Consider the following 72,089-nt stretch of genomic DNA (forward strand, 5'->3'; position numbering starts at 1 on the left):
TCAAGAGATGAACTACTGCTTAAATTGTTAATAGCTTTATACACTTCTTATACTGAGAATTTTATAATGGTAAAACTAGGCTTAGACAAAAAATAATTTATCACACTTTTAAATCAAATCTATTTAAGTAAAACTTATGGTCATTAGTACTTACAGTAACATTATTGGTGATCTCCTGCACAGATTCAATAAAATAATTATTAGAAGTGTCAGGAGATAATATGCTTGGCAGAGAAAGAGGTCTACTATTTGATCCTTTATTTTCCTTTATAATTGACCAAGCAGCTTTGGTTTTATTATTTGAAATGTTTACAATTTCATTGTTGAATGCCAGCTTGACTCTTTGAATCTCGAACATGACTTATACAATTCTCTAATCATTCCATTTGGATCACTAGAATTGTTCAGAAGATAACAAAGCTTATCAAGATCACATTTCATCGAGACCAGACCATCATGATGCCATTTTGAATTAGGATTTCTTTTTTTTATACAGCTACGTTTCAGGGGGATTGAACAATCTACAGCCCATAACAAGTAATAAAAAAGCTTAAAGTTATCATTAATACCTAAATTAGAATCATAAATTTCAATCCAGTTTATTTTGTGCAGAGATTAATGCAATATTTTTGAGGTAGATTTATTTAAAGTTCTACTTAAATTACTTAATCTATTAGGCCTAGGTTCTTTAGTAGTTAAAAGCTCAACATTAACTTTAAAAAGAATAGTATTATGATCTGATACTCCAGTATGTTGTACAGATGTAGTCCATCTGTCTTGATGAAAAGAGGTGACTACATTGTCTACATATATTTTCCACTAACACCCGTGTTCAGGTTAGGCCTTGTAACGTCAAAAACTGTAGGCTGCAAGCCAAAACTAGAGAACAAGTTTATTAGTTCAGAAAGGTTGTTAGTGGTTGATAAAACTCAATGTTGAAGTCTCTAGCAATAATGATATTTAAGCTTACGCTCACTTCATGTAGACTAGAGCACACATCATGCAGTTTATCAAAGAAGGAGGATAGGTTACCTGAAAGTGCATGGTAGACAGAAACGATCACTGTCTTGTATAGATGAAATAATTATTTCAAGACTAATTATAATTAGTCTGGGCGCGCGGCTCTGGCACTACTAGCCGTTCAACTAAGGTTCGGCTCGCTCGAGGTTCTATTTCGCTGTCACGCGCAACGTTTCACAAAACTCATTCCATTCAACACACGAAATAAGCATTTTGCCATTACTTTATCGTAATAAAAGTTATATCAAATTAAAGAACACATTCTTGTCTTTCCAACCAATACGTATAAAAAATGTCAATTCTAAAATAATAATGTCTAAATTAGTAAAAACCAAGTACAGTTTTAGTTTGGTTAATTTTATGATATGAAATTTTCGCTCTGCGAGGAAGTTTTTTAGTATCCGGTCAGTATCAAACTTCCCGTGGAAAAGTTTTAGAAAATCGATTATTAAACTGCATTTTTTGTCTAAAAAAACTTTTTTCTACGACCCCTCATTCCGGGGGAAATTAAGCGTTATCTTAATATTTATAAACACTCGGTGCGCGAGCTTCTCCCAGTCTCAGTACGGTCTGCAGTTCTTTTAGCGTGAAAGCAATGACATTTTGGCTTACCTATAAACCTCACCTCATATATTTTCTAGGATAAAATACGGATAAAAGTTCAGTTTTAACATTTTAAATCTTAAACTGTCTTTAAATGGCTTAAATATAAAGCTAGATCCTTACATAATAGAATAGAACAGAACAGTGTTGTATTCAACGTTCTCCACAGTTTTTTAATGACAGAAGTAATTTAAAACATGTTAATAAATAATAATAAAATATGTACAAAGTTAATACATACGCTTCAATCCAAATCTTCAATGCCGCTCAAATCACCCGTCTTCAATGCCGCTCAAGTCATCTGGCGCGTTTTCACTGCTTTCACTGTCACTGCTGCCGAGTGAAATGATCATTGATTCCACGAGATTGTCGATTTGGGGCTCAGATGAAGCATAATCATTTTCAATTTTTTTCACGTGTTCGCACTTTCTGGCCCATTCCTCTGCACCTATAAGTGAAAACTTTTCTTCCGCTAAAGAGTTAATACTTGAAAAACTGCACTGAATATTTCTACTGGCTACGTAGTTTTTCACTTCAGCCCAAATAAGTTCAATAGGGTTTAAGTCCGGGTGGTATGGTGGGAGCCGAATCGCAACATGTCCTCCACTGCTGGTCACTAGTTCATCAAGCTCATACCTAACAAATTCGTTTTATTTAGGAGAATAACCCTGTACAGCTCCGGGACTAGCAAATCATCCGAAAAAGGTATTTGATGTTTAGAAAGCCAATTTTTCATCAATTGTTTCTCACTTTTTGAAGTAGGTGCTTTGTCTTTTTGTGCATTGTGATAGGGGGCGTTATCAACAACAATAACTGATCTTGGTGGTATGTTAGGCAGAAGTTTTCCTCTCATCCATTTCATCATTGATTCCGTATTCACGTTATCGTGGTAATCACCCGAATGACTCGATGCCTTCCACATTGTCAATGCATTGGGAACAAAACCAGCTTCACTTCCTGCGTGTATCATGATCAACCCTTCCCCTTTCGAAATGGGAACACGCATTCCTTTAGTTGATTCGTCAGACCACGATGAACTTGACACATGACTTGTCAGTATATAAGACTCGTCTAAGTATATAATTGGACGTCCTTCATCTCTGTAACGTTTGAGTGCTCTTAAATACGAAATTCTTTTTTCTCTTATTTCATTAGTCTCGATCAAAAGCTTGTGGTTATTTTGTGTCCTTCTCCATCGAAAACCAAGTTCTTTAAGAATGTTGTTGAGGCTTGATTTTGATCCTTTAAAGTCGATCCGCTGTTTCAATTCTTCATGTAACAATGATACAGTTGGTAGCTTGTTTTTTAGAAGATGGAACTCGTACACAATTCGCCTTATCAGAGCTTTGTCAAAGTCATCCAATCCTGTAATAGGCTTTTTACGATTCCTTTTCAATTTGTTTGGGGGTGAGAAAACTACTTTCACCATTGTCATTATTAACGGTTAAATTTTTAAGCTCTTTATTAATTCTTGAGATTTCACGTTCTGAGACGCCTGTAGCTACTGCTGTTCGGACACGGGCCTTTGCCAAGGGAATACTTAAAGTTGTTTCATCAGCCTCCTTTTGCATGAATGTATATACATTACTGACAATTTCACGACTTTGACTGTGCAAAACTCTACCCTTCAGTTTTGATTTCACGCGATCACACATGTTGCTTATGAAATAAGCTTCTTACTAAAACAAAATAACACAATACAAAATCACTGAACGTAATAATTATTCACAGTTAACTGCACACAGTAAATACACACAGCTTAGAACAACTCACTGTTAATACTGAAGTTTAACGATGCTCACTCTATGACAACAGATGTCACACTGGAATTATATTGTTTGGAGGGAAGGTTTGCTGGAGGGAAAGATGAGTCACAAGTCAGCCAAGCCCTTCCGGCTGGCCCGAACTTGAAGTCCGCCACTGTGGCGCGGGCGTGATGTTTTCAGGAATGAGCGATTCACACACCCCTCTTCCCCCCGCGCCATAGCCTACCACCGACCGGCCGCGCGCCCAGACATATTATTCTATCTGTAGTCATCAAGAAAAATCGTGGACAGTTGCAATACCTGGTCCTCACCTACCATTGGTAATTTTTCATAGGCAGGATACTTTAAGCCTGCTTTTACAAGACTTATGGTTCCACCACGCTATAATGTGGATTTGCAAAAGTGGGATGCGATCTCATAGCCCGGTATGGCCAAGTTAATCATATATTGATTATAATATTGATGCACATTTTTCATTCGTTTTCAGCAGTGAAGAATAGCACCATAATATCACACATTACCTAAGAAGTTTGGTATGTTACGTGATAGATGAATTGTAGGATTTTGGATATTTACCATCGTTATATGTTACAAAAAAAATAACATTTTTTAACGTCTCGAAGATTGAATCCACCTTCTTCTTCAGCTGGAAAGTCCCCAATACATTGAAAGAACGTATAAACTAAAAATTGCAGCGCTGGACTACCACTCATTACCCACTTTTAGTTCATAAGTCTTTTTTAAATGTATTAGGGTTTTACACCTGAAGAAGAGAGGGATTTCAATAAGTTAAACGTGGTGTTATACTGCTTTAGAACGCGTAACGATGTCAAATGTCTGAAATTCTACTGTTCATTCAAATCACCCATCGTCAATAACAAAATTAACTAAACTAAACAGAGATTTACCTGATGGGTTAGTTATTGCGGCATGTTTTTCGTACATCGTCAGAACTACATGATATTTTTGGTATGGTGAAACATACTCAATGATAATGAAATTGTGAATATGTAACTAAAAATGTAAAAATTTAAAGGATATTTCTTCCCGTATCTGGTTTCCATTCTTCAATTTCGTTGGGTGGTTTTTCCGTATGGATGTATCTGTTTTTTTCTGTAGAGTTCAACACTTTAAAGCAATTTACGCAATACATTTTGCATTTTGGTACGTATTTTATTTTACCATAACTTAAGGAATTGCTAGGAATAAAAATAAATTTCAGTCTTTAATTGGAGATTTTAAAATATCGTGTTTTAAATAGTAAACTGATTTCTCTTAGTAATAGTATTGCAGTCAAACCAGTACGAAAGAGGAAAGAAGACAAATTCTAGCTATTCTGAAATTGTTTTGTTAACACATGCTCATAATGATGATACGTTTTGTTTTGTTTTTAAAATGACGTGTAATAGCATTTTGTTATTTTTTAAATTCCGTTAAAACAAATATAGTTAATGTTAATTAAGTTGTTTAAATTTACTTTCTTAAGTACTTAAGTATAACCTGGAATGTTCATTGAGTTGAAATTCCCATTACAGAACATTTGGCATCTGTTGTGGAAACAACGACGGAAAAACGGAATCCAAATCGACTAAACAAAGGAAATACAATTCAGAAGTAGGTTCACTCGAAACGCTTACAATAAATTTGATAGGCGGTTATCATAGAAGTGTGTTAGATTTGTCTCAAGATGCATCGGAATTTTATAAAAATTTATCAGAAAAACTAGAGTTGTTATTTACGCTTAGGTGAGTGAGCTAGTTTTTTTTTTTTTTTTTTACAGAAAATGATGAACAAGCTCTTGACGCTGAGTACGGTGAGGTAGAGAGCTACAGACAACTGTGGATACCAATAAAATGTAAATATGACACCCTTAACCCGGAAGTAAGGATTGGCAAAATTTCAGAATGTGGATCAGTTTAAAACAATTTTTGTTGTAAACAACTGCACCATTTACCGAAGTTAAACCTGAGTAAGTTAAATATGACAACAGTTTAAAGCATTATATCGGCTTTTGGGCTCAATTCAAAAAGATAGTCGAGGACGAGTCAATTGAAATGAATCAACAAAAAGCCAGTACAGTTCAGTTCAGTTGCTTCAGTTTTTAATACAGTATGCAGTTGAAAACTCTTCGGCACGTGAACTAGCTTATAGCTTTCTTCCATCTGGTCCTAACAATCCAAAGGCAACTGAGCAATTTACACATAGGGTTTTTAGGAAAGAAATGTTGATTAAATTTTACTTTAGATAATTGCTAAACTTAGTTTTTTCTCAACATACTGCTAACGTGCACTCTCTAATATTTATATGATCAATTAGTAACTCAGTTAAGTTCTTTAGAAACGTTAGCGGAAGTGCTATGTATGCCTGTATGCTGTTTCCCATGGCAGAGTCAGTTTTACCAGAGGTCACCTTAAAAGAATGGCGGTAAAACACTCTTCTCGTCTAAGATTAGCGGCCGCAAAAAATCAAGTTAGAAGCGCTTTTAACGTTTTTGAGGGTCGAATAGAAGCAGAAGAAAGGTTAGAATTAGCCCAGAGTAATAGTAACATTTTCTCTGAATAATAATAAGACGAATCTTTAGGTAATAATAAAAAAGATAGAGTATAAAGAATGAACAGTGACTCATGAAAAGACCGTTCAGTACGGTTACGAACACCATTACATATATCGTGTACATGTTTTGTTCTGATGATAATTACATGAGGATGTATGTTTTTACTGCTGAACTACACAGGGGTGTATATATTACTAAAATTTTTAAGAAACATGCCAATATTAATGTATCTACAAATTCCAAAATTAAATTAAAGAATATATTAGGAAATCCCAAGAATAAAATTAATGAAGAAGAAAAATCTGGAATTTATCAAATTAATTGTGACAATTGCGATTTAAAATACATTGGCCAAACAAAAAGAAAGCTAAAACAGAGAGGTAAGGAACATAGGGCATGTTTAAAATACCAACAGGAAGAAAGATCAGCCATGGCAAAAACATGCACTTCAAACTGGACACTCTTTTTCACATGCAAAATTATTAAAAGAAGTACAAAATAAAAAATTCCTTGATGCATATGAAACAATTTTTATAAAAAAGAACCAAAATAATCTGGTAAACAACGAACCTGGGCCTTTTCAAAATTCACCGTTACTTTATTTGATTTAACTAAATATAAAATTTATTTTTATATATACATATAACATACTGTGCTGTCATAGAATATTACCTCTTTGTATTTTTAATGACATATGTTTTTATTTAGTACAAAATTGTTTATGTTACTATTGTTGTTATTACTTTTATTCAGTTGTGTGAGTCCGAAGATGTACTCATTGAGTACGAAAGGCCTCACAAAAATAAGGAACTTTATATTATTGGAGAGTTTGTTTAAATTAATATATCATTTCCAATAAGACAAGAGCTTCAAGAATGTATTTAACAGAGTTTTCAAAAACTTTTGTTGTTACACACATTTAACAGTACTTTTACTTAACTTAATGGACATAGGCAAATAATGCTGGAAATAATGTTTAGTGTTATATATGGTATAAATAAAAAGAACAGTTGCTTTCTTACAATTTGTATTTTTATAACCTCAAAACTACTATTTGTGCTTTGATGTGTTAGTGGTTGCCATAGCAATTTTGTTTCTAAATCAGTTACCAGTTTTCTCGACATAATTCAACAAGCACTGGTGGAAAGTATGCCTAACAAATTGGCATTGCTCATAAAAAAATAAAGGATTCCATACTAAGTATTAGATGTGAGTAAAACTTAATGAATAAATTATATTGAAAAACCATGTTGAGTCTAATAATTAGTCACTCCTCTGTAAACGTAAATCTTAAGGAAATTTCATTGAAATAGTTGACTAAGAGTGTTTTATTTTATTTACTCTCTAAGGTGAAATTTGGAATGATAACTTTTTATGTCGACATTAGGAACAAATTAAAATCTGTTTTTAGCAATAGACAGACATATTATTTAAAGGTATCATTGAAATAAAACAATACTACATAAAATAAGAAATTGAAACATATGGTGCATTTATCTCTCTCTCTCTATAGGATGTCGAGTAACTCTCTGGACAAAGGATACCACATTATTGCTCAGGTCATGACAAACATATTTCTCAGCTAGTAGCTAACAATACAAACACTGAATAAACGGCAGCACTCAATGTGGCTATAAGCTGAGAACCTCAATGTAGGCCATATCTTGTCACAGTAAATCTGCTTTAAATAATTTATTTATGATTTGATTTAAATAATTTTTGTGTCATTAGATTTGTGATAAAATCCTCAAAAAACTGTTATCCTGTAATGCTTGAAAAAAATGCTAGTTTTCAAGATAGTCAAAAGTTGAAAGTTTTAATGGCCGCCATTTTGAAAAGACTAAACATAATTTCATTATATTTTTTATTGAAAGTACTATAAGTTACTGAACTTGCCTTGTTATTATAAACATTTGAGGCAAATTTGGTGTAATGTAATTTATCAGTTTTTAACATATTACTTTTTTTTATAAAAACACATACGGACAGACAGATGGGAAACTAAGCATCGGAAACCCATGTATATATGCTGAAATATGTTTATATTGACCAGAGCAATAACGTGGTATACCTTTATCCAGAGAGTTACGGGACACTGTATAAAAGGCAAAGCCCTCCTCACTCACTCATCACTTATTCTCCAACTACCCGATAACTCAGAAAGATGAAATTTGGCACTTGTAAACCACATGACTTAAATAGAGAAACTATAGTATTTTCGTAAAACTCAAACGCCTATATGAATTGAGATGTGGTTACAAATCTTGGAACAAGTATATATTCAAAATGTCAAAACCCCAAATAATTTGTACAGAAATAACCGTGAGAAAGTTTATTTCTAGTTACACAAACGGTACTAAATTTTCCAAACTCACTCATACTTGCCACTCATAAACACACCGTACAAATGACCGATACGATCCTACTGCTTGATTGCAAAACCCTTCTTCTAGTTTTATTCCAGAATACGTAATTTCAGAGTCTTCTGATTGGTCCATCACTCAAACTTTAGACAAATGTGTTCTCACTAATGAGAAATGTTGACGAACGAAAAGTATACTACAGGATCAAAACGAACCGTTCAGCCTAATTCAATATTCTGGAGCCCGGTTTAAACAGTTCGTTCAGCATTTGTCTAAACATTGCTTCCAACCTGCATTCCAATCCTTGCTGTAAGAACTACTGAACATGTTTGAAACCTGTCAATACAGTTCTAAGTTACGACTATAATATTCGACTTCAAGATTATAATATTTTCTCTAGTAACATTTTTTTTCTCTTTTTACATTTTTTATTTCCGAATTTCTAAACTTATTTTATTTTAAATAAACAATGTAGTACAAGTATCAAGAATTATTTATACTGCAGTCATCCAACTTATAATGTAAAAATGCCTTTTAAAGCCCAGCAGTTTGAAATAACACACCAATAAAATTACAAACATTAAAAAAATATGCACAAAATTGAATCTTTATATTTAAGTCTCTTATGCTTTAAGTAATTTTATCTGTCAGACATAAGACATATTTTTTATAGACATACAAAAAATTAACAGATCCAACTTTATAACTTGATACTATACTGTTTCAGGACAGACGTAGACAGACAAAACAATTTAGACAAAGAAGAAACGATGATATATTTAAATATATATATATATATATATATATATATATATTATATATATATATATATATATTATTGCGTGCCTGAGTAATAATTTTCAAAAACTAAATTTTTCAAATGAGACTAGAAAATACATAATCATCTTTATATATGTATATTTCTTGTGTTCGTGTGTATGTGACTGAACTCCTCCTAAACGACTGGACCGATTTTGATGAAATATTTTGTGTGTGTTGAAGGGGATTCGAGAATGGTTCAGATTCACAATTTGGTCCAATTAAATAGTTTATATAATAAATTTTTAATTTATAAATAGTTGTTGATGTTGGAGTGTTTATATTGGATTCGACAGACTGCGCTACGACACGTAATACAAAGCGAACTGATACTTAACAGCTGTTAATACTTTCAGCTGAAGTTCATCAAAGAGGCAGAAAACAATTGTTTACATTTAAACATAATTTAGAAAATTGTTATTGTAAAGTGCTTGATGAGTAGTGTAATGCAGGTTGCATAGAAGACGTCATTGCCTAATTTTAAATTTAGATTGCGCCAATTAAGTAGATAGTTGATTAATAAACTATCTAATGCAATGAAAATACTATTAAACGCTATTATGAAAACAACCTCATTGTACAAATCCGTGAATGTTTGCACATAACGTAATCGAATTTGGTTAGATCGAAGGTAAATGAAAAAAGCCGAAAGAAGACGCTCCATGATCGAAATTGGTTTTTGTTGATACATTTTCTTGATCGGAGCACAAGGCAAACGCCATAATAATACTGGAAATATCTTAGAGAGAAAATTAATATTAACAGACCGAATTTGATAATTTATAACTTAATTAGTTTATCGAAATTCAGCTCTATAGATTAATTGTACTGAATAACTTATCAAAGCATAAACCACGAAAGATAGAGGAAGGACATATGGTACATACCTTCGTAATGCGCTCAAGAGGCTCACGAAGAAACGACTATAAATTATCCCAACAATGTTTAGAATGTGATAGAAAAAGAATACGTGAATATAGTGTACTGTTTTTTCAACGGGAAATTGCGTGCGAAGCCGTGGGCAACTGCTAGTCATATATTTCTTGTGTGTGTGTGTGTATGTCACTGAACTCTTCCAAAACGACTGGACCGATTTTGACGAAATGTTGTGTATGTATTGAAGGGGATTTGAAAATGGTTTATATTCACAATTTGGTCCACTGGAAAATGTTTTTTTTTATTTATTTGTAATTTCTAAATAGTTGTTGATTTCAGAATGTTTTACATTAGATCCGGCAGACTGCGCTACGACACGTAATACAAAGTGAACTGATACTTAACAGCTGTTAATAATTCCAGCTGAAGTTCAGGAAAGAGGCAAAAACATTTGTTTACATTTAAATTTAGAAAATTATTATTGTAAATTGATTAATCAGTAGTGTAATGCAGACTGTATAGACGACCCCCCCCCCCCCCACCCCCCCCCCCCCCCACCCCCCCCCCCCCCCACCCCCCCCCCCCCCCACCCCCCCCCCCCCCCACCCCCCCCCCCCCCCACCCCCAATTAAAGCACTATCTGAAGAATTAAATCTTCCATCTGTTGTTTTGCGGATGTGGTGCTTGCTCATGCAGTGTGGCGAATGTACCTTTCCATGGAAGATTATAAATGGCCACGTGGAGTTGTTTTTGTAACAAGTTTGAACATTTCGATTTCTATTTCATTTCAACATTTCTTTCGCCAGTCCTCGGCGATCGAGTAATGGGATTTACATGTATTAAATATCTCGATAACAGTTTGAGATACCTAACAAAATTTTATTTATTGGAACAAATTTTAAGAAATGCTATTCGCATATCGGAATTTTTTTTATAGGTAAATAAATAACGGAGATATGATTTTTTTTTATTAAAAAAACAAACAAACGCTGTATTGCGATTAAATAGTGTACCTTGCTGGCCAATGACCGCGGCAAAGATATGTATAAGATTTAATTTTCGTACCACGTTTCAACTGTTTTGGGGCAGTTATCGTTTCCATAAACCGCGTCGTTTATACGCGTGGGTGCATGTGCACACACACATATTTGTGCAAAACACAACACACACACACACAAACACACCAAATTTCGCTTAGGGGTTTGGTGGTTTTGGGTTCTGGAGGTCATGTTTCAGTGAAGTCATGTATAAATTGGTCGTGCTACTTTGAATATTACAATAGACAAGCTTCATGTTCACATAGTCCTACCATCTGTTGATGCATAGTAAAGAAAAAAAACTGACCAAAAACATAACCTAAAAACAATTTCTGAAACATTGTGGTTTGTTATGTACTTATACTTTTTAGAATTCTTTATATCTTCTTGACCTTTTTATCTTTCTTTTGTCTTAAGTTTTATTTATCAAATGGGAAGACGAATTCCTGGTAAAAAACACAAAGGAGTCAAGGATCCAATAGCCCAGAAAGAATTAAGGGAGGAAGCGTAAGTAGGCAATTTTTGTTGAGCCATATAGGCTATTTAAAAATTTGAAATTGTGTATTTATTTATATTATATTGAGTATTAGTTTAATATATGGTATCAGTGAGGTTAATGGCTGGTGCTGCCAATCGGTTTTTCAACTTTATTAATGTATTGTGCTTGTCCTCCAGTGCAAGATATAGTTTTACAGGGTACAATTGGGTGATATGGTTTTAGTACTCTAAATGGTTTTAATAAGCGGCCTCCAACACAATCGGATTATGGTTATCGAATGATTCGAATCATCAATGACCAGCCAAAAGACTGAAAGCAAATTGTCAGAACAAATAACTTAAATAGATATTTCAAAAGAACAACATGGTTTTGCTAATTTTCAATCATAGAAATGGTAATGTATCATATTAACGGCCGGGGCGGTAAAATACGAGTTTTGCGTTATTAACTTATTGGAATCGTCCTATAGAACAAAAAAGTATAAGGTTTGATGGGGTGGAAATGAGAAATAACAAAGTTCTAGAAAATACAAAATAAAATCTTTTCAGTAATATCTCCATGTTCTACATCCACGTCTAGCGTCACGTGACCTTTTGTGGCCAATGATTGAACCTCGTGATGACGTCCATTGGTTGCACCGCCATCTTTGCAAGTTACGTAAATGAAAAATAATACAGAAATGAGCAGAATTTTGATCAAAATTAATAATGTTTTTCTTAATTTCGAGAAAAAAATTAATTACGAGTGCCTCTGATGCTGCCCCGCGCTGATGTCAATAAAAGAAAAACATCCCTCGAGATAGTACCTATCAGTAAAATATAAAATTCTAGAGGGGCTGATCAAAAATATAAATTGAAATGTAATGCAAAGGCAATTATGTAAAGTTAAAAAACTAAATAAATCATGAAAAACTCAAATATATAGATGGATATTAACAGAGAACACTTACCATTAGTGTGTTGGCGGATATAGCTGAGCAGCAGCAACAAAAAAGTGGTCTTATCACAACGAAACGACAAAGTCTCCCGGTTTAAGAACACCACTCGACCGCACAATGAACACATAATAAAATGAACGCAAAATAAAACAGCATTTAAAAAAATTCCATGTTCAATTAAAAAAGAGATAATTTCGTTTCGGTTAAAACGTAAACTCTTTACGTGCCATACGAAACACTCCGACACACACAATTCACTAGGGTTGGTTGAACTAGTGGATGGTTGATTCATCATTGTAAACGCACTCACTCAATCCGACCTACTGAAACACGATATCTTGTGTAGAACTGACCCATGCCCCGGAGAACTCAGATAACAGATATGCTATCAGTCCCCGGCCACAGATAATATTCAAGTAAACAGATTATCCAGACACAGCACACAAACTGAACATTAAAACAGTAGGAACTTAACCACTTATCAATATACCCCCTAAAATCATGTTATTTGTCATTTGCACCCCCTAGTACTATATATATTTTTTGTTCAGGAGGGTGAGCAGAATACGTTGGTAACGTCAAATTCGTGATTTGCCGCCCCGGCCTTTAATCTTACTGGTACGATAGAAATTAATGTATAAATATTAATATATTAATTACGCCAAAACATAACATTTACTTACTTTATGTATTTTCAAAGATAAACATCTGCTTATGAAACAAAGAAGACATGTACGTAACTGTTCTTGCTGCCATTAGTCAATAATGAAACACATGATTTTAATATTGAATTTATTTCTAAACACGTTTTTACTTTGAACTAATTTTGAGTGATAATTTCGAACTGAATCAAGTTTTAGGCTTTTAAAATCGTATTATAGTGAAGCTATACTTTAATTTCTTTTTTTTTTGAAGAGGAGGTCGACTGATCTCTTTTTCAAGCCTTATTCTGTCCGTCCTCATGGGCCACTGGCCTGTGCGAGGATCTTATCAAACAGAATAAAGTGGAGAGTTTATACAGTAAGAGGTTGATTGTACTGATAAAAAGTGCAATGGTCACAGACAGGATTTGAACCTGCACTACCTCTAACTCAGACCCAAAGTCTAACGACTTGGACAGCTCGGCTATTGGCACTCCAAAAAATCGGCACCCATGGAAAATAAACGTATTTGTTTTAGATTACATAAAATAACTAAACTTTATTTAAACGGCCTTTGAGCAATGTTAGTACTTGCAATTACTTTAGCCAATCTGAAATAGTATTTTTGCAGGTACTGATGATGTGAAAAGTACATTAATAAATAAAACAGCGAGTTTGTTTGATTTCAACTAAAATAGTACACAATTTTTCATTATATTCATAATACCAAATTTAGAATGTTAAAAACAAGTCTTCTCAAGATCGTTTTTAGATGTTGTGTTTGTTTTTACTTTTCTAGCAGTGAAAACGCTATTTGATTTGATTTTCACCTTTAATCCTAGTTTTCATCTTGTCAATAAAGAGCTGGACAATTTGGATTTAAAGGAGCAAGGTCATTATCTTGTAATCATTTAGAACATTGCTCAGTGTTTATAAAAATATTTTGAACATATACATCGCCATTTTTCTTATCGTTGTCACTAGCCTTCTCTTACATAAACAAAATAACAACAGCTGGTAATGATATCATCAGCTTTATATAGTCTAAATAAAGAAAACTGGCAATGATTATTTATGAATATCTTGTGTTGGTGGCAGCTTATTATACTGTAGTCGTATAATTTTATTCTTATATTTTTTATTGTTTTTCTTGGTATCTATGGTTTTTAGCATTATCTGGCCTGCAGTGTTAAAAGTGACCACCACGACAATTGAATTAACTATTAGTTGAAAATATTGAATATAAATACATTTGACCTATAGATATTCATAATTAATAATTGCAAGCAGTTATTTAATACAACAAAAATATTGTTTTAAAAATAAGTTACTTAAAACAAAATAGAATCATTTTCATAGTGAGTAATGACATCAGCAAGAACAATGGTGATGAAGATGCACTTTTTGTGTAAAAATGTATTTTTAAACATTGAAGAATGTTTCAAATGGCTACAAAATGATGATTTTGCTCCTTTAAAACCCAAAGTGTCTAGTTTGTAGTAAGGAGTTGAAAACAAGAATTAAAACTGGAATAAAAATTTAGCGTTTCATTGCAAGAAAATTCAGATCAAATATGACATTTCAAAAAACACACTTTACTTTTTTATCCTCTAATTTAAGTTTGGTTTATTGAATGTGTTATCAATTATGTATTAGTTTAGTTGCAAACCAAACCAACTATCACTTCCTAAATTAATAAATTAATGTAGTTTTGATGTCGTCAGTACATGCAGAAATATTGCAGATTGGCTTTCATTTTGTAGAGGTTTGTTTTTTAACGTTATAAAGATATAACTAAAGTATTATTATCTTCTATAATATTAATTATCTATATTTCTTTTACATATAAAAAAATATAGCTTAAACTACAATACATATTAAAAGCCTATAACATAATTCGGTTATACATTATGGTCCAAAATAATTTAAACTAAAGTAAAATCATGTTTATGGTATTTGAGTAATGGCTGCAATTACAATGGTGACGTGTACAGATGTTATTTGTGTCACAAGGTATCAGATACATTTATCCTTAAAATTGTAAAAAGTAATTAAACATTACACTGTTTTGTTCGTTATATTTTCTAAATATGCATAGGCTAGCCTGAATCATTAATTTATTACATTTCAAGATATAAAAACAACCGAACTATACTTTAATATGAAATACCTTTAACATAATTTGGTTTCACATTTTGATTTCAGTAGTTTTAGATAATCATGAATATCGAGGATTTGATTGTCGTGATGGCCGCTTATTATACTGCAGCCATTATCTGTATCCAATAACTTATCTGAATGTTCTATAGTCAGAACAGGTAACAACCATCCTGTGTAGTAGCCTTTGCTGTCTTATGGATAACCGTGGTATTCATTACTCAACTACAATAGGCTGGAGTATAGTAAACGCTAACTCCACAATCGAATTAAGGAACTAAATTATCAATTCTTTGTTTGAAGTTTGTTTTTGACAATGGAAGGATTGTGAAGGCAACAGGTTTTGGTACTTTGGGAATATACTGACCACACTAGTATGAAGAACACAAAAATATAAATTTATAGAAACAAACATGATAGAACGAAAAAAAAATTTTTTTATTACAAAATTACAAACTTACAAGCATTTCCAGGTATTGTTGTCACTGTTATCTTATCTTTCTCGAGAATCCTGATTACGGCAGGCCGCACGGCATCACATGATTATTTAAGTTTTTTGCACGGTACATAATTGCCTTTCCATTACAATTCAATTTATATTTCTTATCAGCCCCTCTAGAATTTGATATTTTACTGATAGGTACTATCTCGAGGGATGTTTTTTCTTTTGTTGACATCAGCACGGGATTCGGCAGCACCTTTGGTGGTCCCGAAATGGTCGGAGGCACTCGCATTTTGGGTGGCGGGAGTGTGATCAAGAATAAAAACAAGTTTTGAGTATTTTTTTCAATAAAGAGTTTTAGTTTTTGTTTGGTAATGTTTGTTTTTGTTGAATTTTTGTGTTTGGAGAAATGTAGGGGTAAAACACGGAAGTACAACAAAGCGACGCACCAGCTGAATGGGCGACGAGACTCTGCAATCACGTTATCTACTAGACCGCTTGACTTTGACCTCTGTCTGAGGATGGGGGGGGTTTGCGATAAGACAATTCCTGTTTTTATATTGACGAAATATTGTTCTACGCTAATCTAGTAATCAGTAGAAGCAAAATGTCAAATAAAAATTCATGTCTGGGTGTGCTCGGTATAATCCCAAAGTACCCAGGTTTTTTCCGGACATTTCCCATTGTTCAACGATTCAATAAAACCAATAACACTATGTTTCGAGACCTGCAATATGATCTCTTCCTCAGGTGAATAACTAACCTAAAACATAACTACAATCTTTTATAATCAACACACAAAGTAAAATCATGTGTATGGTAGGCCTATTTTAGTAATGGCTGCAAGTACAATGGCAATGTATATGTTAGAACAGAATCTTTTGGTGAGTGTATAGTTTTTATTAAGTGTATGTTTTAGAGTTAGTGTGCATGGAATAGACACACAACATGGCTGTGGTGGTTCCTGACTTATGTGTGTCACAACACTCTGGTATGTTTTGTTTACTTTAACCTGGATTGTAGTTATATAGTCACCTGAGGAAGAGATCAGATTGCAGATCTCAAAACGTAGTGTTACAGTACTAGTTATATTGTATCATTGAAAAATGGAATATGTCACAAAAAATCCTGTTTCCTTCCCAAATTATCAATTAGAAATATCTAAACTATCAAATACAAAACATTTCAATTAAATAGTTATTTACAATTTCAATTATTGTCAGTTTTTTTTAATGTATTGACAATAACCAACTTCATCCTTGGTTACACCAGAAACTTCAGATCTCCTCTGTTACTGGTTTTTCTCATAAGGTCGTTGGTTTGACCTGTACTTAAGTATGCTTCACCCATATGGCGCCCTTACCAAATGGGCCATATCAACATGCTAGAAAAAAATCCATTTACGTTTTAGAAGAATGCTGGGATGTAGACTTCTGGGTATCTCGAGACCCCTGTCGCTGTTTTAGAGAGGCTGTAGGAGTTACAGTCCCCACTGTTGAGGCACAGGAGATCTGACCTCAGCTTACTCTAAACTGGTGAACGGTCTCATTGAATGCCCTATGTTGCTGTACGGTATTGCCTTCGCAATCATTCAATGAGATCCAAATCTATCTTTTGGCAGGGATGTCTGTGTACAAACTATAGCTATAATAGCGGTCTATTGAGGTTGGTGAGGGAGAGAGCCTAGTTTTATCTGATATTGACTGCTTCGGTGTCTCTCTTGCCTAATTCAAGAAACAAGTTCGTGAAGTGTTATTCAATCCTTATGGCCTCTCTTTTTTAATGTAGTCAGCACTTGACCTGTATTATATTCAAAATTCAAATATACTTCTGTCACCATCAAAATTAATTATATTTTTGTTTTGTTCTTTTTTTAACCAGATCATTAAGTTGTGATAGGGATTTGTTATCTAATTATTTGTTATTTGTTACAGTACCTATCGTTCTGCTGTTTATTTTTTATATTGTTTATAAGTTTATCTTGTTATTGTATTGTAATTAAAGGTGTTGAAAGGAAGTAAATGTAGTTAAAAATGAATTCAAACAAAGTAAAATCATTTGTATTGTACTTGAATAATGGCCACAAGTACAACGGCAATGAACATGTTATTTGTGCTATAAGCTGTCAGACACGTTTTCATTCAAAATAGTGTATACTACATTAATTTATGTTCAATAAAGTAAAAAAGAGGAATAGAAAGAAAGACTAATTTGATGCACACTTTAAAACTAGCTGTTAAGGAAAGGGTTCCAACTGGTAAGTAATTGTGCAGAGAGTTGTGTGAACTTTGATTACCACCATATTGCCTAAATATACATTTACAATACCTTTGTATTAATAAAAATACCTGTTGTAACAAAATGGCTACTATGTTATTTATAAACCTAGAGAGAAATTCATACATAGTTTTCCAAACTTTTTATGAACAATTGTTTGTATCTTGAAGGAGAGGATTAGACCAAACAGAGTACAGAGCAAAGTTGAACCAAAGAATCTGTAGTACACTCACATAATGTGCTGCACAAAGTGCGAGGGTAGTGCTGGCAGACTTGCTCGTGTCTTGCTGAGATGTAATGATTTCCTCAACCTTAGCTTACTAGCATGAATAAGCCATTCCACCAGTATAATTTTCTCCTCAGCTCACTCCAATTCGACTTGTTCTGATGTGTGGTGGTTTTTATTCCTGCTGTTGTTTGGTCACAATTCACATGATTCCACATACGTGGACTAAAGCTGTTTGTCAATCTGGTGTGTGTAGATTAACACTGGTGCTTATGTTGGTATATTTTGAGGTAGGCTATGTAAAAAATCCCTTGTTTTTTTTTACTTAATGTTGTTTTGTACTTATAGTTTCTTTATGTGCTGTAGTTTTGAAGATAGTAATGAAAAAAATAACCTAACCCTTTTCCACAACTATATTTTTCTACACAATGATGTACCGTCTAAACAAATATTCAGCCTTCTGATGTAGCTATTTTTTAGGCTAAAACATTGCATCAATGCTCCACCAAAGGATATTGATGTTCAAGAAATACCAAAGAGTCTTGAGAGACTTATAAAACTGAAGCAGATGACCAAGGAAGGCATGTTCAATAAAGTAAAAAAGAAGAATAAAAAGAAAAATACTAATTTAATGGACACTTCAAAACTAGCTGTTAAGGAAAAGGTTCTACCTGGTAAGTAATTGTGCAAAAGGTTGTGTGATTGTTATAGTGTAGCCTAAATGTATTGACCAACAATGAATATATAATGTGGGACTGTTATTATAGTCTAGAATTTGGCCTGGACTATTATTATTAGTGTTTACATTTTACTCCTTAATATTTTTTTTTCAACTTATTCTTCCAACAAAATTAGAAGTACAATTAAATAAGTAAATACATTTCAGTAGACATGGACAGAAGTATCCATAGAGATAAAATAAACACTCTGTATATAATTAACTAATTAAACCTTTTAACCCTGACGTCCTATATATAGGACCGTTGAGTTATTGCCAAAAGTACTGAGGTCCTATATGTAGGACGTCCTTCATCTCTGCTAAAAATACCGACGTCCTTTATATAGGACCTTCACTTTTTTTTATTTATTGGTATTTTAATTTTGCCTAAGTCTAACCAATTTTAAATCAGCTGTTAGGTAATGAAATTATAAACAAGGAAATAAATATAATTTGTAAGTCTTTGAAGACTTGTCTTGGTAGCAGACTGCTTTGAAAGTTGCTTTGTCATCTGTCAGCTGTCTACATGACTCACCTGACTGTCCAGCTGGTGAAGAAACTATATTGCAGTTTAGTTTTGTTTATGATGTGAGTTGGTTATGTAAACTGTAAACATAACCAGTAAATATGACTCATGACAATGTTAGTGATACAATTGAACATATAATCGCTAATTCAGACAACCTAGACCTACCTGCTATTCAAGAAAATGTAAATGATGATAATTTACACCCTGTAAATAATGATGCCAATGATGATTGGACTGTTTGTGATGTAAAAAATGACCCAGGCTATGATCATAATAATATTCTATTCTTTGAGACACCTGAGCCAAAGCATTGCCCTCCTCATAATTCAAAACCCATTGATTATTTCTCATTATTTTTTACAGTAAATCTTCTTACCACATTTGTAAATGAAACAAACAGATATGCTAGGGGGTACATTAGTAAACATTATGACACATTAGCTCCAAATTCAAGTGCAAGAATGTGGAAAATCGTCACTTTACCAGAAGGAAAGTGTTTATTACTGTTCTCTTGAACATGGGACTCAATCCTAAACCCACAATAAAGATGTAAATTGAACTGCGCCATCAGAAGAGCAAAACGAAATTACTTTTCACGACAAGCTGAATTGTAAGGACTCTAAATCATTCTGGGGTGTTTTAACGGTCCGGTGGAGTGCTGGAAAAATGACCGTAATAGTGACGATATAAGATTCTCAGCTGATGACCTCAACAGGTACTTTGCAGCATGGGTGGTGGAAGCGGGATTAGCCTCGAGAAACTGAATTTCTACAGAAACAATGTTTGTGAGGATCTAGCGCATGGTTTCAATTTTGTGCCAGTTACTGAGGGTGAGATCAAATGCATAATGAATAACATTAACGTCAGTGGCTGTGGGGACTGATGGAATATCTATCAGGCTAGTGAAAGCCATGAGCCCATATTGCTTGGAGCTATTACGCATTTGGTTAACCTGTCCCTTGCTTCTGGGTGTTTTCCATCATGCTGGAAGCAAAGTCTTGTCACGCCCATACCCAAAATAAAGAATCCAAGTGTGATTTCCCAATTTAGGCCGATATCGATCCTTCCGGCCATGTCAAAAATCCTTGAGAAGGTAGTGGTGAATCAGTTGACAGCTTTCATTGAGGCTGAAAATATTTCTTCCTGTACATCAGTCTGGTTTTAGGAAGTCTTTCAGCACTACCTCCGCCTTGATAAACATTATGGATGAGCTGCATGTAGCGAAAGATAAAGGTTTTGGAAGTATTTTGGCGACGCTTGATTTCTCTGAAGCGTTCGACTCAGTGAATTATGAACTGTTTCTTGCCAAATTAAATTTCTATAGGTTTAATGAAAATCGCTATAAAATGGTTTGGCTCATATTTGAGCGGTCGGAGTCAGGTGACGAAGGTAAAAGAAAACTGCTCTTCCTCGCTGTCGAAGGATACAGGGGTTCCTCAAGGTCATGTTTAGGGCCTGTTATGTTCATTTTATATACTGCTGATCTTGAACTTGCATTGTCCTCGTGTTCACTCTACTCCTATGCGGATGACTCTCAGGTGCTTCTAACATATCCCCCTCCAGGTGTCCCATGAAGCGGTGCAGTGTTTCAATGCTGATCTGCGTAGGGTTAAAGAGTTGGTCGGAGGGACACATGGCCTAAAGTTGAATGCAGATAAGTGTTCTGTGGTGCATTTTTTGCTCACCATCCATTAAAGAGACCATGAACAGGAGTATTCTCTCTGTTTCTGTTTGAGGGTATTTGTTTGGAGGATCGTGTTTTTGTTAAAGTCCTGGGAGTTATAATTGACAATCAGCTAAACTTTCTTAAACATGTTGAATTGATTTCTCAACGTGCAATGTGTAAAATTGAGAGTTTTGAATAGATACAGAGCGTTAATTCCAATGCTTTCAAAGCTGCATATTGTAAATTCTCTGGTATTTCCATCAATATATTACGCCCTTCCAGTGTTTGGTAGCTGCTTAACTCAAGAGGCAAATGTCATCCTTGCACGGATACAGAAACAGTGCGCTGAGGTTTGTTTATAATCTAAAAAAAATTTGACCACATCTCACCTTATCGCAAAAGAGCAAAATTTACACTCTGTTCAAGATATTTGTAGGCTCCAAACTGTGACATTGGTGCATAAGGTTTTGGTAACTGGTGAAACCCTCTTACCTGAGACGGAAACTAGTGGCGCGAGCGACTCTAAGAGAACGGCACACTTGACAGGACGACAAGCTGCAACTGCCGCGTGTGCGGTTGGAGGCTACAAAAAGGTCCTTCTCGTACTTTGGACCCCAGGAGTACAATGCCTTACCACCAGTTATAAAGACTTTTTGTCTGTTAAAAACTTTCAAAAAGGAAGTTAAAACTGTATAGGTAAACCTTAATGATGTAACTGTTGTTTAAGTATGAATTTTCTATGTAAATTACCAGCACGCAATATTTGGGTGTCACAGTTTAAAAATACGAATTGTACTGTTATGATTAGTTTGACGTGAGTCGATTTGTAAAACAGATTGTAAACTGAAATCCGCTCAAGAATAAAGGCCTTATTTATTTATTTATTTTATTTATGTACTGGTCTACTACAGATTCCCAACATATTTAAAGTAAATTATGTAAATATGTAAATAGATATGAACTCTAATTTTTCTAGTTATTTTATAATTTATAAACATACTTTTTTATTGCAATAGTCAATTTGTGTTATTTACTATAAAAGTGCATCAAAGACACAGAAACCACTATTGACTTGTAAAATGGACAAATTGTTGATTTTACCACAATTTTGAACAATTCATCGTTCTTTCCAAGTTTTTGAAGGTAGGTGTCTGAATTTTTGTATGTTGACTTAGAAATACATTGTGATGATTATGAATATAATTTTGTCTAATGAAATGTGTTCATGAAAACTAGTTTTTATGCTTCAAAATAAAAAAAATCAAAATTTTTTTGACATTATTTGTTTTTTTAAATATTTTTATTAATTTTAATTTTGCGTTTAAGTATTTTTTTTACGTAAAATACTTTTATTTTGTAAGAAAATAAAAAAAAGTTATGATTCTATGTCATAAAATAAAGGTGTTATGATTTTTGAAAAAAAAAAAATATCTACAAAAACGCGAATTTTGACCCAGTATTTTTCAGTATGCCCAAAAATTTTTTGCCAGGGTTAAAAGGGTTAATGATATACAATGATATACAGAGTGTGTCTGGATCCATTCAACAAAATTCTAGGGTGTATTTTAGAGATAAAAGATTATTTGTTTATCATATAAAAATATATTCTAAAATCAAGACCTTCAGAATTAGATCTTTTAAAATTTCAGAACAAATAAATCACATATTTTATAATTGTAGGTATTCTACTTAGACGTTTAGTGGAGATTTCTAGATATTTAAATGCTAAAAATTAATTGAGAAGTCTTAAAGAAATTTTAAAACATACACTGCTGTATTTGAATCACATGTACAGTGTCATGTTGCACTGATGGAATATGTGGCTGATACTGACAGGAGTCAGTTGCAGATTTTGGCTTTTTTTTGTGTGCTATCATTTCATACCTTTTCTGAACATGACTCCTGATAATCAGTCACAATTGGCAATACACCTCTATTAAGAGGTTATATTTCATGTTGATATATATTATTTGCTTGTCAATACTGTGTTTTCGAGAGGAAGTAAAAATTGAAGGATGTAGAAAGGAAATATTTTGAGATTGTAATAGTCTAACAATTTATGACATGAACTATACTGTAGATTATGATTGGCAACCAGAAGATTGTTGTACATAATTATTGGTGATCATTAGGGATGTAGCATTTTTAACAGTTATGCTAAACATATTTAAAGGAAAAATTCTAAACTGATTTGAAAATTTTTATTCACCTCCTTCGGAATTGTGATCTGTGTGTGTGATCTCTTGGTTAGAGAGCTGTAAACTTTCTCCTACAAATATGGTGAAGATCAAGGGGTATGCAACTTTACATTCTCACATTTTCGATAGACTATCTCTTAGGGTTTCAAGGGGTAAAAGGTAGAGTAAAGGAGATTATATCACAGTTATTTTACTGCAAAACAGAAAAGTGTTTTAGAATTGTCAGCTTATTTACATTTTTGTTCTTAAATGTTTTCAATATCTCGTAAGATTTAAAGATAGCAACCATAAAACATTTTCAGAGTATCATCAGTAACATAGATTCATTACAAGTGAATACGTTTAAACATAATTTCTAGTTGATTGCAACCAAACCAAATCCACACTTGTAGAAACCAATTATTTAAATTTTAATCTTGTAGGGCTTCAAAATTATGGGATTTTATACATTTTTTCAAGTGTTACCAGTTCATTAATAATACTACTTTTGGTGGTCATGCAGTCAATGTTTCACAAAATTAACCTTCAAACTAATAATGCATCTTCAGTTTGATATTTTGACACATTAGCCACACATAAAATAAAAATCTACCTTTCTTCCAACTATGCTCGAATGAATATTATGTATTTGTAAAATGGTTCCAAGAAAGTGAAGTTTGGAAGTGACTCTTCAAAGGAAGGAATTGCATGGAACTTTGCCTTGGAGTTATGCTGGTAATTGCTAAACATAAGCATGATGATACTTTTTACAGGGATGACTAGGCCTGACAGAGAACTGCCTGTACTAGTCCAGAAACGTGGAGAACCAGATAAGGTCTTTTTGAACCGGGTCAGACTTGCAACAAACAGTTTTATCAAGGAGGTAAGGCTGACTTGTAAAGGATATTAAAATTTGTGATATTTATTAAATTTTTTAATACCAGAGATTTTAAAGTTTGATGCAGATGTCATCTTTGTGCAGGCTGTAGAAATGCAACAATGATTAGGCAGTCACAAAAATGTGACTAAAAAGTGTAGCTAATATTAAATATATTTACGAGGTGTGTCCAAAAAGTATCCGAACTGACGTTACTCGGTGGCAACGGCAATCTGGTCCCCTTCAAAGTACTCCCCTCCACAAGCTACTACCTTATTCCAACGCTCCTCTCACTTCCAGAAACACTCCTTAAATTCATTTTGCGGAATGGCTAACAGGTCCTTCGTCGCATTTTGTTTTATTTGTTCAACATCGTAAAATCTTTTTCCTTTTAAAGGAATTTTTATTTTCGGAAATAGCCAGAAGTCACAAGGAGCTATGTTAGGACTGTAGGGAGGCTGTCGTAGTTGGTTGATGTCGTGTTTGACCAAAAAAACGCTTAATAAGATTTGAGGAATAGCTGGCGCATGGTCATGGTGCAGGATCCAGTCACGGCTTGTCCACAGTTCAGGTCGTTTCCTTCGCACTGCATCTTGTAGCCGCCTTAGGACCTCAAGATAATACTCCCTATTCACTGTCTGGCCTCTTGGAGCATATTCGTGATGAACAACGCTGTCCTGATAAAAAAAAAAAAACTGTCGGCATTGTCTTGACATTGCTTCGACTTTGTTTTGCTTTTTTCGGTCGTTGCTCTTCGCGAGTTTTCCACTGTGAAGAGCCTTTGTTTCAGGGTCGTAGCCATAAACCCATGACTCATCACCAGTAATAACTTTTTTAAATAGGCCTGGGTCACTTTTGATCAAGTCCAGATTGTCCTGTGCGATTTCAAGTCGACAGTTCTTTTGGTCTTCTGTCAGCAGCCGAGCAACAAATTTTGCCGAAACACGGTTCATTTTAAAATCTTCGTGTAAAATGTTCCAAACTGATGATTTTGGTATTCCTAAATCTTCTTCCAGCTCTCGGACAGTCAATCGACGGTTTTCATTAATTGCTGCACGGACACGTTCAAAATTTTCAGCGTTTCTGGCTGTTGAAGGCCTGCCAGATCGGTCATCACTCTCCACTGATATGCGGCCATTTTTAAACCGCCTAAACCACTCTTTTATTTGTGTATCGCCCATAGACACGTCACCATAAACTTTCTGTATCATAGTAATCGTCTATGATGCTGAATGACCAAGTTTTTGGCAAAATTTAATGCAAATGCGCAACTCAACACGTTTAGTCATATTGAAATGCGACGCACACACAAGGCAGTACTGTACGGAACAGAACGCTGTGACTCACTGAGTGACCGGATCGTATTCAATGTCTAATATGGGAAGGAGTAGGCTCGCCCCTCCCCTCCAATAACCGGTTCGAGCCAGTCAGTTACGCCGTGGCCGCCTACTGGTCGGCGGTCGGATACTGTTTGGACAGACCTCGGTATATTTGTTACTTGAGTTGCTTATAATGTTGTAAAAGTGTACTAAAATCAATTTGACCGGAGAAAGCACTAAATGTTCACTTTGTATTTCTCAACTTGATGAAAATGATTAATATGTAAACCATACACAGTTTTAGTTGATTTTCTTAGTTTTAGTCTTACATCAAATTATAAAGTAGCTGCAATGTGTTCTATACATGAGCACTCTTGTCAACACCATTTACAATTTTTGTAATATGCTTTTGTTTGCTATCTGAACATTTACATCAACATCACAAACAACAATAGCGATATATCTGTGTTCTCTGTCTGAACACTCACGTCAGTATTACATACAATGGCGATATATATTTGATAGAGAGCCACACACAATCTTTTAACCTTCAAGATGTCTCAAAGTCAGTCAAGTTGAGTAATGACTGTAACAACTATTGTTGAGATTGATTTCACTATAGAACAAAAGATACTATAAAATTAAACAATTACCTGCACTAAAATCTTTACACATGTTTCACTGAAATGTGTCGTTGTGCAAATGCTCCTCTGCAGTCTCACAGTGGTTTTCATCGTGGCTAAAAAATTATATCCAACCAATATAATTAACATCAGAATACACAAAATAAAAGCCCAGGTCACTGAAATTGTACTTATGTATACTTCTTACGTTCATTGAATGAGTGCTGTCTATTATTGAAGCCCGTTACTGTAAAGATATTGTGCATGTGGATGCATAATGTTTTCTGCACCTGAGTTCAATGAAGTATGTCCTATAAATGTGAATTTAATTTGGCAAAGTCTATTGTTTTGTTGAAAAGATTTAACACATTCACTCTAGCTTTATATTTAGCGATATTGGTTCTTTTAGTCTGATTCTGCTCTGTAATGCATCTGCCCCAGTCAACGTGTTAACTTCCAAGTTTAATTAATGTGAACAGGACAAAAAATTTTCAAATAAGGAAACACGGAAACAAAATGTTTTAGTAAAGTAGAATTTGGATGACGTCCTCAGTTTCAAAAAACAAATTCAGTTTTATTAGTTTGTTTTTCAGCTAATAATTTGTTTTGGAAGCAAGATTGTGTGAAATGTTAATTACAGTGCAACCTCGTTAAGTTGGACTAGCCGGGATCGTGGCTGATCCGACATTACAAAAATTCAGGTTTGAACGGAGGATGTTGAAAAAAAATAAAGAACTTCATGTACAAACAATACATTATTTGTTTAATCCAGAAAGACAATTAAACTACACATCACGATAAAGTACGATACAACATATACAATTAAAATTTTCTGAAAGAATTTTGTTAATTTGAGTTGGGTCAGCTTTGAATGCTGTGCGGTCATGCATCTTTTTCAACATGAGAAGCTCGGCAGGTGTTGTCTCTTCATGTTGCTTGAAATAAGCCATTAACTCGCCCAAATGAGATGCTGCTTCTGCATGGGTTATAACTGTGATATTTTCTGTGTTTTATTCATCAATATCCTCCCTATTATCAACATCCTAATTGAAACAAGTCACAATACATGTAATTATTGAGTTTCTAAGAACAGTCTACTGATAAACAAACATCTGTGCCAAGCTTGGAAGTCTGGGCAAATGACAAAAAACTAATTTCAAAATTTCTTGATCTGATCTGGGCACCCGGAGATCTGACAAAGGGGTCCGACTTAATGAGGTTGCACAGTACTCTTCCTCATCTAGTAGATATAGAGTAGACACATCTCTAGATTCATTAGTACCTAAACATAGTATGGAGTGTAAGGCCTAAGTGTAGTTTTTATAGAGGGTGATCCACGGATTTAGCCTGGAACAACTATTCACATCATGTTGGCTCAGATTACATTTTAGGTAGATGTTGTTTACAAAATCAGCCTATTACAAATGTCCTCATGGTAGCCTTACAATCCATCCTGTTCATAATAGTTTATTGAGAAATAACATATTTCTCAAATAGCCTAGAAATACAGTATAAGTAGATTTTTAAAATTTATTGTCTAATTGTATTTGTTTAAGGTGAATTTCGAAGTGAAGCACAACATGAAGATGAAGAGAGATAAGAAGACTGGGGAGGTTACGTTTGAAAAAGTTGAGTTGGATCCTATAGAGAAAATGTTCCAAAAAAAGATACTGGCTACAGAAAAACGGAAACACAAGAAAAACCGCAAAGGTGAGTGAAACCTTAACAGAGTAAAGAGAAATATCATTTGTACGATAGTGAATGAGTTGTGTTGTTGGTTTACGGTAGTGATCAATAAATTAGTTGAACAATTCTGAAAATAGTACACTGGAATGTAAAAGGTTAAAGAAGGTAGAAGTATGTCACACCACGTGCTGCTTAACCTAGTTGATTCTCTTGCTGCTAAACAGAAAATATTGGAATCATTGTGTTCCTACATTTGTGGTTTGGCGTTATGTAATATTTTTTGTTTCATATGTTCAAACTATAGTAATGGATCAAGCTATGATTATGATTTATTGCTGGTGTAGGTTTATTTGCATGAAACATCTGTTTGTTTTTATTTAGTATAGTAGTTGTTATGTTTTCAGAGTTAGGATACTTTTCAAATAAGTAAGGTTAATTGTCTTGTATGAGAAAGTTTGCCTTTACTTAAGTTTATTTGGTATGTTCAAATATTTGTTTAAATTGTTTATAGTTTGTTATATTAATATTAACTATTAACCTTTTGAGTAGTAATTTTCCAAACATCTAAACAAGCCCCAAAAAATTAGTTAAAAAAATGTTTTAGGCCTGAATAACTTTTTATTGTATTTTTATTTGATCTAAATTTAGATCAGAAACTATTTTCTGCTTAAAAAGTCTTATTTAACCACTTTTTCAAACAATTTTATTAACTCCCTATTTTGGTAATAAGTAAAAGGAAAAATAAAGTAGATAGATATTTACATTGTATAAGTCTACATCATATAAAAAAGATAAATCCAAAAAAACAGCTGAGCAGTCACAGTCAAGGCAGGACATATCCTAGCATTTCATTCGAGCTAACTGACCATGCCTAGTAGCAAAACACATTACACACTCCTGACACCTAGTGGATGTAATTTGAACAACAATAGTTTGCTACTAAACTCGTGGAGTCATGTCTGTGTTGGTCATATAAAAAGGAAGTTTAGATAAATGCTTTAAGATAAATATAAAAATGCAACAGAGATGTTAACAGGATTTCGGACATTTGCCATCGTTACAGGTTATAAAAAAGTGTAACGATGGCAAATGTCCGAAATCCTTGTAACCTTTTAAACCTTCCATTATCAATAACACAAAATTAAAAAAAAAAAAAAAAAAAAAACAGTGATGTCGTTACGTGGCTTTTAGTGTGGCAACATGACTTGCGTCTTTACTGTTCAAATGGTTAACAATCATCTTGTTCCATGTAGTGGAAACATGTTTGCATTTTAGTTTACCATTGTTTCTACTGTAAACAAATTTTCACTTTATTTCAATTGGAACTCAATAAAAACTCTAATACTACTATATTGTGTTCAATATGACCAGATGTAGCCGAGCAAGAAGGGTTGAGTAAAACTGCCAGACGCCGAATGAAACTTCAGGCGAGGAGGGCTGAGCAGGAGCTGCCCGAGAAGGAAGTAACGAGAGAAGATGATTTCTCCAAACTCCAGGACAAGGTGGAGTTCAATGAAGTCGTTCACCGGCCACCACAGCTCACGGCGTTACCGAGGAAGGCTGTGGCTGCTGACTCAGCGAGAAGGGTAGGTCTGATTGTCAGCCGTTTTTATAAGAATAAAGCAGGCAGGGGAAAAGGGTACAGTGGGGAAAATTAATGCAGTTCATAAAATGCAGTTATTACTGAGGCATTCTGTATTTGTTGGCAATTTCATAGTTCTTAAATGTTTAGTTTTTAACAAACAAATGTTTAGCACAGGTGACTATACTATACAGGTAATAAAAGTATGGATAAGGGAAATTATCCATACCTTTTTAATGTCCACACCTAGAAAAACCAAAAACAGTAAACCTCTATAGGTTAAAAAACTGCACTTATTACAAGATTGCCCCTAACCAAAAAATACCAAATTTTGGTCCCATATTAAAAGTTAAAAATGTAAACCCTGTCGAGTTACACTATTTGACTGTATAATAATAGTAAATATCCTTGCAACGTATGAAAGATAAAGTATTTGTAATCGTAAATAAGTTTTAAAATCTACTTAGAAAACCAATCTGCTGTTTTAGCCTGGAAGCAAACCTGGTCTCCTACTGACACAGATCTTGGCCTCAAGTGGCAGATCGAACCGAGAACTGAGTGGTCGGCGCAGGGACCTATCAGCGTCCGATCGGCGCAGGCTAGACTCAGCGCAGACTGATGCAATTCAAGCTTACCGGCAGATGAAAGCTGCTCGTGCCACTGCTGCTGTTAGATAGTGTTCTTTTGTGAAATAAAAGTTTTTATCTTGAGTGTTTATTAATTTTATTATTTCATTCCTAACTTGTTTCCATTAAATTCAATTAACTTTGAAGATATTGTTTACCAAAGTTAAACAATTTTGGAGGTTTTCACCGAATAGCCTATTTTATTATTACGAGGGCTGTTTGTTTTTCAAGTTCCGTTTGTTTCTCCAAATAACCAGCGTAGTGGCGGGAGGCGGGGCTGCGTGTTGTGCAATTGCGCCGCTCCCCCACTACAACCAACGCCGTTGCCGGCTCCAATCCATCAGTCGTAGCCGAGCTACGGGCGAGTAAAGATGGCCGCTACGATCAATTCTCCCGCCAGTTGTGAGTTGCGAAGTGTGATTCGTTTCCTTCAAGCTGAAGGATGTAGTGCTGCTGAAATCCATCGCAGAATGAGTGTTGTGTATGGTGAACACTGTATGAGTGATAGCGCGATAAGAAAATGGTGTAGGCTATTTGCTGAAGGTCGAACAGACGTCCATGACGAAGGCGGTCAAGGACGCAAGTCGGTCGCTACTGCAAGTTTGGTTGAACGAGTTGACCAAGCGATCCGGGAGAAACGGAGGTTTACAATTGATGAACTTTCTACCGAATTTCCAGCCATTTCAAGGTCTTCCTTGTACAAGATTGTGACCACCGAGCTAGGGTACCGAAAATTGTGTGCCCGTTGGGTACCCAAAATGTTGAGTGAGGATCACAAAACGAAGCGAATGGCGTCAGCCCTAACTTTTCTGACGCGATATGACAACGAGAAAGACAGTTTTTTAAAGTCTATTGTTACTGGGGATGAAACTTGGGTCCTGTATGAAAATCCAGAAACCAAGGAACAATCAAAGCAATGGATGCACACTCACTCCCCTAGCAAGCCCAAAAAATTCAAGCAGACTTTGACCAAAAGGAAAACAATGGCTACAGTGTTTTGGGACCAAAAAGGTGTGCTTCTGGTTGAGTTCATGCAACAGGGAACAACGATAACAAAGGAATCATACTGTGAGACTCTACATCGCCTCCGGAGAGCAATACAAAACAAACGGAGAGGAATGCTGTCATCCGGCGTGGTCCTGATCCACGATAATGCACGACCGCATAGTGCCAATGTCACAAAACAACTTCTGCAAAAGTTCAAATGGGAAGTTTTCGACCATCCGCCGTATAGTCCTGACTTGGCGCCCAGTGACTATCACCTCTTTCGAGAAATGAAGGCGTGGTTAGGTGGACGACGCTTCGCTGACAACGAAGAGCTTCAAGCAACTGTAAGGGTCTACCTGAGCTCACTGGCGGCAGACTTCTTCGAGGAGAGTATAGGAAAGCTTGTCTCTCGCTACGACAAGTGCCTCAATATTTTTGGTGACTACGTAGAAAAACAAGTAAGAAATTACGAATCTTTTGGTAATAAAATCATCTTTTTATCTCAATGTGTTTATTATTTATGGCCTATCGGAACTTGAAAAAAAAACAGCCCTCGTATATTGTTGGAAATAAACTACAACCCTAGAAGATTCACACCTATGAGTTCCACAGAACTCTGGAGATCCTGTCATGTTGGACACCAAGCCTAAGTTTGACAAGGCGTTAACCCTTGTCACCCAAAACTCTCATGACTAGGAACCCAACTGTGACAGTTGGTTATATAGTCTCAATAACCTGATAAAAATCCTAGACAAGTTTGGTGTTAAATACAAGAGTCCTATGCCTTTAAAGCTGCCTGGTTAATGGTGAAAATACTGTACTAGTTGTCTTGCTCCTTTACCGCATATGAAGGTTCTCATGAGCATATTTCATATTGGCAGTAACTTCTGCCTGATGAGGCAAATTGGGCGAGTTCAGAAAGTGAAGCACACTGGTTCTTAGATAAAGAATACAGCTGATACTGAGAGTAAACTTTGAGGTTTCCAAATTTCTGAAAGTTATAACTGAACAGCTATCTTCTGCATTAAAAACTCACTATCACATCATTAAACTGTTCCCTCAAGATGATTTCAACATTACTATGGCAATGGAATAATTGATGGTAGGGTTTTAACAAGAAACTGGTGTTAAGATTCTCCAGTTTCCTCAGCAGATAATTATTGCGTGTTGGTTTTTGCAAATTTGTTTAACATTACAGTCCACCATGACATCATTAAAGATTATAAAATGCTTCGCCGTCTCCAGTATAACTCCAATCAAATCCTGTGTAAGCCTAAGTTGTTAAGCTCAAACCACGCCAGAATGCATTCATTTGTGCTGCTTCTGATATGATGCTGGGTTCTGGCATGTTTGGGTTTTAAGTAAAACGGGGGTTTTTACCAATTTTCACTTTGTTGTGTTCATCATCATATGTTAACAACAACACTTTGAAAGGATAGTAAGATTTTGGACATTCACCATCATCATATATTACAAAAAAGTGTTTTGAGGATTGAAATCTACCCCCTTCTTCAGCCATTAAAATGTTAATACATTAATAAACTAATTGGTGGACCAAAGTCATGAAATCCATCCAGACTGGAGAAAATTAATCCAAGCGATGTCACTGTGCAGGAGCTAAAATCACAAGCTACCACTTCACAGTCGAACTAACAAAGCTAGAACACTATTCTAAACCCTTACACATTTTAACGTAATAGTGTACTACTGTTGTAATTTTACGCATAATTATATTATTCCTGTTTTATTCTATTGTCTGCCATAATATTGCACAAGAAGCATTTCTTTGACAAACGTGCATTGTGCATGTAGTTGTGGCATTTTCTACCAGATGTTAGCACTTCCTTGGTCCGCTTTTATGAGTGTATGCACCATGGTGAGTTGCACAATGTGGACAACTACAATGTGTTGTTGCATGTCACCCACCTTGGTGTATTTTATGGTTTTATTTCTAGTGTTTATTGTACCATGGAAATATCCCTTCAAATCCTACTCGACAACAAACCTTAGCATTCAAACCCTTAGTTCAACAAAGCACTTGGATGCGATCCTTGATGACAAACTGTCTCGGAGCTGTCATGTTGACTCACTTTGCATGAAACTGAGGTCTGCAATTTTCGTCTTGAGGGACATTTGAGCGTTCAGCACGGCCGAAGCGACAAGAACAAGCTACTATGTCCCCTTCGAGTCTCACCTCAGATATGGTATAATCTGGGGAGAGGCAAAGCTGGAGAACGAAACAAGCGATGGTGCTCCAGAAACGTGCTCTTCAATACAAGATGATGACGTGGACTTGAATGATTAAAATGACTTGGTGGACAATATATATAAAAAATAAAACCCTTGAAAAAAGATACTAAAAATTACTTTTTATGCACAAAAAGTGTATATCTAAACTCTACAAAACTCTCTTTGTAAAAAACTGCAAAAAACTATTTTAGATACAAAAATAAAGTTGTTAATATATTAGGGATTTTAACACCCAAAGAAGAGGGTACATTTCAGTCCTAAAAAATATTGTACTTTTTGTAACATAGTATAATGGTGGCAAATGTTTTTAATTCTCCAACAGTACTTTTATCATATTTATATTTTTACGTTTTGTACTTAAAACTATTACAAGAGAAAGCTCATGTTTGCTTGCATGTCAAACAAAAATGATTTTGGTTGGAGTTTTGACGCATGTCATTACATAGTTAAAAAAACAATATCAATTTTACAGTTTGAAATATAACAACACATGAGTAAGATTAAAAATAACACAATTATTTTACTTGTAGCAATTATAATTTAATGTCACTTAAAATACATCACATGTGATAAGTAGAACTTACGTAATATGTACGGTATTAAATACAGTCTTGATACAATGGAAACATTAAGGCAATATTTATGTACAGGCTGTAAGTTATTCAGCAGCAACAGCAATTTTCTTCTTCTGCGGTTTTTCTGCTTCCTTTTCTGGCTCTGTAAAACAAGAATCATTGATGATTTAACAATTCATATTTATTATAATATAAGTTATGTTAATTACACAAGTTATGATTGCATTATGTAACCAATATAATTATGGTTACATAATTCATTAAATTCAAAAATACTTCATTAAATTAAATTACTGACATATAACAGTAGATTGTCAAAGTAATATTCATTTATTTTTAATCCTTTGAGGACAATGTAGTAGTATATACAGGCCTCCTGCGAGTGCATAGCTTATTTATAATGCCAGTGTTTCGTATGAGAGTCCCAAAACAACCCAAAGCAACTATTTGCCACAGTTGTAATTGTATGCTAATATATTTACTAATTTGATGTTGGTATACATTTATAGTGGAGCCAAACCTCCAAGGGACAACTCAAACATTTATTTGAATGTCATCAGACTTACTAAAACAATGAATTTTAAACCCTTTGAACGCCAATGTAAATTTAGTAAATTTTTAGATTACGCTCATTTAAGGTGAAAAAATAAAAATGAAAATTCCTTAAAGCTAATTTTTATTCATTCCTAATGACTAATAGTAACACCAAAAAAAAAAGAAAAGAAATTTTACAATAATGTAATATTTGCATTAAAATAATCACATTTTTTCATAATAATGGAATATTTCAATCAAAATCAAATTTAGGTTACAGAGTAATCAAATGCATGTGATGAAAAATATGAAAAACTATGTACAAGGATAAGAAAACAAATAAAGTGTAATATGCTGATCTTGATTAATTTTATAAGTTCTGATAATAATCGATTTAGGCAGTTGTAGGGTAAACTTCAAAACAAAAATCGGGATGAAGCCATGGGGTCTCGGGACATGACTTGCAGCCATAATTACACAACAGAAAAGAAACAATAAAAACTTTATTATAACACCTAAAACATGGTAACAATAACTTTTTACAACTGTTTGTATAAGGAATGACAACGCAAGAAAACTTCTCAAAGGCACAATGCGTGCTCCACTGACAGTCGGTAATGGCGGATAGTATCGTCATCGGCGTACAGACGGGAGTGGGAGAACAGCTGCCAGCAACAATACAATTTACTGTTTACCTACTGCGGCCAGCTGACAGCTGCAACTGGGTTATTTGGTCAAGCCAGTACATTACTTTGTATTGTGGCTTATTTATTGAACTTATAAACTTCAAAAACACTAATAAAATATATTTTTATCGATCGGCGGATTATTTCGTCTTTGGCGTTATAAGACCAAACAACATCGTGGATTATTCCGTCTACGGCGTGCTAAGGGTTAAGATACGCCTTCCAAAGATACTGCTACACTACGGTCAAATTATGTTGAACATCTCATTCAATGTGGTCACAACTACTGCAATATAAATCAAAACCTGCAAATAATTCACAAATGCAAGAAAAGTAGTTTAATATCCACACTTGAAAATTATTAGATATACAAATCAGTAAAAAGTGCACATGTCTGACATGGAAATGATGGATCGGTGAACAAAGTCCATCTTGAAAATTTTCTTCATCCATTAGCCGCAAACCGTCCACCCAGCACTCGCAAAGATGTGACTATCGCATTTTAGAAATTTGTTTTTGCAAATGTTTTAAATATCTATTTAAGTGTAATTGTGTACTGTTTTTTAAATTAATTAATACATAATGAACAAAAATCTAACTTTGAGTCTACAAAGTATTTTTAGGTACCCTATATAAAATGAATTTTCCATTTCAATGTTGTTTTATTTAGATAACAACAGTAAATGTTACAAAATTTAGAAAATAATACTGCCTAGAAAGACTTGTTTGCCACTAGATAAATCAACAGCTTATAGATACAAATCTCTAAAAGGCAATGGAACATTGTGATCTACCAAAATCTAAAAATGGGAATGGAATACAACTTATAAATACTGTACGTGTTTTGACAATTAGGAAAAATTATAAGATACTTCTGTTTTGTTTAACAATTGAGAGGTAACTTCGTGCCATCATTCCATGTGTAAGCAACAATAGATATTTAGATTCGCTTTATGAACTCGGATTTTCATTAATCTCAACTATTCCATTCAAACTTCACAGCTGAAATGATCTTGGGGACTAATTAGATAATCTTGAAATTACTTTAAGACTATTCTAATTGATTTATACTTAGTGGTTGAAAGTTGTTTTTGCATTTTGTAAAGTAAAATTAAAAAAAAAAAAAAATATTACAATACAGTTTTTATGATTGAAAACAAAAAAGAACATTTTATTCTAAACATACTGGTATGCCTACGATAAATATTTAAAAATTATGTAGAACGATCAAAGTAAAAAGATTTGGTTTGAATTGATAACAGCTGAAACCCAAGGATTACTGCTAATTAAAATACATGTACTTTTAAGTGTCTATGCGTTCCTTTCAAATCTGTGGATCCTAGCCTGCTGATTTTCCTATCAATTAGCAATAAAAGTAAAAGGTTTGGTGGAGTTTTCTTAGTTTGATAGAAAAGTGGAACATAATTTTATGGCAACTAATTTTTAGGTTTGGTCATAAAAAGTTTAATTACTAATTGAAAAAAATAATGATTCTACACAACAGATGACAAAAAGCGCACTATGTAGCTGCTACTATAGTTGCAGCATAGTAGTATATCTCACGACTCTATACATTGTCAAAAGCCAACAATAACTACTATAGTTTGTGGACAAAGAAATAAAATGAATGAATGGATAAACTCTATCATGATGTCTACCTGGTAACTCGTCAGTTGGCACATCAGGCAAGTTGACGTTCTCCACTTCCATATTGTCTCCTGCACCTTCCTCCAGCGCCATCATCTCGTCAAACTCTTTCTCCACAGCTTCCTCATCTTCGCTTGTGAGCACACCACTGAGAAGTTCATCGATTTCCTGGTCAATACAAACCATTATTGTACTAACTTTATGCCACTGTTATGATAATGAGCCAGTTCAAAAGGGTGCATGATAGTTGTAAATGTTATTTCATCTGGAACTAGAAACCGAGCATACATGATGCTCGAAATAAAATATTTATTATTAAGTGTATGACAATTTGTGTTTTAATTAATTGGTTAACCAATAAATACCAAGCTCCCAAGCCAAAGGCTTTAAAATTAAATTTTATTTAATAAATATGCAAAATAAAAAATAACGTAACAAAAAGATTTACTTTTTCTTTCGACAATTGAAAAACTTTTGTATCAACTTTTTGCTGAAACATTGCTTAACCACAAATTTGGTATCTTAACAACAATGTAGAATATAATATAACAAAACACATGCCTTCCAGTGCATTAAATATGATGTCAAAATAATACAAACTAAAAGTCTACATGAGGCCTCAAAACAAATAGTACACTGTATTTGACATTCAATATTTGCTCAGTGTGAATGTTGAGTTTAGCTCCAGTTCACCTTCCTCTTAGTGAAATGTCTGAAATCTACAAAATAGTACACTGTATTTGACACTCAATATTTGCTCAGTGTGAATGTTGAGTTTAGCTCCAGTTCACCTTCCTCTTAGTGCAGTGTTTAAAATCTGACCCTGTCACAGAATTTACTCTTCTAACCTGGAGTCATATTCGTCTGAAGAGATCCAAAAAATATGTCAATGACTAAGAAGTTCAAAATGAACTCTACATCATTTCAACATCAGAGACCCCTAGACTACAAAATACAATATACAGTGTAATATATAGGTGAAGAGGTATTCACATTGCCTCATCAGGAGCACAATTATGTGGACTACAATGTTTTAGACACAGACTTCATAGTCATGTCTAAGAAATCACAATTATAAAAGGGGAATGTTTTATATGTTAGTTTGTAGTGTAAATTATTCTTTCATGAGAAATTTGTAAAATCAGGTCAGAGAAAACATCAAGTTTTTGTAATGCTTTAGTTTGTAACTTTTAAATTTGCCACTGAGAATACCTAGTGCAAATCATTTGGACTAATATTGGTATTATTTATGGTACCGAAAATAATAACTTATAACTATTAGACATATAATTTGTTTCAACTATTTTGTAATTATTTAATATAGCAACCTTAATATAGATTATATGCGTTCAGTTTTTAGGTTAAGTTTCAAATTGTTTATTTGCCATTTTGAAATATTTAAATCTAATTATATAACTGTCAAATCGAGTGGTAGTGGATTGTTGAGGAGAAACAAATTATAGAACTGCTAGGTGAAATCCATTGGCTGTTTCACAGCAGAAAAAGAAGTTATTTTTTATAGTTAATTCAGATTTTATGAAACTGGACCTTGACCAGAACAATGAAAATTAGAATATCTTAAATAAAATTGAAATACTGTAGAACATAAATAAAGCAATAAAATGTCACTCTAAAAAGAATGTAGTATAAGGCCTCATAAAAGACATAAAGAAATGAACATTTTTGTTATTGGGTACAAATTATTAGCTTTGACTTTATCGTACTACACTTAGTTTGATAAAAGGACAGGTAATCTTTTGACAAAAAAGCAGGTCCGAACTTGTCTTGACTTTTCTGGCTTTCAATACATTGTATAAATTTTCCTAACTTTTGATATTCCTCAAATCTTTATTGAATTGATTCAATTCAATGCAGGGTATATGATTACAAATTAATCAATAAAACACGATTGAATAATTTACCTTTTGTTTGTCCACAGCTTCTCTTGTCTCTTCCAGTATTTTTTCCACATCTTCAACATTCAACATGTCATTCACCTTCTTCAGAGCCTCATTTCCAACCTTTAGTCCATCTAGTACCTGTGAAACACCAAAAAGTCAAATTATGTAATAATGATCTACAGAATCTAAAGAGTTGTGAGAGTAGGAGAGAAAGCGATAATGCTTTAATAAAAACTGTAAGGCGTGGGGAAACACCAACAGAAATAACAGAGGAAAGTTGCTTCTGGAGTATATAATGTCCTGAACTCTAGTGATCGCAAACATGGGTAATGCTTTTCGCACGTAAACGTTTAGAGAGGTGACAGCTATAACCATGACGACGAAGGGTATAGTTAATCGGATACATGGTTGGCTTGTGTCTGACGAGCCTTCCCTCTCCGAGAAAAATAGACTGGGTGTCATACAAGGAAGACCTAAGGGCACAACTAGAATCCAACAGTAATACCAGGAAACGGATTCACACTACAGTACAGCTGACAAATCTGCTGACAGTTTGTGGGTTTCTGAAATTGTGGGTTCATTTAAAGAGTCAGGGCTTTATTCAGGTACTTGGGAGACCTACCATGAGGCTCTTGCACTGTAAAACCACAAGGTTTATACGGCTAAGAGATTACCCTGTAAAAAATATGCACTGACATTGACAACGTGCAGGGTTTTGCAAGGTTTCAGAAGCTATTAGCACAAAATCCCACCTCACTGCTTGGTGTTCTCAAAGACTATCAAGGTAGATATATTACTGAACCAAAGAGAGTTATAAAAATTATGAGTGAGCATCAATGCAAGGACTACGAGGGGCTGTCCTTATGGTGGCATCCTCTCTCCTCTTCTGTGGAACCGAGTTGTGACCTAATTGTGTCTTTGAACAGCAGTGGTGTCTTTGAAGGGGTATGCAGATTACATTGTGACTCTTGTGAGTGGCAAGTTCAACACAACAGTAACGGAACTGACCAATGTTGCTCTGACATGGTGAGAAGAAACTGGTGTGATGGGATGAGCCTTAGTGTCAACCCTACTAAGGTCGCCATGGTTGCCTTTACAAGAAGGCATCAGTTGTGGAGGGTATTGTTGCATTCTTAAGAAGCTCTTCCATTGAGTTAAAGTCCCACATCAAGTATCTGGACGTAATCCTTGATAGCGTCCTGAACTGGGTACCCCATCTGAAAAGGGTTATCGCCAGAGGGAAATGGTTTTTGATGCAATGGAGACGTGTGAAAGATGGGTCTTGAGGACTTAAGCCGAGGCTTTTGTATTGGCTTTATGTATCCGTGGCTAGACCTGCACTGGGGGCTGTTGTCTAACCAAAAGTGGAGGCCAAGATGGTGGTAGCTAGTCTGCCTAGCATCCAAAGGATGCCTTGCTATCATAGGGGCTTTTCCAAGTACGCCGGGCGCAGCTCTAAACAGTTGTCGGAATTTTGACCCCTGGACATTGTCATTCGGGCTATGTCCAGGAGGAGGGCCATCCTGTTTATAGCAGGTAGGACTTTGTTCGGCCTCGTGCTGCAACAGAGGTCACTGCAGAATTAGTGTACTGATTCAGGGGAATTCTCTGCATATGATTCTGATTACACAAAGATTTTCCTTTGACATACCCTTTAGGATTGTTGTATCTTCTGGGGATTGGTTGGAGGGAAGGTTGACCTTCTTTCCTTAAGTAGAACGGTGTCTTCTCAGGTTTTGGGTCTGATTACAGCAGAATATGGTCACCTGAGGTAGCATCTTCACAAAGTCGGCATTCTCTAGGAAGATTGGCTCTGTAGAATGTGTGACGAGCAGGAGGAGACTACTGAAAACCTGCTCTTTGACTGTCCTGCAAAAGCAAGGGAGAGCTACACCATCTTTGGTAGTCTGGACAAGGGTGGCGAATTCCCCCAGGAGACCTGACCGTAAACTAGTTAGCCTCTTGGTACACTTCCGGAGTGCGCAAAAGGTCCTTGAGACTCAAGTGCATGGCAATAGGCTTCCCCTTAGAAGAAGAAGAACCACCAAGTTATCTGACAATGTCTTGAGCTTGTGTAAATAATGAAGCTAATAACACGATCTTATCATTGTGCACGGTTACTTGGCATTGAATAACCAAAGAATACAGTTATGGCTCTCTTATGAGAACTTTGGGTCTCACATCTTGGCTACTGAAAGGAATCACAGATACAGTTTTTCGTATTAGATAGAATTTATGTCTACTGCAATCACTCTATAACAGAATTTCCAGAAGATTTTTCACATTTCGCCGATCTTGGCCCACAGAATCATATGATTAAATTTACATATATTTATAGTATACTATAGTTCATCAGCCAGTCTTAACAAATAAGTTCAATTTCTTATGAAGTTGGAATAATCTTACTAGTTTATTTCTAATATGGATTAGAGTTTACAATACGTTATAAATAGTTTTTGCTACAAACCAATACAATATTGTGAATGAATATTTATACGAATAAGTAGTTTAATTGTTTCCTTGCATACTATTTATAAATTATAAGCCATCTATTCTATGTGAACCTGCTGGTTGTTGTAATATTTGTTGTGTCAATAAAAACTGAATGAGACAATTGACAAATTGACATTACCTGTAATTCAACTTGTGAGAATTCCAGATCATGAATCATCCGTTCCAGGTTTTCCAACTGTCCATCTGTCTTCTCCAGCAGTTGCTCCTGGAATCGCTTTTTGCGAAGCAACAATTTTGCTCGTCTGTCAAAATACAATTTAATATGGAGTGAAAAACGTTAACTAATTGTACCATAATTACAATTAGATCTATCATATATCATTGGGTGGAGTAATAAATACGACTACCCAGGTACAGCAAAACCCATGTTTCACTCAAACCTACATGACCCTATAGATGTCCACTTCACTAACTACAATATGTCAAAATATTGTGGTGCAAGGATAGTCAATAAGTATAGTCTACTGCAGAGGATGACCATTGGAGTTAGTAGGCCTCCGTGAATGTTAAGGCAGTTGGAAGCCTCAAAATAAAAATATGCAACTTTGACTGGTGAGGCTGGAACAGAGCTAGCCTCTTCCATCTTCGATGTGACGTGACTGAGATTATAGTGCCTGTTATCCCTCGTCATGGTCTTGACAGGAAGTGGTCCCAATCCCCAACCTTACTCGTCACAAATATCCTGTCACTCCTGGTCCTTTTAGGACTAAGCGTAATGAGAGGTTTCTCAGTCATAAAGGAACAAAAACTGATTGATCAATAAATATATAGTACAGATGATCTGATACATATTGTATCAATATAATTACATAATATATGATGCAAATTTCAACACATTCTCAGATATATTTCTGGTCCAATATAACATGCTCGGTCTAATTTCAGGTTTGGTAGGAGACCTTTGTGTTTGAGTATGGTAAGGCAGATCCAGGACTTATTGATGATACTGTCTTCCTCTGCTCTTGTTAGTCTGTGTTGTCGACTCTTTGTAATCTTTAGTGAGCAGTGTTGTGTTTATTATTAAAAAATGAATTCAATTTTTGTTTTACAAAAGAAAGTGATTAGATACATGTTTAAATTAAACTATAGAGAATCATGTAAAGAAGTATTTAAAAAAATAACATTTTGACAATTCCTGCTCTTTATATTTTGGAAGTTCTAAAATTTGTAAAAAAGAATCCACTAATATTTACATCATCAATCATAAATCATAATTATAACACCAGATATAGAACTAATTATAAATACCCAATCCATAAACTTACTATGTTAGAAAAGAGTCCCTATTACATGGGAATTAAAATGTTTAATATTATACCTGATGGGATGAAAAAAGAAAATAACTTATTAAGTTTTGTTTCTTCTCTGACTGCAATATTAATAACAGCATGTCCATATAAGATTGAAGATTTTAATTCAGAACTGTTTAAAAAAGCATGAATAAGGCATGATGAAAAGATTTTTTTTTATTTCCTATTGCATGTAATTATATCATATATTTTATTAATAGTAGACTAAGTAGCTTTTAGAAAAATTGACATGTCATACATTACAGGAGCTATGCTCCAACATTATGTAATAATTATATGACAAATAAATGATTGATTGATTGAGTGAGGGCTCAGTAATAGTGAACATACATTGACAGCGATGAAGTGTAAGTGAAAAAAATCTAACCTTGATGACAATAGAAATACGCAATTACAAGAACTCTTGGTCTTCACAAGAACTTGCACTAGAAATATACAATTCTTTAAGCAAATTGATGCCTTAGAGGCCACTTCAGGTGAGAATAATATTATTTAGACCAAACAAAACAAACTCTTGTATTGCTACATGTTTGATCTTGTGCAGTACACAGAGCATCTTCTTCAGTGCTTAATGTGTACCAACACACCCTGAATGCATGATGTAATTTCTTCTCAAAAATGTTAATGAATGTTGTTCAACATAACATTTGAAATACTTAAACTGAACGCCAAACAATTATTTAGGTACACCACCAAACTAATAATGTAAAGGTGTTTGAAAATCATTTATTTTGCCATGAATAATTTAACAGAGTTGCAATCCTTAACATACTATAAAATTGTAAAAGACAAATATTTTATATAAATATTTGAAATTTGGAACCTAATAATTTTTTATGTACTTTTTGACAGTCACATTGAAGTAAAATATAAAGTATTGTAAAATGTAAAGTATATACAGACTGAAGTATTTATTGTTTCCGACTTGTTCCAGTAGAATTGAATGAAAATCAAATTAGTAAAATGAGAGATAATTCTTAGATGGTAATAATTTTCATTCACTTTATAGGGCTAAATTAATGAAAATTAGGTAAAATTTGATGAATTATGCTTACAACTGAGGCTATTGACAAATGACATAAATGCACTGTTGCGGTTTTTTATCCTACCTGTATGAGACAGTCACTTTCTAAATGATAAAAAACAATTTCAATGTAATCGAATCTACTGTTACTTACAATTAAAGAAGTTCGGCGACGGTATTTCATATTGTCAACAGAGAGTTTACCATTTACGTAAGTTCAACACGTAATCACCTAATTTACAATAATCACCTTGGCTATAACCAGAATAAACTTACTCTTTTTTGCCATCTGTGATTAGTTGCTTTGCAAGAACTCTTTCAGCTTGTAGCTTTTTCTCTATGCGTTGTTGGTATTGACGGAGTTTGTCACGTTGGTTTTTGACTTGCTGAAACATTTGAGACTATTATTGGCCTGTGGTATAAAAACTCAGATGGTGTATAAATTAAATTTACTTTTAAGATATAACCTTATTTTATTAGTTCATGTACATATAGGCTTTGTAAACAAAAAGTTCAGGCAGAATTGTTAACAATGCAAATTGTAACTTTTGTCTTACTTTTCTGATAAAAACTAACTTACATTACATTTCCCTCAATGAAAAATTAATGTAAATGGCTTAAATTAAAATCTTTAGACATTTTGGGTTCACTGCGGAGGGCCAGATTCAGGAAATGGATGCTATACAAAATTGTGATATGATGACTATATGTTATTTACCTCATATATACTTGGATTCAGATCGTGCAGTTTGGTTATGCACATTTTTGCACACTGTCAATAATTAATGAATTGAGCCTAGCTTGCAGTAATGCGATAAACAATTCTGGACTAGAGCTTTGAAAGTTACAAATGAAGCTCATTAAAAAATGGAAGATTAAAGTCTTAATTTCAACAGACCAGTTCAAAATGTGTCATAAGTGATTGTGGTCTGCTTTTCGTTAAAATCTTTTGCTTACGTAAACAATGTCGACGTTGTAAATAACTAATGATAACATAAAACAAAATGTAATAAACCTAAGATAAAATATTCATCATCTGATTTATTGAATTCTTTATTTGTTCGTTTTATACAAGTCTAGTACAACTCATGTAACTTAAAAAATCCTTTGTTTCAATATAGAAGTAACATTATAAAACTTTTTTTAGTACTATAACAAAAGCTGAGATTTTTCACATTGGCCAAATGGCAAATATCAAGCACATTGACTATCTTGGTGTATATGTCAACAACAGGTGTTTAAGTTTGTTTATAAAATAAAAATAGTAATAGTATTTGTGAAATATTTTTATACTAAAATACGTTATCCACAAAGGGAGGACTAATCATTACAATAACGTCTGTTAAAAGTGCAGGAATGTTCTTTACAGAACTGTTCAAGTGAAACTACAAGTAAACTGTAAGGTTAACGGCAATGGTTAGATAGGCCATATAGGCTATAATCTGTTCTGCCAGTCTACTCGTAGCTTAAATCAGTGGTTAGATAGGGCTGCCACAGCTCACACTCCTGTCGAGGCATTCGTAACCAGACCTTCTGGAATATTTTATCCATAACGCAAGATGACTATACCTCGATATTGTACTTAAAACTCAGGTAGGCTTAATGGATATAAATTTCATGTCTGATCATGAATGTACATATGTAGCCTACACTTAATTAAGAGCACTGATTGTATTCGTAATGGGGAAGTAAGACCTTAACTAGCTGACATTTTTGAAACAAATACTTGAAAAGGTTTTAATTCCTCTTTTTTTAAACAGATTTAAAAAAAAAATCCCATTTAGATAACTTTAGTTTCATTCTATAGTGATAAATGGCGTTCAAGTATGCAAGTTAGTGTGCCGAATTAGATATGTTATCCATGTTTTGAATGAAATAACAGTTTTTGTTGTTGTTCTTACATCTAAATAGTATCATGCTTTCATCACTGACTCTCACTTTCATGAACTCCTTACAAACATCAAATTGCTATTTTTGGAACCAAATATGGCTCTTAAAAACAATGATAATGTTTCAATGTTTTTGTGTGTTGTTTGTTAATATTTGTGATAATGTGAGTTGTGTTGTACTTCTTGAAAGATGTTTACAGATATAACAATATTTAACTTAATGAAGTTATTGTTATAAAAATTGTTTATAAGATACTAGGAAAATAGATATAAAGGGTAGGAAAGCCTAAATTTTATTAACAACAGAAATTACAATGGAAATGCTACAAGATGAGAATGACGTTTGGGTTTAGCTGAGAAATAATGTAAAGTGGCTAAAGTAAAATGCAACAAAGTTTTTACTTTCTTTTCTTTGATTATATTTGTTAATTTTAGTTTTATTTTAATTATGTTATTGTTAACATAATATAGGTACTGATGATCAGGGGCATTTCGGTTTAGCCTTGATCTGATTCTCACATGATCTGAGCTTGAATTTAGCTTGTTATCCCCTCCCACCCAGAAACCCCGATTCCCTAGATTATTGGACTATTCGACATATAACGTAAAAGTTCAAACATCGATGGCTAGGGGTGTTTCCGTTGTAATTTATGTTATTACAAATTAGGCTCTCCTACCTTTTATATCTATTTCACTAGTATCCCATACATTTACTTTCTTATTTAAAGTTGAAATTTTGACAAAAAGTGTGAAGTGGCTAAAGTAAATAATTACCGTTATTTCATATTATAGTATAGTTCAGCTACGATTTCATATCTAAAAAGATTCATAGTGTAACAATACAGATAAAAAGTGTTTCTTAAGCTATTGATGAATATAGTATGTATTAAAAAGTACAGTATATTAATCACACAAAGCGGTGTAAAAATTGCTTTTATTAATTTAACTTTTACTATTTTGAAGAATAAATGTGTCCGACAGTTTTTGATACAAATAATGTATGCTCATCACCATTATATGACAATACATTCTTGATGTATATTCTACGCTCATTACTAAAAACACACAAATAATGTTAGTGAGTTTAAATTGATTTTAAACAATATTCCTTGTTAAAATATATAGTAAATTAAATACTGATAGTAATGAACTACTGGTAAATAACTGTAATTAGAATGGTTTTGGGTAATTCTAAGCAATATATGGGTCAACCTCGATTTTTCTCATATTACAATATAATGTTCCAATAGTCAATTAGAAAAGGAAATGACTAGAATTTCTTGCTGGAAAGCAGTTATAGGGAGCAGGCAACTGCGAGAATTACCTATTAGTGATCAGGGGCATTGACGTGATCTGGGCTTCAAATTTGGAACTACTCGAGTTAATTTTTTTTTCTAAAAGAGCAAGCAGCGCGAAGCGCTGCGCAGCGGGCAAGCATCGTGCGTGATCTTCGTCTATACTGAATTGATTCAGGCCAAAGGAATGACACAGATTACTTTACCAGATTTTTATGGAGATTTTGTATTGGGCGGATTATATTGGTTTACTTTGCTTTCCAGCATGTAATTATGTGTTTAAAATTGTTTTACATACATTATATTGTAATATGTAATAACAATTTATCAAAAATTTTTAATAAAAAAAAAGGATCACGCACGATGCCTGCCCGCTGCGCAGCGCTTCGCGCTGCTTGCTCTTTTAGAAAAAAAATTAACTCGAGTAGTTCCAAATTTGAAGCCCAGATCACGTCAGTGCCCCTGATCACTAATAGGTAACTCTAAGCAATATATGACCGTCTGGCAGTTGCCTGCTCCCTATAACTGCTTTCCGGCAAGAAATTCTAGTCATTTCCTTCTCTAATTGACTATTGGAACAATATATTGTAATATGAGAAAAATCGAGGTTGACCCATATATTGCTTAGAATTACCTGGTTTTGTATTCAATAGTATAGGTAGCCTATTTTAAAAATCAATAATTTGATTCGCTGACTCGATTGTGGGGCAGATTTTATATATCAAATAACAGAACTATCAATCGATAGCAACATATCTAAAATACTAAATTAAAGTCTTGTGTTTTAAATTAACAGAAATAGGCTAGAGTTTAAACAATTACATAATGTCATAAATAATAAAGGAACCATAAGCATTAATCAAACGATAAAATTAAGACAGGTGAGGGGAAAAATATAATTTAAATAATAAAGGAAATGTAAAACATAACAAACATCTTGAAACAGAGAAAGACAGTGCCATAAATCATCTTTAGTGTTCTTTTGTTTAGTTTTCTAAAGTTAACTATCTTTTTTATTAAAAAGAAGTTAGGCCTACTTATAGTAAAACAAATTGTTTTTAGAATATGATAAATATTAATGTGCATACAGTTGGTACAGACAATTTAGTTATTATTCAAATTAATTACTACTATTGGTTGATTATGTCGATGTGTATAATAATTAAACATCGTGTGATAATTTCAACATAAAAACTGGGTCCGCTTATCGTACTCTACCTCGATTGTGTGGTTTCCGCTTATTATACTGCAGGCATTCAATATTTAATTCAATTGTTTTGGTGACCTAGGCCCTAATACATAACTGCAGCTGGGTATAAGATAAAGAATTATTAAGTAAAAAGTGCTTATTAAAAAGATAATGCAAATAAGTATAATCTAGGCCTACACCTAAAAACATTTAAAACATAACCTAGAAGCATAATTCTGACATTTCAACTAAACAACCTATATACTTAAATCAGAAATAAAAAAAAAAAATATTATGCTACATACATCTAGCAGAAAATTAACAAGAAACTACATTTACTAACACATTTATTTTAACAAGATGGAATAACTTTTTACCAGTACAGCCTTGTCATGATTCGTTACTTTTGACACTTTCTTCTTTCCGAAAATATTACCCATTATCACAATATATCATGCTATAATACAAACCAATATACGTAGAAAAAGTGCGTTTTAAGGTAATTAAACATGAAAAACTATATTTATGTGATATCAAACTAGCCCAATAAACACAATTTGAGGTTATTATTGTTATAATTTTTCTAGTTTGCAAAATTCAAAAATTTCTGTTTTATCTATGCAACCTTAAAGTTGTTGAACAGTGTCTTTGACTTTCCAGAGAACTGATACATGATCTAAAACAGTGGTTATTTTGTAATTATTATGTGATCAACTGATCCACACAAAATCAGCCGTATTTGGATATTTTCTGCCGCGCTCTCTCTGAATAATATTATTAACGTACTACTTTTTTTACAAATAAAGTAAATATGCCATTCAATGATTGAATAGTAGCATATTTCTTAACAAATAAATACAAATAAACTTTTAGAGATGTCATTAAAATGTATATATATATATATATATATATATATAACCAAACTTACTTTAGAGAAAACACACAAAGTAGAGTGTACACAGAACGATGTAATTTCTTGCGATAAAATATAAAAAAAGAGTATTGAATTGTTTACTTCCCCTCCGTGTAAATGTTGAAATTACCTACAACCACCAACTCAGATTTAAAAAATTATTTTTAATGGATTTTATGGACAATTAAGAGCCATATTTTGGTTTTCCGAGGATATCCACTTTTTACTGTTTTTCCTCAATTTAATTTAGAAATTATGTTTGTGGAAATACAGGAAGGGCATATCCACTTATTGTAACCACTTTTTACTGTTTTTCCTCAGTTTAGTTTAGAAAGAGGGAAGAGCGTCCTTTAAAAGTTACCAATTATCAGAATCTTATTAATAATTTGTTATCAGAAGCTCTAAAATTGTCGTACATTACTAAATATTTCAAGGAGATTTTCGTTCTTTACTAGCAAAGCGGATTGACCCAGTCTGCACTAATGCCGAGAATGTTATTTGTGATAAGACCCTTCAAAATTTCATCTGTTACGTGAAAAGCACAATTATTCAAGATCCAAGATTCAAGATTTTTATTGTTGAAGACTGTACAGCATAGCAATGGTCAAAGGTCACTAAGGCTAGACTATTTTCCAATTAAAGTTAGATTTAATTACGTCAAAATACTCACAGACCTCGTATAAACAGTTTTTGACTAGGAAGATCTTAACTGCTGACTTAAATTTATTGTACGGCAATTTCTTGATATTATTTGGTAAAACATTGTACATTTTTATACCCATATATTCAAAACTATTTTGTGTACTAGTATACATACATCTTTTCGCGTTTAAATTATTTTTATATCTTGGGTTAAAGCTGTGAATACTGGTTGACTCATTAAATTTATTAATATTTTCTATGGTATGCAACAAGGTTGAGAAGACGTACAGTGATGGCAATGAAATTACTCCTAGGTATATGAATAAAGGTTTACAATGGGTTTGATCCGGAGCGCCACATATTAACCTGACTGCCCTCTTCTGTAATGGAAAAACCTTTTTTAGGTTTAAAAAGGGGTGGTTCCGGATGGTTATCCGGAATTACCCCATAAGGAGATACCGTAAGGAGAAAGCTAAGATGGTTTTGAATGTAATCATAGTATATGCTCAGAAGGATGTCAGGAGTAACACTGCTCTTTAGAGATCTCAAGAAAAAGAGCCCCTTTGCTAGTTTGGTGGCTACATTGTCAATATGATTACCCCATTTTTAAGTCAATTTGTAAAAATATGCCCAGGAACTTCAAAGCACAGATTTCTTTCCTTTTTGGTGACAAGTTAAATGCTAAGTTCTGCACCTTCCCAGCATTAAGACATAACTTATTAGCACAGCTCCAATCTACAACTATTTATGTACTACTCTTCTAGGGTGTTATGGGCCTCCATAGTACTACTCTCCCTGACATTTAAACCTAAGTCATCTGCGAATAAAAAACTAAATAGCTTTGCATTGGGTGGGAGCTAATACATTAGAATTAGCTAAGTTGCTAGGTAAGTCATTAATATATAAAATAACCAGCGTAGGCCCCAAGATAGATCCCTGTGGTACACCATGAGAGACTGTGAGAGTCTTAGAAAAGATTCCAATACTGTATACAGCCTGCTGTCTACCCTCTAGGTAGGATTTAAAAAATGTAACAGCTAAGTTGTCAGACAAATAAAAAGCCAGTTTATTTACTAAAACACAGTGGTCTACCAGTGTCAAAGGCCTTGGACATATTAAAAGATCTAAAAACAACTTTATCATGACGTTCCAAGCCTTTGTAACAATCACTAATCAAAGACGAGACTGCATTAACTGTGTTGTGTTTTGACCGAAAACCAAATTGACTTTTAGACAAGAGTCCATTTAATTCAAGGTAATCAGGTAATATTGTATATGAATCAGGCGTTCAAAAACCTTTGACACTATAGGAATACTTGAAATATGCCTCTAATAAGCACAAAGATGTTTTGTACCTCTCTTATGAACAGGTACAACCTTACTAATTTTTAAAATATTAAGAAATACCTCTTAAGCAACACACATATTTAAAAGACAAATTAAAGCCTAACAGAAGTTTAAACCATAAAAATCAAGAGATGAACTACTGCTTAAATTGTTAATAGCTTTATACACTTCTTATAGACCTACTGAGAATTTTATAATGGTAAAACTAGGCTTAGACAAAAAATAATTTATCTCACTTTTAAATCAAATCTTTTTAAGTAAAACTTATGGTCATTAGTACTTACAGTAACATTATTGCTGATCTCCTGCACAGACTCAACAAAATAATTATTAGAAGTGTCAGGAGATAATATGCTTGGCAGAGAAAGAGGTCTACTATTTGACCCTTTATTTTCCTTTATAATTATTGACCAAGCAGCTTTGGTTTTATTATTTGAAATGTTTACAATTTCATTGTTGAATGCCAGCTTGACTCTTTGAATCTCGAACATCACTTATACAATTCTCTAATCATTCCATTTGGATCACTAGAATTGTTAAGAAGATAATAAAGCTTATCAAGATCACATTTCATTGAGACCAGACCATTATGATACCATTTTCATTTAGGATTTCTTTTTTTTATACAGCTACGTTTCAGGGCGATTGAACAATCTACAGCCCATAACAAGTAATAAAAAAAGCTTAAAGTTATCATTAATACCTAAATTAGAATCATAAATTTCAATCCAGTTTATTTTGTGCAGAGGTTAATGCAATATTTTTGAGGTAGATTTATTTAAAGTTCTACTTAAATTACTTAATCTATTAGGCTTAGGTTCTTTAGTAGTTAAAAGCTCAACATTAACTTTAAAAAGGATAGTATTATGATCTGATACTCCAGTATGTTGTACAGATGTAGTCCATCTGTCTTGATGAAAAGAGGTGACTACATTGTCTACATATATTTTCCACTAACACCCGTGTTCAGGTTAGGCCTTGTAACGTCAAAAACTGTAGGCTGCAAGCCAAAACTCCTCAAAAAACTGTTATCCTGCAATGCTTGAGAAAAAATGCTAGTTTTCAAGATAGTCAAAAGTTGAAAGTTTTAATGGCCGCCATTTTGAAGGCTAAAATAATTTCTAATCAATAACTAAAAATAATTTCATTATATTTTTTATTGAACGTACTATAAGTTACTGAACTTGCCTTGTTATTATAAACATTTGAGGCGAATTGGGTGTAATGTAATTTATCAGTTTTTAACATATTACTTTTTTTATAAAAACACATACAGACAGACAGATGGGAAACTAAGCATCGGAGACCCATGTCAATATGCTGAAATATGTTTATATTGACCAGAGCAATAACGTGGTATACCTTTATCCAGAGAGCTACGGGACACTGTATAAAAGGCAAAGCCCTCCTCACTCACTCATCACTTATTCTCCAACTACCCTATAACTCAGAAAGATGAAATTTGGCACTTGTAAACCACATGACTTAAATAGAGAAACTATAGTATTTTCGTAAAACTCAAACGCCTATATGAATTGAGATGAGGTTACAAATCTTGGAACAAGTCTATATTTAAAATGTCAAAACCCCAAATAATTTATACAGAAATAACTGTGGGAAAGTTTATTTCTAGTTACACAAACGGTACTCAATTTTCCAAACTCACTCATACTTGCCACTCATAAACACACCGTACAAATGACCGATACTGCTTGATTGAAAAACACTTCTTCTAGTTTTCTTCCAGAATACGCAATTTCAGAGTCTTCTGATTGGTCCATCACTCAAAGTTTAGACAAATGTGTTCTCACTAATAAGAAATGTTGACGAACGAAAAGTATACTACAGGATCAAAACGAAACCGTTCAGCCTAATTAAATATTCTGGAGCCCGGTTTAAACAGTTCGTTCAGCATTTGTCTAAACGTCGCTTCCAACCTGAATTCCAATCTTTGCTGTAAGAACTACTGAACATGTTTGAAACCTGTCAATACAGTTCTAAGTTACGAGTATAATATTCGACTTCAAGATTATAATATTTTCTCTAGTAACATTTTTTTTTCTTTTTTTACATTTTTTATTTCCGAATTTCTAAAATTATTTGATTTTAAATAAACAATGTAGTACAAGTATCAAGAATTATTTAAACTGCAATCATCCAACTTATAATGTACAAATGCCTTTTAAATCCCAGCAGTTTGAAATAACACATCAATAAAATTACAAACATTAAAAAATGTGCACAAAATTGAATCTTTATATTTAAAGCATTTAAGAGACTTAAGTAATTTTATCTGTCAGACATAAGACATATTTTTTTTATAGACATACAAAAAATTAACAGATACAACTTTATAACTTGATACTATATTGTTTCAGAACAGCCGTAGACAGACAAAACAATGTAGACAAAGAAGAAACGACGATTGCGTGCCTGAGTAATAATTTTCAAAAACTAAATTTTTCAAATGAGACTAGAAAATACATAATCATCTTTATATATGTATATTTCTTGTGTTCGTGTGTGTATGTGACTGAACTCCTCCTAAACGACTGGACCGATTTTGATGAAATATTTTGTGTGTGTTGAAGGGGATTCGAGAATGGTTCAGATTCACAGTTTGGTCCAATTAAATAGTTTATTTAATTAATTTTTTATTTATAAATTGTTGTTGATGTTGGAGTGTTTGTATTGGATCCGACAGACTGCGCTACGACACGTAATATAAAGCGAACTGATACTTAACAGCTGTTAATAATTTCAGCTGAAGTTCATCAAAGAGGCAGAAACATTTGTTTACATTTAAAAATAATTTAGAAAATTGTTTTTGTAAAGTGCTTGATGAGTAGTGTAATGCAGGTTGCACAGAAGACGTCATTGCTTAATTTTAAATTTAGATTGCGCCAATGATTAATAAACTATCTAATGCAATGAAAATACTACGCTATTATGAATACAACCCCATTGTACAAATCCGTGAATGTTTGCACATAACGTAATCGAATTTGGTTAGATCGAAGGTTAATGAAAAAAGCCGAAAGAAGACGCTCCATGATCGAAATTGGATTTTGTTGATACATTTTCTTGATCGGAGCACAAGGCAAACGCCATAATAATACTGGAAATATCTTAGAGAGAAAATTAATATTAACAGACCGAATTTGATTATTTATAACTTAATTAGTTTATCGAGATTCAGCTCTATAGATTAATTGTACTGAATAACTTATCAAAGCATAAACCACGAAAGATAGAGGTAGGACATATGGTACGTACCTTCATAATGCGCTCAAGAGGCTCACGAAGAAACGACTATCAATTATCTCAACAATGTTTAGAATGTGATAGAAAAATAATACGTGAATATAGTGTACTGTTTTTCAACGGGAAATTGCGTGCGAAGCCGCGGGCAACTGCTAGTCTTATATATTTCTTGTGTGCGTGTGTATGTCACTGAACTCCTCTAAAACGACTGGACCGATTTTGACGAAATGTTGTGTATGTATTGAAGGGGATTTGAAAATTGTTTATATTTACAATTTGGTCCACTGGAAAATTCTTTTTTTTAATTATTTGTAATTTTTAAATAGTTGTTGATTTCAGAATGTTTTACATTAGATACGGCAGACTGAGCTACGACACGTAATACAAAGTGAACTGATACTTAACAGCTGTTAATAATTCCAGCTGAAGTTCATGAAAGAGGCAAAAACATTTGTTTACATTTAAATTTAGAAACTTATTATTGTAAAGTGATTAATCAGTAGTGTAATGCAGACTGTATAGACGAACTTATTGCCTAATTTTAAATTTAGATTCGGCCAATGATCAATAAACTATCTAATGCAATGAAAATACGATTAAACGCTGTTATAAAAAACCTCACCATGTATGCAAATAAGGTAATCGAATTTGGTTAGATCGAAGGTAAATGAAAAGAGCCGAAAGAAGACGCTTTATGATCGAAATTGGTTTTCTTTTTTATACATTTTCTTCATCGGAGTGCAAGGCAAACCCCGCAATAATACTGGACATATCTTAGACAGAAAATTAATTTTAACATACCGGATTTTGTTCTTTAACACTTAATTAGTTTATAAAAAAATTATGGTTGCCTGTAAAGTCGGTTTTACGGGCGAAGATTTTACGTGACAACGTCTTTTTCTCGTAGAATATTTATTGATATGAACATTATTAAATTGCACAATAGGAACAAGGAATTGAATGAAAATAAGAATTGCACAAATTTTAACTATAGAAATATATTTTGTTTACTAAAACATTGTACATAATTTGAAATTAATTAAAATTTGTTATTGTAAATGGTAAAGTTGAATAAAACATTTACTAAAATTGGAATTTGAAATTCTTGCTAAACACAGTTAAATTCTAACTCCGCGCGTGGTGATTGGTCGGTTTAGTTCGTTTGTTTGGTCGCACTGTTATGACAGGTTAGAGGTTATAATTTGTTATTTTAAATGTTTGACTAGCAATACGCGCTGTTTCTTCTCAATCGACTGAATTACGATTGATTGCAGAGTGATTTAAAACTAATAATTTACTTAACACTATCAACATTTGTCAATAGTATGACATAACCTATAAACTCAGTTTCTCAACTTTTGTGTCAATCTAAAAATTAATCAATCAATCATAGTTTACGATAGTGAAATATCAGTGTACAATTATTTACCTTTATTGTTGTAGTTGTTGTAAATGACGAATCTAAGCACTCCACATTTTCACGAATAAACATAGTTATCTGCTTTATCCCGTGCGGCGGACCCACAGTTATGTGCTTTATCCCGTGCGGATCCCGTGCGGCGGACCCACTGGACGGGCATCGTAACGTTACCGGGGCGTTACACTTTTTCATGAGTGACTCCGAGCCGCAACCTAATTTAAGACGTTGTCACGTCAAAATTTATACATATAAATTAATTGTACTGAATAACTTATCCACACCTAGCAAAAACCAGGAAAGATAGGTGTAGGACATATGGTATATACCTTCATAATGCGCCCAAGAGGCTCACGAAGGAATAACTATCAACTATCTCAGGAGTGTTTAGAATGTGATAGAAAAAGAAAACGTGAATATAGTGTACTGTTTTTCAACAGTAAATTGCGTGCGAGGCCTCGGGAAAACTGCTAGTTAGTATATAAAGAAGACATTCTACAAGCAAAAGTATTACAATTTTCGAGAGAGTTTCCCTCGCGTAATAGAGATGGCGTTGGTGTCGACCAGAAAGTAGTATTGATCTACTAATACTCCTAGCCTATATCGATGTCAAGCTTCGTATTAAAAAAGCATGTCGGGGTGCATTCTAAATTATTGCCAAGTGCTTATTCTAGAATTTGCCTCAGTCATGTGGTATATGATGTCTTCTCCAAGTATCACCTCTATAAGTAACCCTTCTCTAGTTTTTACTGCTCGTGTTAAAACATATTGTATACGAAGATTTATTTATTTTCAACTACAATTCTTCTTGCTGCAAGTGAATCATAGAGCAGCTATATTTCTTTCTCAAGCGTTTTTTTCCAATACAATAATCAAACCTTATGGTAAACGAGTCTTTAAATCTCCGTTGTTTAGTACATGGCAATTTACATGATACAACAATTGCTTAGTCATTTATTTGCAATAGATTAATGTATATTAATTTGGATACTAAGCCTAATAAAACCTTCTGCCTGTGCAGTTTGCAGCAGCGGGGGTGACATATTTAGTGATCTTGGTACAGTTCTACATTCAAGAATGTAATACAGCCCCACTTAAACTATAATAGTTTGGAAATCGATTGCGATGAATTTTGGTACCTTCTTAAAAATGTAACCACTAGATGATGTAGAGCTTCGAACGCCAAAATACAACCAGTTAAAACTCTGCCGACTTAAACTCTCAAATATTCCGAAAGTGTCGACGGTAAGGGAGCCAAACAGTGACAATCTGATTGTTGTGAGGCGCCTGTCGCTGGCTAGTGTTAATTTTGTACAAATGTATGAATGTGCTATACATAAACCAGTAAAATTGTTACCTATGATTAATATCATTAATATGTTGACAGATCATACTACGTTTATGGTACGCTGCATAATTATTTGTCGAGGCAAACAAATGTTGTAATGAAATAGATAACAAATACATTTGTTGAATTTATCCATCTCGATATAATTGGCGGTTGTTCAGGTAAATGACGTCATCACTCCACAATCATGGTATGTAAGACTTGAAAAAATTGACATTGTAAAACGATTCCCTTTTTGATAGAAAATTAAAAAATGAAGAAGAGAGGACAGGAACAAAACTCATACTAACATCTATAATGTTTTTTCATTTACCATTCATATTGGTATATATAAAATTAATATATATATATATTATTATTTTTATTATATTTATTATATATATATATATATATATTAATATATATATTTTATTATTATTTTATATTATTATATATACCATTAATATATTACATATAATATACAGGGTTTGTTTCATTACCATTTCTAAAGACAAAAGAATAATTAGTAATATCTTGAAAAGCCACATATACTTCTGTAAATTAAAGTTTGCTTTCTTTGTTCAACTACCCATGAAAATAAAATAAAACAAAGAGAACAGTAACGATCCAATCTAATCGTGTCTTATACACTTACTGATAGTATAGCCAATATGGTAGAGAAAGTAGGATAGATTATACACTTTTGTACACACAGTACAAGTGTACAAATTTCTTGAATTATTGAAATTAATATGTAAAAGAGGGCGGCTTCAAAAATTTCTATTTTTGGAAAACCTTATCTGTAAAAGATATAGGCTACCAATCAGAATTAATATGAACTATTTTGAAACGCCGTTAAATTATTTATTCGCATGTTTTTAGCAATAATGCAATAAAGTACTGTTTATTTTTAAACTCAATGAGTTTTCCTCAGCTTTACAATTCAATAAATATGAATGCAAAACAATTACTGTACATTTAAAAAATCTTACGTAAAAGTTTGAAACAATCTAATAAAAGTATGATAGTAGTAAAAGTATGATAGGTAAGTTGCGCACATTACCACCATACCATTTAAAATTTATTTCCTAGTATTTTTTTATATCGAAACTCTTCAGAAAATATTATTGCAACACAAAGTTTAGCCACTTTCAAAATTTTAGGTTTTGCATTTTTAATAGATCCCATCAAACCATAAAAAGTATTGGAAAATAATTAATCTTATACAAATCAATGTGATCATTACTTAAGCATTTTAATGTGACATTTTTCATGTTAACAGTAATTCAAACATTTCATAAAGTTAAATAGATTATGTTTATTAAAATAATGTATGTAACACGTTCTACCAAAAAGTGTATATATTGCGTCCCTTAGTAGTCAAAGTCTTAACATCATAGAGTATAACTATAGTGGTATCGGCATTTAATATTGTATTATTCTAAGAAGCTTGAAAATTGAATTTTGAAAAGTAGATTTTGAATAATTCAAACTATTTATAACCCTACCATTTACAAGAAATTAGTATAAAGATGTGAAGACAGCAATCTGCAGAATTCAAAATACGTCTCTGCATCTGACCAGTAACTCTAAAATCAATTTTGGCCAGTGAAACTTTCCCAACTCGAGCGGGCAGGGACAATGCAAACTCCAGACAATAGTAGGCTGAATTGGTAACAATGGTAGGGTAGGAACAGTAACTAGGTTGATAGGGTTACGTAATCAATATAGCAATAGAATCTATCTCTTATTTGAATCCACCTAGAGAAGTCAGTAGCAGAAACGAAATAAAGGCAAATTAATAAAACTATTCCATACAGTTTCATATTTCATCGTTGAAATGAATACCTTGTAAGTCTTGCAACTTTGAAAGAACTCTAATAGGAAAACTTTTCTAATTCAGAAAACACAGTTTTGCAAATGTTGTATAAACAGTATGCTGTGTGCTTTGAGTGTAACAATTGTGATTTGAAACTAAATTGAAACCGTCCGTGCATTAAAAACAACGTTAGTCTAATGTATAGCCGAAGAGAATGGAAAATAGTTTTAAAAACGCGCATTTATTTTAACTATCCTAATCCTAATAATATTATAAATGCGAAAGTACCTTTATTTGTTTGTCTTGCTTTCACGCGTAAACTATTAAACCGATTGTACTGTAATTTTACATGGACACTCCTACGGTTCCTGGGTGCATGCAGGCCTACTCTTACTTCGATAATCTTATCTCTGGGCTACGCCCCACTGGTATTTAAAATAGCGAAAATCCCATCTTGGTCTCTAAAGTTGTGAATTACTAATTGAAAGAGCCTGCCAAATGTAATCAACTGGTATGTATAAACATTATTTTATGACAGCACAATTACTTTGACCACTATTTTAAATTTGTTTACATGTAGAGTGTGTAAATTCTCTTAGACGTAACCATTAGTTTTAAGTCAATTTTTATTTCAGCGATTAGGTAAGTGCTCATCTACCTTAGAGAATGTAAGGTCCTAAAACTTAAGATGATTAGAATTTGCCTCCGAAGAGTCAGTTGAAGAAGTTGAGAAGAACAATGCTAGATGAAGTTTGTTGAACTGTGCTTTGAACCAATTGCAGCTTAAAGTTTTCTAAAATATCAAACATATTTTTCAGTTTGTACAGAAACAAACACGTAAATAGTACAATTGCTACTTTTAACTGTACATTTTTAGCACATATTATAAGATATAATAGACAAGTTACTACCTAATTTTTTACTATAAATCTAAAGACTGTTATAAAACCTAACTTAGTTGTCTTTTGAAAGGAGGTGGCTTCTCTGATCTGTAACATATATTTTCTTGATCGAGAAACAAGGCAAACTAAACTATGGATCAAACTACTAAAAATGAAGCAAATTACAATGGGCATAAATATACAGGGTGACCAATCAAATACTCATTCCTTATTACAAAACAGCAAAAGTTTGCTGTGTAGTGTAATACGTGAGGAGTCAATTTCATAACGTTTTTACACATTTAGTCAACTTTGCTTATTATGGTTGTTTTCAGAAATACATTCTCTACAATTTGTATTAGGGAAAACAATTTGTTTATTGGTCATTTAACAATGTTATTGGACATCAAACATTCTAGACGGTATTTTTGTTATTAGATCTTTGGCAAATTTCATACTTTTTCCCAAAAACTGTTCACACTACAACCTGTAGAGTGGTTTTATTTGAGTTTTAAGGCGATTTTCCTTATCCACCTTATTTGAGTCAAAAAGTAAGAACAAAACATTTCAGAATCACTTAATTTCACCAGGTGAACTGAAAACAAAGCAGAATCTTTAACCAGCCATTACTCACTAATTAAGCGTTTCCGGACCTACCTTTATATAATTTTTTCTTATTTTTTTCCTTATTTTTAGCTCTACAATCACGCATTAAAATATTTTACCATATTTCTGACTCACCCTATAAACTGCTTCTTGATCGTGGCAACAAAGCAAATTGAACATTAGCGTAGGAAATATAATTCACTCTAATCAAAAGTGTTCATACAAGTGGAAAACCTACTAAATTGCGTGAAAAACAGCAGGTAACTGCTAGGAGAGCATATATAAAATACAAAGTTGTGTAACTCTTACTATACATTTAAAAACTATTATGAAACGTATCTTTTGACAGGGGCAAGCTTCTCAGAGTTGTGTATGTAGGCCTATATATATTTTCTTGATCGGGAAAAAGGAAAAGTCAGCTATGGAACAGTAATAAGGCCGGAGTAAATTAAAATATACACTTTTCTAACATATTTTATCAATCGTGTCAAGAAGGCAAAACCAATATTGGCACCAGTAATATAATTCACTAAAACCAAAATTGGTCATACGGTTGCAAAACTTGCGATATTGCTTTCGAAACCGCGGGTAACTGCTAGTATTTGATAAAGTTTAATTATCGATACAGAATATGTCAAGATAATTATTTAAAAACAAATTTGTGGAAAAGTAGTGTAGTGTTTATAAATTATATTTTAAATTTAAATATTTTTTGGTAAATTTTATACAAAAACTACCAATCGCGGAGATCATTTTAAAATAAAAAACCCAATTAAATATAGAAACAATATTTAAATGAAACATAAATTTTATATGGTACATACATATTAAATAGAGAGAACTGATATAATTGTGGAAAACGCAAAGGATAAAGTGAATTATACTAACAGTTGCAGCTTGCCCTTCTTATGCGAACAACCAAGCTAGAGGCATCTCCTTATGTAGGTCTGTGGTAAAACGTAGCTTCAAGTGATAGCCACTTAACTATTTACTAATACTGACTAGTAATACTAATACTGATAAGTACACCTTATCAGAAGTACCTGACCAATTAGTTGGAGAGCAGTTCGGTCAAAGATGGCAGTTACGGCATTGGCTGTTAAATGGGTTTGCTCTAATGAGTTTAGCGCTCCTGTAAAATACTCCTGTGCAATTTGAAAGGTTTAATGTGGTGAAATTATAATTTAGGAGTAAATGATAATTATTTAATAGCCAGTTATGAATTAATCTACCTCTTAGCGCAGCGCATGGAATGTGACGCTGTCAAAGACTTGACTCCATGAATCTGTTCTCCTTGACTCCTTGAATCCTAGTCTTGTTCGTTTGATGACATCCAAAAAGGTTTTCGACGAAGAAGCTCAGAATTAATTGTTTACGTAGTTATGACATCAGAGACACGAGTAATTTAGGAGAAGATTTATTCACATTGTATTTCCTGCCTCCTCTTCTAATTTTCTCCGATAATCCCGGCAAAGAAGAGACAGAAATATACGTGAGTGTGTTTCTTTGTTTTCGTTTTCTAACTCAGGGGTTTCCTTACTATTTATTTTACTCTTATTTATAACAGACTGATGAAATCCAATTTTTGTAAAATCGAATTCAACATTTTTGATTTCTTCTTTTAACCCATCTTTGTCTGAACACAAGCTCTTTGCTCTTTTAAAAATAGTAATATGCAAGTACTTTTTTGACAGATTGTGGTTCCATTGAAAATTTTGTTAGCTGTATGTACCTTTTCACGATCAATGTTTAAGGACATTTACTAAAACATTATCTAATATACTATACAGCCGCATGTGTAACTGACTCACTGACTGATATATAGATACAAATTCTAATATAGTTCTAGATGTGCTGGAAACTTGAAATTTGGCACGCGGGTACCTTTTGCCGTGTAACCGACAGGAAAAGTCTGAAAACCGGGAATTTTAACTTTTAAACCCCTCAAAAAAATTCCCGAAAAATCGCGCATTCTTTACCCTTGCAGGCCTTTCTTGTAAGCCCGATAGCGGGCGAACCGTTGGAGCTAGCTTCGATCTGACGAAAAATCGTTAGTCAGAAATGAAGTGAACTACAAAAAAGGTCCAGTGACTTTTGGTCCTAACTCGTGTGGTTAAGCCACAAAACGCGGAAATGTTTGACATTCCAGAGATTTTTTCGCTTAAAATAAAGTTTAGAGCTCGATAGCGGCCGAACGGTAGGTCGTAGCTCAAATCTGATTGACCCATCAAATTAGCAAATTACGTGATCTACAGAAAAGGTCCAGTGACTTTTTGCCCTATCTGCATTGGTTTGGCCGAAAAAACGTGGTTATGTGCAATTTATTTGTAATATTTACGTGAACATTTTGTTTTTGGTGTCGATAGCGGTAAAACCATTGGTCGGAAGTCAAAATAAAACAAAGGTTAGATTTAGGAAATAATATGATCTACAAAAAGGGTTGAGTGACTTTTTACTATATCTCCATTAGTTTGACCGCAAAACGCGATTAAGTGAAAATATTTTGAAATTTTCGCCTACAAATTTACATTCCGGGCTTGATAGCGGCTAAACGGTTGGTCGTAGCTCAATAAATGCGACCTAATAAGTTTTAGTAAACGACGTGTTCTACAAAAAAAGTCCAGTAACTTTTTGCTGTATGTACTTTAATAAGCCTGAAAAACGCGATAAATAGGAAAATATTTGTCGTGAATTGCAAATTTTTGGAGTTTTAAATATATATTAGGCCTATATGTGACTAATATTTGTGTAATTCAATCAGGATTCAGGCTTTGCTAGGTTGACGAGTGAATACAACCCCACATAATAAGTTGGCTGAGCGTTAGCTATGCGTCAATAGTAGATAGGGACAGAATAAATTTTTATTTTGTTCACAGACACAACACCGTCTAAAATAGGGACAGGTGTGTCATTAGCCCCCGGTAACATTAACCCCCCTCCGAGGATTTCCTGGTATGACCAGATAACCTCCTGAGTAAAATTAAACCCCTTGATGTGTTAACCCCCCGGTAACATTAACCCCCCCCCAGGGAATTTCCTGGCTTGACTAGATAATCTCCTGATGATATTAAACCAACTGTTCAACTTAAAATACTGCCTTTTAAGGTCTGTTTTTATTACGTTTATAATAAACAATTCACGATAGCTGACCTGTGCAAACTTTTCTTCCGAGCTCATTCCTGGCTAAACCAAAGTTCGCAGCTAAAATCTGACGACGGAATCGAAACACAAAATTAAATTTCGGACAAGAAAGGTCCAGTTACTTTTTCTCGTATCTCTAACGGTTAACCCGTTAAAACGCCATTAAAGTCAAAATTTTGATTAAAACTGAAAAATTAAATAACATAGGTCCAAGATAATTCCGAATTCCGCTTATCCCCGAATCTGGCCAACACCCGAAAGGGGGCCTGGTGTGTTTCATTAACCCCCGATAACATTACCCCCCCCCCGGGATTTCCTGGTATGACCAGATAACCTCCTGAGTAAATTAAACGCCCTGATGTGTTAACCCCCCCTGGTAACTTTAAACCCCCCAGGGAATTTCCTGGCACGACCTCATGTCCGAATTTTACCAATCACCAAAATAATTGCTCTTATCCCCGAATTTGCAAGCGTACATCATGGGGGCCTGGGGGCGTAGCCCCAGCGAGCCGAAGGCGAGTCTCTTACTATACAAACATATCCAGAATAGAGTTTAGATTCAAATCCTCGAAAAGTAGCGTTATACTGTTTTTTTTAACATATAGCCTAACTATGGCAAAGGCACATAAATATTTTTCAAATGACAATGAAGTGTTTTGGGATTATTCCGAGCTATAAGCAATAGGACTAACCCAAATGCCGTGTATTGAGTTAGTGTAGAGTACTTCGTCGGCTACACAGAGTCGTGAAACTTGGTACAGGTATTCATTAGAAGCTTACTTCTGTCACCCAAACCGAAATAGTTTAATAACTCATGTAATCAGCTCTAATATGCGTTACAATTCCACTGCTTATGTTAGTATTTTTACACGTTGCCCACAATGCAGACGCAACTTAGCAGAGACTTTATGCTTCTAAAACGTTTCTAAACATAACCAACTGTGCAATGGTTGTTAAGACAAGTGTTCTCATTACGAACCCTAGGAGAACCTAATCTTCACGACCTGGAGTAGAGATTTGGAATGGTATGGGAAGCTAGAGGTTTCTTCCAGTGTCTGTAATAATTAATCTTTGGAACTTGTCGCCATCTTGGTAAAGGAACCTATCTATTGAATCTCAAGTTTTGCGATGTAAGGAATTACTTGGTATTTCACAGTGAATACCACTAAATACCACTTATTTGGATACACCTTCGTGTCCAAGTCAGTTATTCATTGGGTATCAACAAGTCCAAAAACGGTTTGAAAATGGATAGGTTTCATTCAGATAATACAAAGAAATGGAATACATTCTCCTGGTTGGAAGTAAGGAATTGGAAAGGGACAGCAAAACAAAAACAAGTTCTAAGTGAGGCAATTCCTATTTCAGAATAATTCCATTTCAATGTTCTTAAGGCATGAGGTTTATACTTGATAATATAAGAAGTATTAAAAAAAGTAAAGCATCCTTCATTTTTATTGCGTGTTTATTATGTTTATGTAGTGCCTGAAGTGTATCGGTTATATAAGAAGAACTTTTAATATGAAAGGAAACAATCAAAAATAATGTATTCAAATATGCTACTCAAAACTTTATATTTGCATTATTCACAGCATGATCGTTTTCAAATCATATACGTTACGTGTTCATTAGTCTGTGATGCACGAACTCACTATTTCACATCATATACGTTACGTGATCATTAGTATGTGATGCATGAACTCACTATTTCACATCATATAAGTTACGTTATCATTTGTCTGTGATGCAGCACTAATGGTTTTACATCACATTTTTTTATTAAGTACCATTAATCTGTGGTTCATGAAAAAATACCATTTGTGTTTCGAAATAAAACAAACAAGGTCGGTTTGATGTAACTCAAAAAGTTAAAGATAAAACAGGAAGCACGTGGTTTTCCATTTAGATTGTAGGTAGTACTATTCTTTAAAAAGTAACTAATGTTAAAAAGAGGTTCTACCATATGGAACTTTGTTCTATACCCTAATTGCAATAATCGATAAAAAGATTTTACGTTCTAGAGAGTCAGGATTAGTAGAGGAGGGATTTAAACGAAGGATAAAATATTGCGCTTTAAAAGGTTTTTGCAGGTATCTCAAAAACCATAAGAATAAGCACAAATATTGTGGAACACAAAATTAACTTACGTTAAGTTTGGGAAAAAAGTAGTCCCACGCATGTTTCTGATACAGAAGGGTTAAGATAATATAGTAGCACTAAAATGCCACATTTTACAATTTGGTAACAAATATAAAGAAGTACTACACGTTTGTAGTTTTTGCTTGATGTTCTTATGTAGAGTTATTAGCTTTAGAGATAGTATTTTCCATAAATAGGATAACTTATAAAACAATTTTATTTTGTTTTGTTTCGTTTTTTTTGTTTTTTGTGTAAGTTTTGTTTTGTTTTGAGGCACGCACATGTGCCTCATCGACCGTGTGCATGTCACAAATAGCTATATTTTTGTTTGTGCCTATTTATTTGTTTTTGTGTTTCGTGTATTGTGATGTATATTATATTACTATATTATACTGCTAATTCCCTTGTTTTACTGTCATAATTAATATTTGGAGGTGACTATTATATAAGATTAGCAAACCTCTATGCTTGCCTGGCAGTTTATGTTTACGATGTTACTGACGGAGGTGGTGGTCAATCTTAGTGTTCTTTATTAGTATACACCTTAAATTTATTAACGTTATTTGACAATGATATAATCAAAGATACAAATAAAATTAAACTGTGCAGTGATATCCGACGAGTTTAAATAAGTTTTTATCAGGATGTATTTACAAAACCATCTTCTTGTCAATTGAGTTGAAATATTCAAGTGTCCTGTACGCAAAATGTATCTAATTAAAGGAGTACAAAATAAAAAAAATGATTTCATTCAAAACGAGAAGTCCATAGAAAATGTTGAAGCAGATAGAAATGTCAACAATGACGAAACATCTGAGGTAAGAGAAGTGGGTTTCAGAGGGCTTAAGGGGAAGAAATTCAGTGAAATCCAATGAAACAGGAAATATGACAAATTTGGCCATAAAGTATCTTACAACCACCAGCAATAAAATAAAACTAAGGAAATATACTATAAGTGTAAATTTAGTAATCTTTTTCGATTGAGGTGCAGTAAGAACCAATGACAGGTTGCCCAAAACCATTTAAAACCAAATAATGTCATTATTCGCCATATTGTTTTTATGAATTTAGTTTATTAAAAAAGAGGTAACACGAATAAAATAGTATAAATATTATCGTTTACTAAAAACAATACTTTTATCGAAAGAGCCCAAATGATTTTGATCTGTTATTGATTGCAGCTCGTTAATAGTGTTTTTGGGCAATGATTATTTCTAATTTTTTGCCGATACACGTATTAATTAATTTCTAATCTTTTGGAAAAAAGACCTTATTTCGTTTGTTAACAACCGTCAAATTTTAGTACTTTGAAAAGTGTATTATAGACGATGGATGATTTGGAAGAATAACAGATTTCAGACATTTGCCACGGTTGTGTGTTTCGAGAATAGAACACTTCATGAGGATTGGAGTTAAGGAAATCACAAGCAACTAAAAATTTGTGAAACACTCACCAAAGTTTTACTGATAATCGACAATTTCCCCTAGTCTCCCACATTCTCCGGTGCGAGCGGCATGCACGTGTACAGTGCTCTGCTTTGTGCAGTGATAAGGGTTTTGTTTACGCTGGTTGTGGTTTATACGTATAACTTGTTCTGTTCTCAGTTAGACTTTGACGAATTCATCCCTATATTTTGATTAGTTATTGATTTTTATGCTTGCTTAACTAACCTTAAGGGTTTTGACTCCTGAAGAAGAAAGTAGATTCCACACTCGGAAAGTAGTATTCTACTATTGTAACGCAACAATGGAAAATATCAAAAATCTTATTATTCTTTCAAGTTTAGGTAATTATCGTTACGGTAGCATATTTTTTGCTATCTTAGTTGCTGAAGCTCGCTACACTTTCAAATCAGCGAACGAAATAATTAATCTCATCATCATCATGATCATCATATGATCAAGATGATTTTTTATGATGATTTATCATGATCTTTAATTTATTTAATCTTGTTCCGTCAATGTTTTATTCAAGGAATTGCATATACGAGAACAGGATTTTCCAGACACGTGTCATCGTTCAGTGATCAGTACCACTATGTTGTACCATGGAATGTACTACCATGATATGTACCACTCGAAACTGATCTCTTCCTCGAGTAAAGAACTAACCTAAAACATAACTACGATCTAGGTGTAAATAAACAAATCGTAACAGAGCATTGTGACAAGAATTTCAAGAATTACAATCACCATGTTATGTGCCACCTCCAGTAACTTTAAAAACATAAACTTAATGAAAACACACTAATTTTTAAAACTGAACTACATAATACAGGTCCCAATAGCTCTGAAATCGCCTATCAGCTACTCAGGAAAAATCCTGTTTCCTCCCCAATCCTTCCACTGTTATAAACGAACTTAAATAAAAAAATATCCGAGTAAATGAACAGCGAATTACGTTTCTGTTCCGCTTTAAGAGATTCATTGCTCCCAATTTAGATGATAAATTACAACTGAACCTGTTTCACAATAAAACACAAGCCTACAGGACTTTCAGATTCGTAATATTAAAAGAAAACTACTGAAATGTCACATATAATATTTTAATTACATCTACTCAATTAAAATCACAAACAACAATTTCAGCGTTGAAAACTTGAAATGGCTTCAGAAAATATATATGTTTTTAATAGAAGTAGCTGTTCAAATCCCAACAGATTCGAACATAACATATTATCCAATGCAATCTACAGAAAGGGTAACCCACATATGTGGGTCGTGTGCAATTATTGTTATTACACAATTGCATTCTGCTTGTCGCATTCCTTGCAATGCATTACGGTAAGGGTGCCCAACCTTTTTTACCCAAGGGCCACATTGTAAAGCCTTTATGGCCAGGCGGGCCAACATCCCATGGGATTTGGAACCCCAAACAAATACATATTGTTGCTCACATTCATATATCGAACCGAACAACGAAACCATGGTTCGAGCAAACTTCTTTATGTTCTTGAAATCTTCTTCCGGCAAAGCACTATAGAAAGACAACAGATCGCCTCTTTTAAGGCATTCTTGATAATTTTCCTTGTGGGTTTCATTTTTTTTGTTAGGTCAATAATTTCAAGTTGAAGGGATGGAGGCCACAGTATCAATATCACACTTGAATGGATGTTGAAACATGTTGATTCTACCACACTCTTTGTAAAAATCTTAAAATTATTTTGTTAAACTGCTGACTCAATTGGCTGACGACCTTAGCAGCGAACTCAGAAGGGAACGGCACACTAGCTTCAGATACAAATTTTTGACATGTTTCAAAGTGGTCTAAATTCTTATTATTTAGCTGCTTCTCAAAGAGGGCCAGTTTTTTTTTCTAAAAGCATTTACGTGATGGTATGCATCGGTAACAAGAGAATTAGGTCCCTGTAGTTTTAAGTTAAACAGTTGATATGCACTTTGATGTCAACTAAAAATGCTAACTTCCACAACCACACCGGATTAGAAAGTACTGGCTCTTGACGACCTGGTTCTATCATAAAAATATCTATTGCTTCATGAAGTTAAAAAAAAAGTTGTAAAACTTTACCCCTACTAAGCCATCGGAACTCACAATGGTAGGGCACGTCTGGGTAGTTACTGTCTATTTCTGACAAAAATGCCTTGAACTGGCGGTGTGTTTTTGGGAGGACGACCGTATGTAGTTTACTGTTTTCACAACAATTTCCATAACTTCTGATATTTCCAAATTTTTTTCCGCACAAAGCCTGCTGATTTATGATATAATGTAGTATGATGGGTTTTCTCTCCACTAGTGCCTTCCACTGCTTTGTATACGTTTCCAACTACACCTGTTTTGGTACCACTCGTTTTTACCTCCATCTGTAGTCACTCCTTTTAATTTTGTAAAATCAAGTCCGAGACCTAAAATAGTTTCCTTAATTTTAGAAACTATTTCCACACCAGTTACAGTAGTTTTCATTGAATGAACTCCAGCCAGTTCTTCGGTGATTTGAAATTCACTATTTACACCTCTTACAAACAGTAGAATCTGAGCTGCAACAGAGTTATCCGTAGATTCATCCAAAGCAATTGAAAAACATTCAAACTTTTCACAGGCTAACATTAATTGATTGTAGACGTCTTTTGCCGATATCTTCGGTACGGCGAGTCATGGTGTTACGAGACAGACTATAGTCGAATAGATATAACTTCCGAATCGGCGGGGCGGGGAGTTCTGACGTTGGAGTGAGAGGGAGAACTGCCTGGTTGGCTACCTGACCAATAGGAGCGAGGAGCGTCTGACGCGGTTTCCATAGCAACAGGCACTGTTGCCACATCGGCAAAGGCATATTGGCAAAAGTGGTAGGCTTATTTTACTGCACGCTGGTACATCTGGAGGGTTTGTTGCTAATTATTGCTTGTTATTTGCTTCAAAGCAAACCACAGACTACCATGAAGAAATGAACCATGAAACTTTTTCAAATGGTTCAGAGAATCACTTGTACCTAACCTTTCTGCTCCATCGGTTATTGTTATGGACAACGCCCCATACCACTCCAAGATTTTAGATAAGGCCCCAACGCAAGGTAACAAAAAAGCGGAAATTCAGGCATGGCTTCGCGAGCATAACATACAATTTGCAGAAGATTTTACAAAAGCCGAGTTGTTAGAAAATATGTGAAATGAATAAACCACCGGTCCCCAAGTATATTATAGATGAGATGGCTAAAGCCCAAGGACATAAAATTGTCAGACTGCCACCTTACCATCGCCATTTCAATGCAATAGAAATGGTTTTGGGCACAAGTTAAGGGACACGTTGCTCGGAATAATAAAACATTTAACATGACTGAAGTTAGGAGGTTAACCGAAGAAGGACTTCAACAAGTTACAACCGTAGAATGGACGGATATCGTAAAGCACAAAAAAAAATCTATTTCAGAAGCTTGGGCACAAGAAGTTCATTGAAACAGCAGTAGAGGAAATGATAATTCACGTGAATGGAGATGACAGTGACAGTGAAACTAGTGACTTTGAAGATTTTGCTGACGAATATAGAGTGCAAAACTGACCAAGGAACACAGGAAATATACGTCAACAGAATGTATGCTGACGGTGTTTGAAGTATTTTGACAGCCCCCGCAATAAATATATTCGTGCTGTGAATGCAATATTAGGTTTTCAGAGTACCCAAATTATTTGTCCTTCATGATATCCGAATTATTTAGTAGTTGTAGATTATTATATAGTATAATGGTAACATATTAATATCGCACAGATTTGTGTTAAATTAGAGAAATTTCGTTTCTGATTACTAGTATAAACAATCAAAAGACAACACACACTGACGCGTTGTTTGTTGGTAAGTACGCTGGCGCGCACCGTCTCAGTGTTCGGTGAGAAAGTGACCGTTCACGGCAGTGCCCGCACCAACGTGGCAACACCGCGGCATCAGTCTCCCCACTGCTCGCTGCCCCTCCACACCCTTCCAATTCGGAAGTTATATCTATTCGACTATAATAGAGCCTACCAAAGAAAGTTTGTCAGGACAAAGCTCTTCAACAGCTTTCAAAATACAACTTTTGACTATTTCACCATCACTAAAAGGTTTACCTTCCTTATGTGAGCAGTTTTCTAGCTTGCTCTTACAACAGACTCATTTTCATCATTACGTTTAGTAAATATATTTCTCTGTGATGACAAAGATGCTTTCATAGCATCTACTTTTTCTATTCTAAGTTTACCTGAAAGCTGAGCATATTTACTTTGTCCGTGTTTCGTGTCAAAATGCCTTCTGATGTTGTACTCCTTTAACACCGCTATTGATTCGTTACAAATAAGGCACAAGGCACTGTTTCTGTTATTCACAACAAAATATTGCTCACACTCCACTTCTCATTAAAAATACGACACTCATTGTCAATCTTCCTCTTTTTGGTACTACACATTGCGATATAATGTTTTTAAACAATTCGCACTATTATTAAAATTCAACTGCTGCAGTATTCAACACGTAAAGACTGACACCACAAACACTTTTGTCTGCATAGAGACACACGGGCAGTAGGCTAGCACTAGCACTAGGATTGCAGGGGTGGGGTGGGGGGAGGTAGTGGAAATAAACAAGTCACATGGCGAGTGGTGTCCTTGAGTTGGGTAGGGTTACGTCGTCGCACCGCACGCGCGCTCTATTCGCCAGCCGGCAGCCACCATCGTAGTCAGTGAAATCTGTCTGCAACTACTTTACTTCTTTTAACACTCATACTCCACCAAATGAATTCGGCTCGTTCTACGTGAAATCGGCTGGACTGCTTGGTTCTCAAAATTTGTATTTATTTAATATTTCAAGTGCTTGTAAACAAATTTGGTTGTTTTGGCAACAAGGCGGGCCACATAAAAACTGACTCGCGGGCCGTAGGTTGGGCAGCCCTGCATTACGGGATTGCACCGGGTTTGCTCATTATCATACTTACAGCGAACAAAGCATTAGTTGATACTCTTCTTGTTTTAATCTAAGTAAACGTAATTGGAATGGAAATGTTTATTGTCATCAGTACCTTTAACAAAACATCAGTTAATCCTGTTTTTATTTCAAATCAGTCACGTTTTGTCATGTAACAACTAAAAATAAAACTTTACTTTTAGTAATTTTATGATATAGATTTACTTAAAAATGATTTGCGTGACCTTACTTATCAGAATGAAGTTAGGATATTAATGAAACGTTGGAGAATTTCATAACGAGCAAATGTTTATTTATTTATTCGTTTAAAACATATGTTTTTGTCTAAAACCTACTTTGAGTACGGTAGATTTTTAAAGGGTTCAC

At 33.9% G+C, this 72,089-nt stretch overlaps 2 protein-coding genes across 2 annotated transcripts; one reads left to right on the forward strand and one right to left on the reverse strand.

Annotated features, from left to right (window-relative positions):
• The first annotated feature begins 11,384 nt into the window (after positions 1-11,384).
• LOC124367559 (coiled-coil domain-containing protein 137-like) lies at positions 11,385-30,102 on the forward strand. The gene is made up of 6 exons (XM_046824492.1): positions 11,385-11,545; positions 18,698-18,891; positions 24,081-24,190; positions 27,683-27,836; positions 29,184-29,398; positions 29,883-30,102. Exons 1-6 carry the CDS (start codon positions 11,469-11,471, stop codon positions 30,069-30,071), a joined length of 939 nt encoding a protein of 312 aa, XP_046680448.1. The 5' UTR covers positions 11,385-11,468; the 3' UTR covers positions 30,072-30,102.
• A 3,673-nt stretch (positions 30,103-33,775) lies between these two features.
• Positions 33,776-48,430, reverse strand: LOC124367560 (charged multivesicular body protein 6-A-like). Its single transcript, XM_046824493.1, has 6 exons — positions 48,199-48,430; positions 43,725-43,834; positions 41,233-41,356; positions 38,622-38,738; positions 36,711-36,867; positions 33,776-33,974 (listed from the first exon to the last, which is right to left on the reverse strand). Exons 1-6 carry the CDS (start codon positions 48,259-48,261, stop codon positions 33,916-33,918), a joined length of 630 nt encoding a protein of 209 aa, XP_046680449.1. The 5' UTR covers positions 48,262-48,430; the 3' UTR covers positions 33,776-33,915.
• Positions 48,431-72,089: the final 23,659 nt, after the last annotated feature.

Source organism: Homalodisca vitripennis, chromosome 8 (genome assembly GCF_021130785.1).
Source record: "Homalodisca vitripennis isolate AUS2020 chromosome 8, UT_GWSS_2.1, whole genome shotgun sequence".
NCBI classification, from domain to species: domain Eukaryota; kingdom Metazoa; phylum Arthropoda; class Insecta; order Hemiptera; family Cicadellidae; genus Homalodisca; species Homalodisca vitripennis.

Excerpts from the sequence above, each read along its gene's own strand:
- LOC124367560 (XM_046824493.1), bottom strand. The coding sequence starts at position 48,261 with ATGGGTAATATTTTCGGAAAGAAGAAAGTGTCAAAAGTAACGAATCAT. Across the intron at positions 43,835-48,198 it reads ATCATGACAAGGCTGTACTG|CAAGTCAAAAACCAACGTGA; the intron begins GTAAAAAGTTAT and ends CAAATGTTTCAG. Across the intron at positions 36,868-38,621 it reads AAGCTGTGGACAAACAAAAG|GAAATCGATGAACTTCTCAG; the intron begins GTAAATTATTCA and ends TGTATTGACCAG.
- LOC124367559 (XM_046824492.1), top strand. The coding sequence starts at position 11,469 with ATGGGAAGACGAATTCCTGGTAAAAAACACAAAGGAGTCAAGGATCCA. Across the intron at positions 11,546-18,697 it reads AAAGAATTAAGGGAGGAAGC|GCTAAAACATTGCATCAATG; the intron begins GTAAGTAGGCAA and ends GCTATTTTTTAG. Across the intron at positions 24,191-27,682 it reads CAAACAGTTTTATCAAGGAG|GTGAATTTCGAAGTGAAGCA; the intron begins GTAAGGCTGACT and ends TATTTGTTTAAG.